At 42.5% G+C, this 66,562-nt stretch overlaps 4 protein-coding genes across 7 annotated transcripts in view; 2 read left to right on the forward strand and 2 right to left on the reverse strand.

The window, feature by feature from the left end:
- The window catches only part of LOC147258501 (uncharacterized), a 27,320-nt gene extending 21,777 nt beyond the window's left edge, over positions 1-5,543 (reverse strand). The window contains exon 1 of the mRNA XM_086208375.1: positions 5,151-5,543. The gene's annotated coding sequence lies outside the window, so the exon portion shown is untranslated. The remainder of the gene's footprint in view (positions 1-5,150) is intronic.
- A 350-nt stretch (positions 5,544-5,893) lies between these two features.
- LOC147258502 (protein SPT2 homolog) lies at positions 5,894-6,853 on the forward strand. Its single transcript, XM_086207939.1, has one exon. The coding sequence runs from the start codon at positions 5,894-5,896 to the stop codon at positions 6,851-6,853; it is 960 nt and encodes a 319-aa protein (XP_086064065.1).
- A 2,110-nt stretch (positions 6,854-8,963) lies between these two features.
- Positions 8,964-29,313, forward strand: cpt1ab (carnitine palmitoyltransferase 1Ab (liver)). Of its 3 annotated transcripts, none has more exons than XM_086208384.1 (19): positions 8,964-9,139; positions 12,551-12,715; positions 13,176-13,318; positions 14,711-14,882; positions 15,280-15,381; positions 15,626-15,763; positions 15,916-15,993; positions 18,148-18,255; positions 18,917-19,004; positions 20,975-21,170; positions 22,988-23,176; positions 23,266-23,371; positions 23,567-23,683; positions 23,924-24,088; positions 24,918-25,049; positions 25,132-25,284; positions 25,950-26,063; positions 26,498-26,590; positions 26,681-29,311. In XM_086208384.1, exons 2-19 carry the CDS (start codon positions 12,575-12,577, stop codon positions 26,765-26,767), a joined length of 2,322 nt encoding a protein of 773 aa, XP_086064510.1. In that variant the 5' UTR covers positions 8,964-9,139; positions 12,551-12,574; the 3' UTR covers positions 26,768-29,311. The 3 variants fall into 3 exon arrangements, with proteins under 3 accessions (XP_086064510.1, XP_086064511.1, XP_086064512.1); XM_086208385.1 differs by lacking the exon at positions 18,917-19,004 and adding an exon at positions 19,454-19,538 and having other exon boundaries at positions 8,965-9,139; positions 26,681-29,310; XM_086208386.1 differs by lacking the exon at positions 8,964-9,139 and having other exon boundaries at positions 12,556-12,715; positions 26,681-29,313.
- Positions 29,314-33,308: 3,995 nt separating this feature from the next.
- On the reverse strand, positions 33,309-56,563 carry LOC147258504 (SITS-binding protein). 2 transcript variants are annotated; one of them, XM_086208382.1, is made up of 11 exons: positions 56,216-56,314; positions 55,493-55,943; positions 54,110-54,281; positions 45,267-45,474; positions 45,018-45,168; positions 42,292-42,489; positions 41,404-41,672; positions 41,098-41,234; positions 38,237-38,358; positions 36,375-36,554; positions 33,309-36,257 (listed from the first exon to the last, which is right to left on the reverse strand). In XM_086208382.1, exons 1-11 carry the CDS (start codon positions 56,218-56,220, stop codon positions 36,084-36,086), a joined length of 2,067 nt encoding a protein of 688 aa, XP_086064508.1. In that variant the 5' UTR covers positions 56,221-56,314; the 3' UTR covers positions 33,309-36,083. The 2 variants fall into 2 exon arrangements, with proteins under 2 accessions (XP_086064508.1, XP_086064509.1); XM_086208383.1 differs by having other exon boundaries at positions 55,493-56,563.
- Positions 56,564-66,562: the final 9,999 nt, after the last annotated feature.

Consider the following 66,562-nt stretch of genomic DNA (forward strand, 5'->3'; position numbering starts at 1 on the left):
TTAAATGTGAATCTCAGGGTGACAAGTTTGTCTCTCGTCCAGCCATAGATGGGCTCTCGCCTGTTTCCCACACTGTGCTGATGTAGGCAGCAGGATTGTGTCAACCTGCACCAAATAAGCAGTTATACAGGGCGTGGTGGACTTCAGTGGCACCTGAAGAGACAAAACTGCAACTCTGGAAAGACAATTCAGGAGTGACAACGAAGGGTTAACGCGTTTGTTATGGTTGGCTAAAGGCTTCGCTGTCTGGTGCATTTAGTGATGACCACATTTGGAGCTTTAGACAGACATCATAAAGCCACCATTCAGGAAGACAAAAAGGCTATTGATATCTCTCCACTCAAATAATATAACAAAAGTATACAAAGAAGACTGACTGAGCAAAAATGATAGAAGACCATTAAATCTGATCTCAGAGATTCTATTCATAATCTGAATTAAACTTGAACTGAGAGATCTATCAGCAGTTCAGGAAGCAAGTTAAACAGGGCATTTTTGTTAATGAAATCATCAATGAAAATGGTTGAAACCCAAAGCTTTTATCCCTGGAGAGGATTACACATCGATGCCCTTTGATACCTCAAATGGAGATAACAGCTTCAGTAGAAACACGAAAAGAGGCCATCTCTATCTCACTGTGCCATAAAAGTCCAATGCTGCTGACAGAGGCCCATTCAAGGGCAAAAATACAAAATAAGGATGGTCACATGACACTCTCCCTAACACGTGGCTCACATCCTTGTCATCAGACAGAGAATTCACATCATTGTTCAAGAAGCTTTTGACAAAAAAAAGTCCAGTTTACACTCATTTCTAAGGGCCGCCGGGTTCAACCATTCTTGTCAAACAGAGACGGTTTGTTGATTAAGATGAATATAGTTAAAGATACCAATGACCCCACATGTGAGACGGGCAAGTCTAACAAGTCTGATCACATGCGTGTCATATATTCTAATTGAAAATGGGAATCACAGGAAAGTGGATGACTTCACCAGCAAAGGCCATGAACAACATCCGACTCTAGTCAATAACACAGAACAGAGGGACACCGAAAGAGGAAGAGAAGGAGGAAGGGCTGTCCCACTCCTACCCCATTAGGTAGCATAACAATGAAGCCCGTTCCACGGTGCTTCCTCCTCAAACCATACAAGCACAGAAGTGACATTTGAGGTATTTGTTTCGCCATGCTATCGGCCTGTGCATGAACTACCTGTGCATGTAGTTGCTATATGAAAACTAGCGAACTAGCATAGCCTAACGTACGGCTGCTCCAAAACCTGCTGTCTCATATGATTCACACGATTTTCATACTGAATCCGCTGATCCCAGGATGGTACATTCTTGATACCTGTCCCGTCAGGAGAGAAATGTTCATCATAAGGTAAAAGTGATGACTCAGAATGACTTTTTTTATAGATTTGCAGTGAGCAGCAAATGACATTCATAACAGATCCCCTCAGTGGATCCCCTCAGTGCAGTGGTCAATTCATTCATTTCTCCATCATCCATCATCTCTTTAGGATCTGACATTTTCAATCACCTGAGGAAGAGTTGCTCTTATGCTCTACCTTACAACTCAGACTCAAGCATCTGTGACTCTCAGTTTCCCAGAGGTCTAAACACAGACATGTGGTAAATGGGAGTACATATTAACACCCCCCCCCCCATTAGTAGCGCTGTAGGTGCTTTACCACTGAATTGTGTATTGAGCCACATCAGCTAAGTCTCGTCCACAGACGAGTGCTGTTCTTCCTGTGGTCAAAATTACAAACTGCATGTCATCTTTGGACATAAACATGCATCCATACAGCATACAACACAAACAAAACATAAAATAAAAGAGGGAATGAAAATCATTACTTGATTTAAGTTGTTTATGTTCTATTCTGATCAACCCATATAGTCATAGAACCCTTATGTACTTATGAGATCCACTCGAAAAGGTACATAGCCTCTTTTAATAGAGGAGGGGGATAAAAAAAAAAAACCCATCATGTAACACCTTGTGTTTAAACAAATACAATTTCAATTTGATTTTAAAGGCCATCTTCCTTGTTTCATTAACCAAAAAAACATGGTAAAGAATTCCATGCTACCATTGCTCTGTAATGCGGTGTTCTCTGCCCAGCTCCTGTTCTATCGGCAGGCAGGAGAAATCTCCTCTCTGACGGCTGCCGTGTAGAGTATTTGTGTCTGTCACAGGAAAACATCAAACTATGAAATAAATTGACAGGACTCTTTGATTTGATGATATTTCTTACAAAAACTAACAAGAGAGCAGTGTAACCCAGCTTTAACTGGTAACCAATTTGACTTATTAAGCACCTCACATACTCTAGCTCTATGTGAGCAGTTGAGCACTATACGAGCAGCTTTGCTTTGAGCTACCTGTAGCCTACTAAGATTGTTTTGGGATGTGCTGATTCTGTCTTCAATGACTCTGAATGGAAGCAGATTTGTAGTAGCTCTCAATCATTCTCCTATAACAGCCGGCACTATTGCAGTTTAATCTTATACACAGGGTTTACTTGACTCTTCATCGTCTCCATAAGGTAAGTAGGAACTACTCTGAATACTGCCCTAGGTAGACTGAAATAGGATCCCTCCTCCACATGTTTTGGACATGGAGATGCGTGGAACAGCACTGGAGATCTATTTTGGATATTGTTAAAGGAAGTGTGGGGCGGGAAATCCCAGCCAATCCACGGCTGACACTTTTGCGGGATTTATCAGTGTTCCCAGAGAAAACAAGAATCAACACCCGCTTCATCAGATTAGCCCTAATTGCAGCTAATAAATGTATAGCTATCAACTGGAAGAGCGAGGACACCCCCGGTGTCTCTCTGTGGCTTAAAGAGCTGTCATCATACTTGCCCTCAGAAAAGATCATGTTTAATTTGAGGGGAAAAAAACGTCAGTTTCTGACGAATGGTGGGGAGGATCTGCAACTTCTCTACATAAAAGAGCAGCTCCTGTGGTTTATGGACGGAACTGAAACAGAGTCTGGTACTCACTCACACTTCTATTTCCTGTACAGTCCTTTATATGTCCTGTCTTGTTCTTTGTTTTATTGTTGTCCTATTGCATTTATTTATTTAATTTTACTCTCCTGCACCTATGTGTGCACACATAGAGTTTTTTTCCTCCTACTTTAGCCCATGGGAGGGGTTCAATACTAAATGTGAACTGTATCAATCCTGAATAGTTGTATGTTGTTTGAAAAATACAAATAAATAAAGTGTAAAAAAAAAGAAGAAGAAGATTGTTTTCTGATGTGTTGGACCATGTGACTGTGAGTAATCAAGCTGAGATGGGGCGAAGGCTTGCATTAACTGTTTAACCAAGCATCCGGGTAAATATGTCCTACAATATGGAATTGCAGCTCTCTCTATTCTCTTCATTTCATTTACATGGCTCCTCCAATACTTTCGGCACTTTTTTTATGATGTTGCCACATTCCCCCATTCACACTGATGGTGGAAGCTCCGGGGTCAGTGACCTTTAGTTCACCAGACTGCTACGCTACCTCTTGAGCCACGCCAGTCCATGTCAGGGAGGCACGTCGGATATCAATTTATGAAGTCCTCCCCAAACACAGGCCAGGTGAGTCATGGTCGGTACTGACCCTCCTGGTATCTGTGCCCCAGAAATGACACTTCTGTCCCGGTCCATAATTTCCTCTTGCCATCCTGATGCAAACTCCAGATTAACTGCTCCCTATTTTTAACCCTAGTACACTAACCTCAAGTGATTTTTCACCCACACGATTCTCGTCATGTGATTTTCAATGACAAGTTCCAAGCTCCATTATTTATTTATTTTTTTTGTTCAGAAATCTATCATTAATGCTTACCTGATTTTTCAATAAGAAAAGCCTTGAAGCCTTTATAGGGGCCCCCATGGTAGCTTTTTTTTTTTCATTTTATGTGACACTGCATATGGGGAAATTAAAGAAGAGTATTTCAAGTAAGCATACAGTGTTGTACTTTAATACATTTTGATGAACACTATGTTTTATCAGGGATATTATATCAGTAAAATAAACACAATGTGAGTGATGATGTTACTGATTTTAACATTAGTGTTCTAGGGTTAAACATATTACAGAGCAGGAGTTAATGCCCATTGCTGTATTACATGATTGGATTGGACTGGAATGGAATGGACATTCACATTTGATATTTCTACACTAATTTCATGGGGTTTTTCCTTGTCACTCATCTGTATTTACCAACAGTGTGAACTTGTTTAGAAAAGTGAAGTATTGTGCATATTCAAAGTGACTGGAGATGGTAGGATGCACATCTGCCACATTACCCTGAAAACAAAAACACAGTGACAGCTTAACAATGAGCATCTGTCTGGGAGTGAGACACGGGTCCTGCTGAAGATCTGTCGTCCGATACCTTCCCCCACATAGACGCCTTCAAACGAGGACCACGCTTGGAATGACATGACATGCGGACCAGCTCCTGGCCTACATCTGGATGCTGGAGCATCTGTGGTCTGTGTCGATAGCTGCTATTGTATAGAAAGGCAAAAGCCATTTCTTCATTCATAATTAAACAGATTTACTCCCGTCAGAACAAGGATTACTGATAGTTGACCACTGCCTCACACATGCCATGTGTAAAACATTTAGAATCCGGAATAGAGGGATGGGAAATTAAAGCAAAGAGGCGGGGTCCCAACATTTAACCTATCTGGCTATCATTACGGTGTTGGAGTGTAATTTACCACCTGGAAAGCCCAGGAGAAGTCAAGAAAAACAGAACCCCCCCCCCCCCCCCCCAAGAAAAGCGCTCATTCACGGTCTTCACCACAGTGGTGCTTGTCGGGCCAGCCATGTCCTGTTCTGGCTGTAAAGGACAGATGTTTTCCGGCATAAATCTGTCTGTTAAATGTAACTTTCACGGAGCACGAGCATGTTGTAGCCTACAGCTGTGAACGCGCCACGAGCCGTTCAGAGTGGATGGCTTCCTTCTCGGGGTGTAGCGGCTTTAATTCGGCAAGTTAAAAAGACATAAATGGACAAAATAAAGCCACTTGGGTGATTTGTATTTTGTGCCCACTCACATACTAATGTCCCCGGTCTTCATCTTTTTTAAGACAGTGACTACTAAATTCTTTAAAACCCGAGCGCCGCTTACCTTTTGGTGCGACTTCCCCTCTTCTGCTGCGCTGTACCGACAAATAGAACCAAAATCCGCTATTTTCATTCTCTCCTTCACCGTCAGCAAGCTGTTCCGTTGCCGAGGGCTCGTACCCGGTCTGTCGGCGAGCTACGCCAGCTGATATCGATGCCGCTGGTCAAACGGACTAATCCCCCCCAGCCCAGGAGCGGCAGCCACACATGCCACGAGCTGGCGGCAGCTGTCTGACTGCCAGCCGCGCGCGCGCGCTCGCAGGTCGAACACCAGTGACAGGCCGACGCACGCGCGCGAGCATCCAGGGTTGGCGCTCGCCTCGAGACAGAAAGTTGAAGAAGCGCTCCTTGTCCGGTGTGCCTCTTCTGGAAAAACGGTAAACTGTTTATACTTTCGGCACCACTTTTTTTGTAATTTGTTTTTATATTCTTCCTAAGTTTCCGGTCTGTCAGTTTTGACGCCTCAATATTTATCTAAACTAATTAACAGGTAGAGTTAGTTTGCTAGAACGTGTGCCCGTTTTGGTTTGACGTGTTCACCGCCTTTTATCAACTCACAAAGTTTTAAAGTGAAAAATAAAATATCCTTGCGTTTGGTCTTTTTTTTGGAAAAATGTTGTCAACTAGCGCCCTCTGTTGAGTAAAGAGGAAACGTACATTGTTAACTTACAACGCACGAAGGCTGAACTTCATTAAGTCAGTCAAAAACTAGTCAGGAAAAATTAAAACTAATACCTGCAACAGGACATGACGTCATCAAGACATCACAAGGACTTACATCGAAAATATATTTGGACTAAAGACAATTTCCATGGTTACAACGGCATCCCTGTGGTGGATGTTCCTAAGAAGAAGCGATCAAAGCACGAGTTGGAGACAGAAACATCTCCGAATGTGGAAGGATTTAGAAATTGTTCAGTTGATCCAGAAGATGATGAGGATAACTATGAGTACGAACAGACCGATTCAGAGGCGGAACAGGAACCAGAGCCGCTGAGACCCGGAAAAACCTCAGGTGTGAGTAGAAGTGGCAGCAAGCCTAAAAAACCTGGTGGGCCTCCAAAGTCTGGTCAAGCTGGTTTGAACTTTGCGGAATTGCTCAAATTAGCAGAGCAGAAGCAGTTTGAACCAGTTGATCTCAAACCTAAGGTCGTGAAAAAGGCAGAACGGCTCCGCACGGCTGAGGAAATAAGGGAACTGGAGATGGAGCGCAAGGCTAAGAGACGAGACAAAGACATTAAGTCCGACAGGCAAAGGGTCCCCAAGTCTCAGTCGGGTTCAAGTTTAGTACGAAAGAACATTTCAGAAAAAGAGCAGAAGAATTGCAGACCACACAAACCCTCCACAGAAAGACCAAGTGGGACAGGGAAGAAATCTCATCCCACCCCAACAAGGAATAAAGGCCACTCATCTTCCAAGCCCGCTCTTGGTGACAGAGACAGGGAACGGCCGAAGTTGTCCCACGGTGATAGAGACCGATGCAGAACTAGCTTGTCGAGTTCATCTGGTGCCATAAACAACAAGGTTCCCTCTAAAGCCACATCCTCTCAGGTTCCAGTCAAACAGGGGGGGCCCAGGCCTTCATCAAGCCACAAATCCAGCGTTTCAAGTGACCTTAGTTTCAAAAAAGAAAGCTCATCATCAGTTCAAGGAAGACCTTCAGGTTTTCCTGGATCCAGGCCTCCTGGTACTTCTGACAAGCGGTAGAGGGAGGATGCGTTTTCTCCGGTCATTTCATGGATGTGGTTTTATCTATCAGTTTTTTTAAGATGCCAATTTAATTAGTAAAATGTTTAATAAAATCATATATTAGAATTATTGATAAGTATATCTATTTTACTGAAGTTAATATATTTTTTAAATGTTTGAATTCTATTTGTAAATAGATTGTGAAATATGATGACGATAACAGGCGCTCATCTGTTTACCTTTCAGAAAAGTAAGAAAGGGAGACAAGCAGAAAAGTAAATCTATTAACTATTCTGGGTGGAAATTATAGGGTTTTTTTTGTTTTGTTTTTTTTTGTGGGAAACCTGCAGGCGATGCTGCTGCAAGGCGGTGAGTCGTCTCCCCAGCAGGTGGCGTTGTCCATAGGTTCCCCTTCTTTTGGGTTTCTGTCCCTCTTCAGGCACCGTAGATGTGTTGTGGTTGCGTTTTTCGTAAGAGATTTATTTCACATACAGTTTGTATTTGCGACATGCATGTTCACTGAGTTTCTATGGAAGGGAAACTCTGTACCTCTAAATTTCATGTTGAACTGATGGTTTTTACCAAGATGTGGGATGGTCGATGGCTGAACAGTGTCAAGTCAGACTGGCTTTTCTGTGTCAACCCCTGAAAAGGCAAATGAGATGAAGTACATGTACAAGTTTATTTTAAAATATCATAATTAAGTGTTTGCTGTAAGAGTTTATGGGTCCAAGTTAATCCTTGGAAATGAACTGAGTTTGTGTTTTGTGCTCCACAAACTAATAAATGACACTGCAGAAACCTTGCAGAGAGAGTTACATTCCTGTGACTGGGATTTTACCGCAGGTCGCTTTACACCATCTTTCTCTGTCTGGGCTGGAAGGTCTTCTGTAAGCAAGGTATCCCTTTGAGACTGCCACGACATGTCATGGAATGGTGTTAATGCGGATGTTTGAAAGTATACGTGTGTGTAACAGAAATAGGCTCATCCCACTGTTCATTTTATGACTATTAGCCATTTATCTCAGGCCCACTTTGAACCTTGGAAACAGTTCAGCTAACGACATATTAATGACTCTTTGGTGACAGTAGACAATGTGTTAAACTGGAGTGGAACTGCAGCGTTGCTGTTCCAAGCTCCCCATTTAGATCAAGCGTAATTATAGTTAGTAGTGGTATCTGGAAGTCATGGCAATAATCATCATAATCTCCTACATTGCTTTATACATAAGTAAATCCTCTTGTTTGGGCTCAGTTATGTTTCTGCCACACTTTCACCCCTGCCCCACTTCCTCAGGGCCATACACACCTGGCTGGAGGACAAAATGACAGTTGACCTCACACATGTAGTATCTGGTATAACATAACATTTACAGCTGGGCACGAACTAAATTCTTTTTTCATTTCATCTGAACGTGTCTTGAGGTGGTAGTAAAGGTCGATTTAAGATGCGGAAATGTTTTCCACGCATTCAGGGCTCTGTTGAGGAAAATGATGGCAGCCATTAACAGTCAAAACTGTGAGTCACAGACGAGCATCTCAGGTCACGTCACAATTCTGCTATCGGTAACTACAGGGTCAACAACCTTTTTTTTAATCTGCTTAAAATGATGGAAGATGAAATTAAATTAAAATTTTAATTTTTGCGGCCAAAGTGTATTGACAGTGGTTACTTGTGGCTCTGTGTTTACAAGCTAAATCTGTGCAGGCATCATGGAACATTTTATGTGATCTTTTATTCATTTGATTGTTTAATCAAAATGAATTTGCCAACTCTAGTAAAAAATACAACCCATGCTGCAATGATATTGTACATTCCCGTCAAAATCCTGCACCAACATTACCCACAATCCTCTATTGTCAGTTTCCTAACCTAATATACTGTATGAGGACCATTTGTCATGGTTTAATTTGCTCCAGAATTAATGTAATTTATTTCTCTGGCCTTCACTATAGTGACAATCCTTCAAGGTAACTACAGTACACGATGTTCTCAGTACTACCAAACGCTCATGAGGTGTCTGGAATGCCTTTTCCAGCATCGTATCTTTCCATTGGTTCCTCTTCTGTGTCCTCAACAACCCTCGCAATAATACAGCAGTCCTGCAGGAGGCGCTGCTCTGTCTAGGTTAAACGTGACGTAGGTGAGGAGAAGGCGGCGTATGTATACAGCCTGTGTTCCCATTCATGTAGGTCGTATAGCGTTAGCAGTCCCCGCCAGCAACAGCAGCCACCACAGCAGCAGCCGCCGAGGACTGTCACATCCTCGTCCAAACACAAGGCCTCGTCCTCCCAGACAGCTCGGTGAGTGATCGCGGTTGCTTTCCCAACGCCTCTGGGAAGCTAGTTTAGATTCTCTCTGTGCAGTTTCTCTAGCTGTTCCACTAACATGGCTGCTGGGGTTTTGGTGAAAGAAAAAACAAAAACAAACTCGAGCTTTTGTGTAGCGAAAGTTTGTATTGCGCTCACATTCTTGCTTTGTTTTGGTCTTTTTAAAAAAAAAAAATGTTTTACGAAATACTATGAATACACTGAAGAGGCCGTTATTGAATATCGGCATTATCGCCAGTTATGACTTTGTTTTCGGAGTACTTTGACTTTATGATGCTCCAGGTTGAAGTAGTAAGCTCTCCTACCTAGTTGCTCTTAATGTAGGCAAAAGTGCAAATAAAGGTCATTGACTGACAACAGTCTGGTTGCTGTACCGCAATAAATATGGAGTTCAACCATCCACGAATGGTCCAGTCTAGTCGGGGTGCAACCGACACTTGTACTCTGATGTGTATTAAAAACAGGAATTAATTGGCGTGTAGACGTCACCTGCTCGCGAAGGTCAGGTTTGACTCGGTGTTGGGGAGCAGTTGCAGCGAGGAGAAGCTGCACCTCCGCCTTGACACTCACTGCTACCCACTTCAACTTCTTGTAGATGCATAGAATAAGGTGGACTGGTGTATTTACACCGGGGGGGTGCTCACTAGTGACCCCATTTCACACAGACCACGTGGGCAGGACACTTGAGATCGTACCTGACGTTTGTGTTACGTGTTTGTCGGTCGTGTATTTTAAGTTTTGGGTTTTTTTGTTTTTGTTTGTATTTTAATTACTGCACAATAAAAAGAAAAGATGAGTGAGTTGGACGGTGTGCGTCATGACAGTGCGTGATGACATGGGAGGGAGTTGACATGATAAACTATTTGCGCGGAAATAAAGAAAAATGCAGGTATGCTGATTATACAATAGCCAAAACAAATCTGCGACCAAGACCACAATGGGATACGCTCGTCGGTATTTGAGGATTTATGAATGCTGTGTTCCCAGTATTCCCCGGGCCGGCGGGTTTCTAAGCGGCGGTGCGCTGCGACCTTTCCCCCAGTTTCTGCAGGGCGGATCATGTGATGAGGAGCTGGGGGGAAGGGCTTGCTGCTGCACCACTGCTGCTAGATGCTACTGCTGCCAGTCCTGCGAGCCCACCACTGAAAACGCACACTGCCCTCACAGTCCTGCGGGTTGAGATGAGTAAATATGGACTGTAGTAGCAAAGGGAATCATTTTTACAAACGTCCTGGACTTACACATATGCAGTGTTGCTGTAACCGCTAGTACTCCCAGAATGAGAGACACTGAATACAACACAGCTCTATTTACAGATGCCAGACTTAAAACTGTGTTTTGTTTTGTTTTTTGTTTTTTAAAGAAAACAGTTTCCTCAGCGGTTTCAGTCAGTAAAATTAGCAGTCAGTAAGGCGTTCTGTCATATGTCTGTGTGTGATTCGATTATCTCAACAACTGTTCATCCCTTCCAAGCCCAAGTTGCCATGTACCTTGCCGGTGCCTCAAAGAAGTGCAGTGCCATGTCTTAGGGTCTGGGGTCAAAGGTGTCAGATTGACTGCTTATCTGTCAGTGTGCTCTGAGACACCAGTACATATGGCAGGGGTAATTTGTCTTAATGACAAACAATAAAAACACTGAATGTGGTTCTGCCAACCGCCTTTGCTGCTGTTAACATGGCTAAAGAAAATTTGATCTCTGATAATCAAGGAACAGAAAGACGGACGTAGCGTTCTCGCAGATGGTGCGAGCAGGCTCCCGAGTCCCTGTATCGCCCTCACAACTGACAAGTCTCCCTAATCAAAATGAAAACCCCTCTGATTGAGGTTGTTTATAGGACGACATCCTTGCATTTAGAAATAATCTGTGCTAAAATACCGGTGCATAAACCAGCTATTACACCGACATCTCTCTCACATCCTTTCCTCTTGCCGTCTCCCTCGTGTTGTAAAACAATGTAGGTTGGATTTAAACCTTTAAAATCATTCGATGATTCGATTCTAAAGGTAGCAGGTGTAATGTTAGCTATCTTGAGCAGCTTGTCACTGCGCCTCTGAAGATTTTATTATTTGGAGCTGGATGGAAATGATGGTACCTCTGCCTAACCAGTTCTGAGATTACTGACAGTGGTAAAAAAACAACAACAAAGAAACAAACAAAAAAAACAACCAGCCTACAGCGGTTCAGCTCACCCAGTGTCAGCTCACGGGGACCATTTTACCCATTAAATTCAAAAAAGTGTGCATCAAGCATTCTTATTTTGGGAATAGTCCAAATTATTGACTGTATGTTGTTATGAATATGGAGATTTTAGAACTATTCAATTGCTGATGGTTTTATGATAATGTTGAAAGTGCAGTGACAAATGATATTTTCATTTAAACAAAAGGGAGAGCTGCAGGACCGGCTCGCCTGACTGCTTTTCATAGAGACAGACAGTCACAATCACTCTCTGATTCAGTCAGTTGATGACAGCCGTGTTTCACTAGTCCTCAGTTTTTGACCTAAGATAGGCTTGAGACCAAATCATTTTGCAAACAAGTCAATCAATTAATTAGATAGATAGATAGATGGATATATGTACATACCTATTCTGTTACTTGACTTTATTTTATTTATTGGCTTACTATTACCTTGGCTTATACCAGGACCTGAGTCCTAATTTCGTAACACCAACATGGAAATGCGAAATGGTTTGACTATACAGATCCTTGAATCCTTGAATTCTTGAATTCCTAAGGATGCTTCTGTTACAACTTTGACTTATCTGAATCAGATTTTAATTGTACAGTGTAGAAATTTAGCTTTCCAAATGAATTTAAAAAAAATTTACGAATTGGCATCTACGAAGGAGCAGAGTCAGGAATGTGCTCCCAGAAGCCTTCCTGATCAGTCAAGAATTTAGCACTGGAAAATCGTCGGCCCAGATTCAAGCACAGGTCGTAGTCAGTCCTCTCCCTGTCATTTTACTCCCCTTTGTTTACATTTTAACAAATGACATCCCATAATCATTGGTGTAGGATTAGGGCCAACTTGGATCGTGCTCTTGGAAGAGAAAATGTCTGATTGTTTTGGTCCGCACTAGATGATGACTGCTGTCACGAACACCAAAACGAACCCCACCGGTTCACTTAAGACAGACTAAATTCCGACTTGTGAAAAGGAAAAACAAAAACTAACGACTTCAAGGAGTTGTGCTTGGTACTGGTCATTTAAAAAGACAGTAGACAATACTCCCAACCACATATTAGAACGATTTTAAGTTGATATCACATGATGTGCACGTGAATTTACGGCGGCAGAAAAATGATTGAGAAATACTCTGAAAGGGTCTCTCCTTTCTGTCTTGACCCATGATGGACTCTCTTTTGTCTCCTGGCCCTCAGTGACCCTGTACAGCAGTAGCCACCATGGCAGAAGCTCACCAGGCGGTAGCCTTTCAGTTCACCGTGACCCCAGATGGCATCGACCTACAACTGTGCCACGAGGCTCTACGCCAGATCTACCTGTCTGGCCTTCACTCCTGGAAGAAAAGGTTCATTCGCTTCAAGGTGAGAGGAGCTTAGTGGTTCTGGGAGCAAACCTCGGTGTGTTTGTGGGAGATTTAGATAAGCCTGGACTCTGAAATCGAGCTCTAAAACCTTCATTATCCTTGTTCCTGCTCATTTCCCTTCTCAGTAAAGGCACAGCCTCACAACAGCACCATTTAGATGTTCAGTTCCGCCCCAGAGTGGATGTCTTTGTTGCGCTCTGTTAACTTGCTCATACTAGAAGGTCACCTGGTCTCATCCATAAAGCCAAGAGTAATCATAAAAAACCTGTCTGTTCTTTTTGCCCTTTCCCCTACTTCTCTGTTTACACACACATACTGAGTCACTCAGAAGTAATGACTTAATAGGGTCCAGAACACTGCGCTATGATGCCAGAGGTTCTAGTGAACTACTGCTTTTATTTGCTGTCTGTGACCCGGCTGACCTGTGTAACCATCTATTTGGGTTGTCTATTTCACAGAATGGGGTGATGACTGGTGTTTACCCAGGCAGCCCCGCTGGCTTCATGATAGTGGTAACATCCTACATGTCCTACAACAAATACAAACAACTGGATCCATCTCTGGGGTTGATCGCCAAGCTGGGCCAGCACTTACCTATTAGGTAAGGCCGAGAAGTTCGTGAACATGGTGGTGTGTTGATTTTATGAGCAAAGCTATGATCGTGTTTTGACATAACCTCGCGGCTAAAATCATTGTTTTCACTGTTGCTAGTAAATAAGGACAGTTTGTTTGCGTTAAATCTGTTGACATAAATGACATTCAATGTTTGTCAGTCATTTAAAGCAACTTGTTTGTCTTTGGACTGGGCTGAGTCAGGCAGCTGCTGGGCGACATTCCCTCTCAACTGCTTTTCCTTGTAACACACACCGTCTGAGAAAGATCAAGCTCAAAATGAAATTATCTGTATTTTTGCATATCAAAACATTGTCCCTTTACCTTTCGCGCAAAATGTTAGTTGTTTCTCTTTAATTGATTGTGGCGGCCCTCCATAGTCCAATTTGTCCCGCCACAGTTTCACAATTTCTTTACACTTGACTTAACATAACAAAACAACAGGGGCATGTGTGTCTCTCTTATGAGTAGATTCGATACACGTCCATGGATTTGAAACGTCTTTTCACTGTTGCCGGCTCCTTGTGTTTCCCCCCTGGCCCGTTTGACGTGTTTTCCTCCCTCGTGGGGGGAAAAAAAAAAAGCTAGTGGAAAGAAAATAGACTTTTTGTGTTTGTGGAAACAAACTGCAGCCAGAGATGATCAACTACATCTGCAGACGCAATCCACTGCATTTCAAACCCCAAACCACAAACTGAGGTTACATTGAATTGTTCCTGTTTTAATTTTATTTGATTGGAAAAAAAAAAAAAACATATTGCAAACATACATACATGTTATGCAATATCCTAATATTAGAGGTGGAATTTAAAAAATGACTCTTAGGCTTATTTCCATTCTTGTTCAGAACAAAAATGGTATAATTGCTGAGAGCAGCTGCAGCTATAACAGGAGCTCCAGGAAAGGCTTTTGATCAGAGTGCAAAAACTTTTTTTTTTTTTGTTTCGGCCTTTTGTGAACTCTCTCTTTTTTTTTTCTTCCCCAGTCTCGGTGGCATGTAAAGCACTCCATTGTTTAGAGCACTGTGATGCTCATTTCTCTAACCTCTGAAATCAAATGGCTACCACTGATACTTTCAGGGTGCTGTTCGAGAGCATGCCTCTGGAAACCCCTGTGGGGAAAACTGCACGCAGCACACATTGCTTTCATTCTCCCCACAAATTCACAGCTTGCATCAGTAGCAATCAGAAAACCCTTCAAGAGATTATTGATAGCTCTGAGACTGTGATTTAGGAAAAAAAAAAAAAGAGATAGGTAATTGACAAACTCTGTCAGCTGAAATGAAACTTAATAAATGATACGCATACTTGAATCTGTTCATTATGCCTCTGCCAATGTTAAACAAACCTTCCCCTGGTTTTTGTATCCTCTCTGCCCACAGCCAGTATATGTCCACAGACAGCCAGAAGATAGTCGGGGGAGTCCTGGTGGGCACAGGCCTGTGGGTGACCATAATCATGATCATGAGGAATGTCCTGAAGTGCCTGTTATCGTGGCATGGCTGGATGTATGCACGACACGGCTCTGTGTCCTGGTCCACCCGTCTGTGGCTGGTGAGGCATCATGTCACTGTAGAGTTGACTCATTGTGGAATGTTCTTATGGGACAGTCCGTGCAGTTTTTTTGGAATCCCAAAATTCGAAGAGATGGCACTTTTTTATGTATGGTTTCGCAAAGATGCTCATGAAAAAGAACATTCTAAAAAGGCTCTATAGAAATTTTTTGTAAAAAAGCCTTCTACTCATCTCATAAAGACAATAATTTATTTTTAAAAATGGTGGTAGCCATAAAAGATTATGATTTTAATTAATCATTATGTATATGAAGGTTGGGCCATAAGGCTACTAATGAGAACTCCTTGTGATTCAAGACTCACTCAAAGATGCCGATTCAGATTTCCAGGTAGAACACAAAGTTCATCTATAAATGACCTTTGTTCTTGTTATCCAGGTACTTGTGAAGGTGTTCTCTGGCAGGAAGCCGATGCTCTACAGTTTCCAGAACTCCCTGCCACGGCTGCCTGTTCCCTCTGTCAAGGACACCTGCAGGAGGGTAATATCCACTGTTCATGTCATTGTTTGCATACTTCTCAGGGTTAAAAATTACAAATCAGCGACTTAACATCCATCAAATGCCTTCTCTCTCTGCCATTTCCTCACTCAAGTCTATTTAAATTACTCTGACTGCAAAATGACAATTCAAATCAGGACATTTGAGTAGAGGCGGTGTATATTTTGGCTCTGCCCTTGCTGTGCACTATCACGTCATGATTTAATTCATTTTTATGTGGTAACAGTACCTGGAGTCAGTTCGTCCACTGATGGACGATGAACAGTACGAGCGGATGAAGGGACTGACTAAAGACTTTGAGAAGAATCTGGGACCCAGATTGCAGTGGTACCTCAAACTCAAGTCTTGGTGGACCTCCAACTATGTGAGTCAGAAAGAATTCCCTTGGTTTCTTCTGCTCCTGAGGGGTTCGCCGCAGTTTTAGACTGAGTCCTGGGTCTTTGCTGCTTTCCTGGACTTGCTAAGGCTTAGTGAAGGCACCATCTGTTCTTTTTCCTCTCATATTGTGTGACACAGGTCAGCGACTGGTGGGAAGAGTATATTTACCTGAGAGGACGTGGGCCGATCATGGTCAACAGCAACTACTACGCCATGGTAAAATCTCTGAGCTCTCAGTTTCCTAATGAAGGCAGAATCTGTTTTTGAGTTGTGTGTGTGTGTGTGTGTGTGTGTGTGTGTGTGTGTCCGTCCTTGAATTGCCTGTGGGTAAGTTTTGAATCACTAGTTTTTATAAATGCTATATAACCTCTTGGTCAGTCCATCAGCAGCACCATTATGAAACCTGATCTACCAGTTTAGCACTGTAAATGCAACGTGGTAATGAGCTGTTCAGCGGTTTTAAGTCACGATACATCACTACCTGTACAATTTAGTCTAAACACAGTGCAGATGAAACTCTTATTAAATACTGAAACTTTTATGTTTAATTAAAAGCGATCGGTCTCAGTAGAAAGGTTCATTATACAAGAATGTGGAAGTACTGTGGTTAGGTTTTCCTGCGCTCTTAATTTGGCTGAAAAAAATGTTTGCACTGAGGTTTTCTGGTCTATGGAGATGTGCACAGATGGTTGTATGTAAAATAAAGATACACATCCTCAATCCCAACATCTCTTTCTCAAAAAATTTCAGGTTCTGCTTGTGTGTATACCTCATCTGGTAAACCCCTCATGTCTCAACCGACGTTCAGCATCAGGATTTTATATTTATACCAGCCACGATCTCTTTTAATATAATAAGCAAGCGCAGTGGCTGTATGTGTGTTTGTGTGTGTATATATCATTAACAAAAGAGAAGTCTGTGATAGTGAGTGTGAAGTTAGCAATAATGTTATCACAGTAAAAACATGATAAGTAATCGTGTGACTGGTTTAAAGGAACATGCTCACTTTTTGGTGAATACGCTTATTGTCTTAACAGGCAGAGAGATCCCATTCTGTCCTCTCTGCACACGTTACAGAGCCCCAGACACCCACCAGACAGCTCACTGCTAGTTAGCATAGCTGCAGTGAATGCGACCCATTTCTCCAAAATGGGTTTGCTTGCATCTATAGAACTAGTGCTTAACATTTGTTTGGAAAAAACTTGAAAAGTATGACATGTTGTTTTATCAGACACATCCCCAAAACTCAGGATCAGGGTCTTGGTTGGTACAGAAGTAATCCTGCTCATCCTCTCTTATAAAGTCCACTGTGAAAACTAGCAGCAGTCACTCTTCTTGTCATCAGCAACTACTTTTTTTGACTGAAATTATGATGGGGCTTTTGAGTTGCTGTTTGAAATCAATGTGCCCTGGCGGAAAAGTAGTTCCAAGTATTGATCTGACTCTAAATGGCATCATGACTTCCTTTCCCACAGTTCATTCACTGTTGATTTTAAGCACAACACCAGTTCTATTAATGCAGACAAAGATCTTTTAGAAGTGTATTTGACATCTTTGTCTACTGTCCCACCGCCAGTGTTCACTGTAGCCAAGCTAAATAGTAGCCAGCCCTCTGCTGGGGGGTCTGGAGCTTCCTAGTGTACTCTGAGAGGAGACAATAGGAACTCTCTGCTTTCTGTCACTAAACATGAAGGACAATAAACATTTGTGTCAATAAGTTGTACATTTCTCAGTACCGTGTTGGTCTTGTCGCTGTTTCCTAAATTGAACAGCTTTTCAACAGCTTCTTAATTGACCAACTGCAGTTGTGTTCACACAAGCGTTCCTGAAACTTGAGAACAGAAAAGCCTCTGCTGTGGTCTGAAATTAACTTACTATGGATCAGTAAGTGACGTTACTGCCGTACACCAACCTGTACAGCTCAGGCTGTAATGTAGGTGAATAAATGCTGCAAATGTGTTAATTTACTGAATAAGTGAGACAGTGGGATACATTGTTCAGACAGACATGGGTCACTGGTCTTAGAAACACAGACCTGTCTTTGTCTGATTTGTGCAGTTATTAAGTAGATGGTATAATTGGAGCAGTACTTTTCACAGTACTTGGAAGAAATGTTTGTTTTGAAATGTACACACACATCAGGGCTCTTGCCTACAGATTGATGCCACTGGAACATGCAGCTTTGAACATGTGGTCAGTGACACAGATCAGACTGTTTGTTTAAATTTACAAATCACAGCTCATGCCTAGCATGTCCTGTCCCGTTCTTCTGAACAATGTCGTACATTAGAGGAAGCACGACTGATTTATTGATTTTTTTTTTTTTGATTTTTGATTTTTTTTCTTTAACTACAATCTCCGTTTCTACAGGATTTCCTGTATGTGTTCCCCACATCCATTCAGGCAGCCAGAGCAGGTAATGCCATTCATGCCATCATGCTCTACAGGAGGAAGCTGGACCGAGCCCAGATCAAACCAGTGAGTGTAGAGCTTGTGTGTTGGTCTCCTGATTTATATCTCAAATGGATTTTCCTATCTTGAACTCTGAACAGCATACCTGTGTAAGCAGCAATATAAACTACATTTGTGACCTTATCAGTCCTGTGTAAATGTTTCACATTCTTTAATTATCCATTGATCCAGTATCTGTTGCGTCAGTATGTTTTGTCTTTCGAAGTTTACGATGACACCTGCAAAGTTTTTTTTGTTTGTTTGTTTGTTTGGGGGGTTTTTTTGCAAGCACACTGGTGGTTATGTAGATGATTGATATTTTATACTTCACTGTGTCTGCTTTTTGCTTTTTAGTTGTTTGGATGGAAGTTCAGCTGTGATTGTTGACAAAGCAAAATCACAACTATTTTTGAACTCTCCTGATGTCACTAACACGCCGTTGTGTCATGTGCTCCCTCACCTCTGTCCCTCCTTCACCAACCTGCATGATTTTTAATTGCAACCTCTTCTTATGTTTGTAATGGATTGTACTTTTGTACAATCCTGACACCTGGAAAACACACCGATCTCTTAAAAATTGTATGGATGTATGCAATTTCCAATGCATGAGCTTGCACTGTGACACACTCACATTCGGTTGTCTCTGTTTTACTGTTTTGTCCTTACGCTGTGTCGGACGCTACATTAGATATACTTGCTGGCGAACAAGGTTCCTCTGTGTTCGGCTCAGTGGGAGCGGATGTTTAACACCACCCGCATCCCTGGTTTGGAGACAGGTAAGAGGAGGGCACATCTCTACCGTGCCCTCTGACCCCACCCCAACCTGTGTCCCAGCCATTACCATGGCAACAACCATTAGAAACCCTGACTCCTTCACTCTTTCTCAGCAGCACAGCCCTGAAACAATCAAACCTGTTATTGGCTTCTATAAATGCAAGTGAGTGATGACTGAATAGAGTAAAATTAGATTATATTTAAATTCAAATCCCCTTGATATATCAGGGCTTTGCTGGTGGCATTGAGGGGGTTGGCCACTGGTTTCTGGACCCTCTAGATTTCCCACCCTGGCAGTCTTCTAAGGTCCCTCCTGCTTATCAAACCAATCCTCATCACTTCCTCTCCACCTCATTCATACTCCTTTCCCTGTAGGTGTGTGTTCGCTGCTCTCGGGATTATGGTGAATTAGTATGTTATCTTTATTTGACTCTCCCCTTTTGCTTTTCAGCTCATGCTCCTAAACACTATCCCCATGTGTTCATCCCAATACGAGCGCATGTTCAACACCAGTCGTGTCCCAGGTGTAGACACAGGTAGAGTCTTTAGTTGCAGCACCCTCCACACTCCTCAAACTCTACTTCTTCTTTTGGACATTACGTCCATCTGTTTGAACTGGGAATAATCTGACCCATTCTTGTAAATCCTAATGCATGTGTGTACGGGTCGATGCACATAACGGTGACTAATTTGCACGTGAGTGGAGTCAAGTATCGCGTTTTAAGAGGGCAAGGGTGTCATGGTAAAGGAAGACCCCAACAGTGTCGAGCTGCCCTGATGATGGCTATTACGGAGTTTGTTCACCTAAAATTCAGTGTTAGCACCATGGTATTAAAATATAATCAAGCTCAAGTGTATGTGGTAACTAAAATAAACAACTGACCAGTGAGAGGGCAGGGAGTGATTTAGAAAAGTTTGTTTGATTTCTAGCAGTTTGTGGAAACATGGACTTTATTGCTGTCATAGAGGAAGTGACATGCACAGTTGAGAAAGGCCTCTAACGCATGAGCTGACTGGGAGTCCTAGTGAACACCCCCCTAGGAAAACCATCTAATCTTGAATAACCCCTCAAAGCTTGAAACAGATTAACTAAGATGCAGATCACCGGTGATATTCAGGGACTCCTGGAATGTCTCTGGCTGTTGATGACAGAAATGAACTTATTCCTGGATTTATGGGAATGCACCTGGAAAGACATGCAGCATTTCCCCCTATAAAAGGTTTGAATTGGAGCTTCTTATGATTTTAAAGTGGAGTTTCTAAGTATTAAAATATATAGAAATAGCATCAGTAAAGAAATATGCTCCAGTTTAGAGTTTGAAGCAAGTCGACTAAATGTGAGGTCACTAGTTGTCTTATTCAGATTCACATTGCTGGAGGTGAAAGAAGAAACACGGTCAGCTAAGTATACTCTGGTTGTCATCTTTGTTTCTGTTTTGGGGGTTATTCCTAGTAAGTATCCACTTCTTTGTCTTGTCGATAACAAGGTCAATGTTTGTCTGAACACTGCCAGCATAACCGTAACAAAATGCTAACAACTTTATAGCAAAGATAACATACGTTTCCATTGGTTTCTCTTGGTTATTCACAGTGCTGTTCAAACAAACATTGCACCATTTCATCATATTTCACACCACTGCCCTGTACCCAAATTACTTTCCCTTTTCATCTCACTCCCTGTACGTCTCATTTCAAGCTTCTTCAGTTTTTCCCTGAATACACCCTCAGTCTCATCCCCTCATCAATATATGAGGGATGAACATGTACAGAGCCAGCGGTCCCCCCTCCCCCCAAAAAAAGCCATTTTTGGTGTTGTGGTTGTCACATCATTTACTCCTTGGACAAAGAACATGTTACCAGCACTTCTGTTGTTTACTGAAATGATGTCACATCCAAATTAATTACAAACAATTCCCCAGTATCCCTCGCACCCTCTGCAACCTCATCCCTCATGTTGACCCGTCTTTTCCAGACACCCTCCAGCACATGAACGAGAGCAAGCACATCGCCGTGTACCACAAAGGCCGTTTCTTCAAGGTGTGGATGTTTTATGATGGCCGGCTGCTTCTTCCACGAGAAATAGAGCAGCAAATGGAGAGGATTCTGGCGGACAAGACCGAGCCCATGGCCGGAGAGGAAACACTAGCTGCTCTTACAGCCGGAGAAAGGTGCGTGTGTGCTACACACAAGAAGAAAGCAAAGAAGTGTGTTTGTGGTTCATGTTACACAGTTAGGAATGAAACAAAACAGGTTTTTGGAATGGTTTTGTAGATGTAGTCATAATAAAATCTCCATTTCCATAATCATACAGATCCTTTGGCAGGAACAACCTCAGGTCTTTTTGGAAGTAATCCATCAAACTTGGTGTTCCGCTCTTTTGAGTGTTTCTGCTTTTGTTCTGGGCATTCCAGTTTGGAAGGGGATTGTTGGAGCAGCGGCATTCAGGTCTGTCGGGTTCAGCTGGGGACTCAGAACTCTCACAGAATTTTCTCGAAGCTGCTTCTTTGTTTTCTTGGGGGTATTCTTCAGGTCAATGGCTTTTTTGAAATGTCAGCCTTCTCCTCCTCAGCCTGACATCCTGGACACACACTTTTTTCTGCTTCCATCTTGTCCTGACTAGTTTCCTTGTTCATTTTTTTTCTCCCCTGAATAAGCATGATGCTGCCACCATAGACTCCATTTTGATCTGTTATAGATCCTCGCTCGGTCTCTTACCGCACCTGTTGAGTTACTCCATTTATATTGATTCATTCCCTGCTTACATCAGTACAAGACTGAATGCATGGCGATGTTTAGTCCCTGGTTTCCTTCACTGTTGCAAGAATGACCATCAAGTCACTCTGGTGTCTTGCAGCAGCAATGACTTCTCTCTTCGGTTCGACTGTTGGAGTGCTGCGCTGATGGTTGTCCTCCTTGAAGGTTCACCCAGCAACATTTGCTTCTCACTAACCTGTATGATGAGGCCTGTTGAATAATGCTGACATCGATGGATTGTACAATACTTATAGACATGAGCTCCATCGCCTTTCCCAACTTTGATGACTGCCTGCTCCGTTGACATGTTTACATAACACGCAGGGTGCACTGTTGCAGTTACTCTTCTGTCTTGGAAGCAGGATTTGTCACATACACCGTCACAAACACACGCCCCGGGGTGGCCACTCCCCCGCTTTACATGAGCACACCGACTGGGCTGAATGACGAGGAGAACAAGGGAAGAGACTTTGGAAGAATAAACTGGTTTGGTTTGGAAGCAATTTTTTTTTTTTTTTTTAACTGACCTGAAAATTTAGTTGAAATTTGTGATAGCATTGTGACAGAAAACTGACTTGTGAGACCTTTTTTACAGAGAGATATGCTCCCCTCCCATTCAAGTCCAGTAAATCAACTGGGGGCAGTGCACTCCAGTCAGCAGTAACAAAAAGTCCTCATACCCAGTTCAATGGATTTTCTTATTACAATAAAATAAATTTAAAAAAAAAAACTCTCCTTAAGGTTATGGATATGTTGCTGCTTTTTACTAGTGTGTCTTTAGATAGATTTACTTTATTGATCCCAGAGGGAAAAACACAGCACACATTCCACAAATACTGTGGCAATACTTAAACTAAATAATGATGATAATAATAATAATAATAATAATAATAATAATAATAATAATAATAATAATTAATTACAACAGTTCAGTGCTCAGCAAATGACCCGAGGGACAAATGTCTTCCTCAGTCCGTCAGTGTGGGACGACAGTGACAACAGCCTGTCACTGAAGGAGCTCCTCTGCCTAGAGATGGTGCTGTGCAAAGGGTGATGGGGGTTGTCCTGGATGGTCAAGAACCTCGTCAGAGTTCTGCCGCAGATGTCAGGAAGTCCAGTCCTGAACCACCTATTATATTGTAATACTTTGATTTTTGCTGTACTTTAAAATCATGCAGCTTTGGTGCCAGTCCTTAATATACTTTTTTTTTTTTTTTGTGACACTCTGCAGGACCCCGTGGGCAAAGTGCCGTGAGGCCCACTTTAGCCGTGGTAAGAACAAGCAATCTTTGGACGCCATTGAGAAGGCAGCCTTCTTTGTCACCCTCGACGACACTGAGCAGCGTTACGATGATAACAACCGTGTCAAGTCTCTGGATAGTTATGCCAAGTCGCTGCTCCATGGAAAGTGCTATGACAGGTAGGCACTACTGGGTTAAGTTGTTTGTGCTCTCAGCGTGCTGTGTCAGATAACCTACAGATAAACTAAACCCGGTCATATTCACTCAGGTGGTTCGATAAATCCTTTAACCTGATAGTGTACAAGAACGGCACCATGGGGCTGAACGCAGAGCACTCCTGGGCCGACGCTCCAATCATCGGCCATCTGTGGGAGGTGTGTGATTGCCATTTTTGTCAAATTATTTTATCAGCTTTGTGTTAAAACATCTTAAGTATGTCACAGGGAGAAAAAAAAGTATCTCTTTATCCTTTTTTTTTTTTTTTTGCTCACATGATAAATGTGATTTTGTTTTGTTTTTTTGTTTTTGTAGGAGATACGAACATGTTAACATTGGATTCTGTGTTGCAGCATGTACTTTCCATGGACCCTTTTAAGCTGGGCTACACTGAAGAGGGTCACTGCTGTGGGGAGCCCCACCCCAACCTGCCTGGTCCCCAAAAGCTGCAATGGGACATCCCTGCTGAGGTAAGAGGGTCCGGTGTCCCCCACACAGCAGATCCATAGGCCTTGGCTTCCCTCTACTGGTGGCTCTGAGTGCTTGCACCACTGTTTGGATTTGTGTTTGAAATTAAACAGCCTCACTAGTAATACGAGAACTACTAACGTTGCTTATTTACATGTAATGGTTGGAAGCTTTTTTTTTTTTTTTTCCATTGACGGTATTCTGAAAATGATGTCAGACTACATTTTCTTGTTGTCTTGTAGTGCCAAGAGGTCATCCAGAGCTCTCTAACGGTAGCCAGGACTCTGGCTGATGATGTGGACAGCCACATATTCCCCTTCTCTGACTTTGGGAAGGGTCTGATCAAGAAGTGCCGCACCAGCCCCGATGCCTTCATCCAGATCGCCTTGCAGCTGGCTCATTACAGGGTCAGTGCATCCGCTGCTCTCAGCTTTTTTTGTGACTTTCGGGGTTCACGTGGCTGTGAACAGTCATTGTATTTGACAATGGCGATCCCCAGGCCTGGAAATGTTTGACAATAAATAAGGCCAGAAAGTTTTGGATAGTTAGGATTGAAAGAAAATCTCTTTAGGTTAACAGTGATTTACCTGAGTGCACATTTAAGTTTTATCAAACCACATAGCGTGACATTGATTTTTGTAAACTGTCACTGCTGTGATTCATCTTGAAATGCCTTTTGAAATGTAAACATTTTAAAGAATGTACCATCATGAAAATGATTCAAAAGTTATATAAAAAAAGGTGGTTACACCCTGGACTTTTCACTTCCTTAATTTTTTTTTAACGTGTATTATAGCTTTTATGTTTTTGATTATTTTGTAGCTTTTTAAGATAAAAATCCGGTCACTTAAATGCTGCGGTTGTTGTTTTTGTTATCATATTCAATTGTTTTATGTTGGAAAAAAGAACTGTTTAAATGTTTAATTCCCAGCAAGCTTGACCCTAGATGATAAAACAATGACAGGTACGTGCAAGGGCATGAACCGTAGTGACAGTACCTTGAAACTCCAGCAGAGGGCACTCACAAATTACCAGTCAACAAATAAAAGTTGAAAATATTCATTGACAAATTTTGAGTCTGTTATCAGCTGCAGTGTGAGGGTCTTTACTTTGTACATGAACTTGCCTCAATCCAACTTTGGCACTGCAGTTTTCATACCTCATTCCTTAACCTACTTATCAACATTTTTTGTGGAACTAAGCATTCATGTCAGAGGTAATTCTGTCTTTGAACAGGACAAAGGGAAATTCTGTCTGACCTATGAAGCTTCCATGACCCGTTTGTTCCGTGAGGGCCGAACAGAAACTGTACGCTCCTGCACCAGTGAGACATGTGCCTTTGTGCGTTCCATGATCAGAGATGAGACGGTAAGGAGCTACACCCTACATCTGCACTTCCTCTGGTCACTCAGTTATCACGCTGGACTAACAAGGTCCCCTTTCTGTTCAGAGAGAAGAGCGTATGAAGTTGCTCAAAATAGCAGCAGAGAAGCACCAAAACATGTACCGCCTGGCTATGACAGGGAAGGGCATTGACCGCCATCTTTTCTGTCTGTACGTGGTTTCCAAATACCTTGGAGAAGACTCCGCCTTTCTCAAGGAGGTATGAGCTGCCCGATCAAGGCTAGATGTGGGGAAACCTCAACCTATCTGTTACAGCACGTCATAAAACATCAATTAACGAATCAAACAGTTGAATTTATGTGATTGGAATTTTACTGAAATCGAGAACACATGGGATTTGAATGTACCACATTGTACCTGAAAGGTACTGTTGGAAGAATTCAGTTTCCCCTTGTTACTTTACGAACTACAGATTTTTCACAGTCAGCAATTCAGCTAAATATTAGGAATTTTTGGTGTCAGCTGAGTCAGTCGTGGCTTCCAAGTTGTGCTAAGGATCATGAAAATGTATTCTTTTCTACAACATGGCCTTCGTGCCCATGATTTATTTTCGGTGACATTTTACATAAGATGGAGGTTATTTTCTACTTACTTATCACATTTCAATGCGTAGATAAACAGCTGACTGAAGTGTTCTTTGCGCAGGATTGATTGAAGAACCGTCACAAAGTCTGATACTTTGTCTTTACAAGTTCTGGCCAAGGTTACAATTTTTTTGTGTGTGCAGATTCTCAAGGTGCTTTGAAGCAGATGAAAATATGAGCTTGTTTGGAGCTGTTGGTGACCCTCGAAAACTGAGGCGAATGAATTTGCTGCTGTGTTCCTCTCAGTAGATGATGACTGAGTGTTTCGTGTCACGTTTAGGTCCTGTCTGAGCCGTGGAGGCTGTCCACCAGTCAGACTCCTCTGCAGCAGGTCGACCTGTTCGACCTCGTCAGACACCCCGAATACGTGTCCTCCGGAGGGGGCTTCGGCCCGGTATGCTATCAAACAGCTCTTTACCATAACGCATAAGTGAAGGCGGTCTCACAGTCCCGCTTGCTGTGATCATCAACATTGTCATCCAGCTCCCACATAGAATTTTCTAATTGCAAATATTTATAGCAGGGTTCCAGAATGACTTCAAATTTGGCTGCAGCGCTTAAATTGCAATGCAGCACGTCAGAACTCCCCTCATGGTCGTACTACGTTGATTTGCTTTGTTTTACAATTAAATGCTTTGCTATTAGTTTACACTGACATTGTTTAAGAATAGAATATGAATCAGTCATTAACATTATCAGCTGTCATTATTAGCTGCAACGTTACAGATGTGCATGATAACGTATCAGTAATTAGAATCCAGCAACAGTCTGGAAACGTTGCCAAGGGTGATGATAACCTTTTTTTTTTTCTCTTCTGGTGTCCACTAGGTGGCTGATGATGGTTATGGCGTTTCCTACATCATCGTTGGGGAAAACCTCATCAACTTCCACATCTCCAGCAAACACTCAAGCCCAGAAACAGTGAGTTTACTTACACTTTCTTTTTTGCAAACATCAAATTTTTCCTCTTTTCCCGCAAGTGATTTTTATTTCCGTCTCTTCGTGATTCAGGACTCTCACCGCTTTGGTGCTAACATCAGACAGGCCATGCTGGACATACTGGATCTCTTCCAGCTCGACAATAAAGCCAGCAAGTGATACCTGCTCAGTGGATGAAGCGAAAGTACAACTGCTGTTTTAGTGAAATGTGTGTTCCTCCTGAAGCTTGTACAGAAACAAATGTTGAGTTGGGGTTATTTTAAGCTTATTGTTGATGCAAAAAATGGATGATTGGGATGTGTTTGGAAACATTACTGACATTTTGTTTGGGAGGTGTTTGTGTATCTCTTGGCAACGTTGGATTCTGGTGGTATGTGGTACAGGTAGTGCACAGATCAAAGTACTTCTCCAGTGCCTTAGTGACTCACTAATGTAAAAAGGACATAAAGGGAGGAGACGGATGAGAGACGCTGTGGTCCGAAATACAGCGGATCAGTCCATAGCATGTACCGTGAGCGTCGTTATGATCAATAGTCAGTATCACCGATTAGTGGCTAAAGGAGCGTTGCGTGTCTTATGCGAGTTTTTTCTTTTTCCTTGTCTGGTCAGACAATGTCCCTCAAGGCACATACATCTGGAACCTGGCAGAACAAAATAAGCAAAATAGCATTTAAAAATGATTCAAATGAGTACTTTATTGTATCAGAGGCAGCAAAACAACTCGTCCCCCACCACCACACTTCACGAGATCCTTCGAATCAATTTCTATACAGTCTTGTTGTTGAATCGATCAATACAGCATATGCAGAGCAGCCAGTTGTGTCTGAGAACGTTGCGGGTTGGAGAGAGGCATTAATGTTCTGTAGCATCATCAGATATTTGAACGTTGACTTTGATGCAGTGTTCTAAAATGTTGTAGGGGTCTTTTGTCTGCTCAGCGCAGCAGCCAGAATGGTTGCAAGATGTCCGCTCGTTTTCTGTGGTTCCATGTCGTGTCATTGAAGTGGTGATCAAGTGTAATGTGTGATTCAGGACTGAGAGCCACTCCTACCATCTCATCCATTGGCCTCCACAGCCTCTCTGAGTCACGCACACCCCCTTTTGTTTTCAGCTGCCGTGATTGTGTGACGTAGCGATGACTGTGCGTGCGTGTGTGTTGTTTTTCATCCTCAGGTTTTACTAACTTGGCGTGGCGTTCTAGGGTGCTGGCTGTAGCCCTGGAAGATTAGTGCTTTAGTTGGCATGTAGATGTGAAAGCATTAAAAGAAAAAAAAATAGTTGAGATGCAGTACAATGCAACCCTGATGAGCAGTAACTTTGCTGTTGAGGCGAGTGAGGGGTTGTCAGGACAGTGCGTGCATGCATGTGTGCGTGTGGACGGGCGAGCGGGCGTCTGGGGTTGAATATCACTTGCACAACGTGTAGGAAGGGTGTATAGCCAACAATGACTTTTCAGTTTCTTGTATTTAGACAAGTGGGTTGTGCACTCCGGGACTTTAAACTATGTTATTCCTCACTTGGTTTTTAACATAACTAATTACCTGTTTTGTTTTTGTCTTTTGTTTTGTTTTGTTATGTTTTTTTATGAACAAACCTTCACATTGTCAGTTACATCATTGTGGTGTTGCAGCTGTTGTTGCCCGGTCAAGACGAGATGCAGAATCACTTTGTTAGTACTCCAGGAAACGCGCAGCAATCCCAGACATAGAGAAGTAATATCATGTTTCGGAATGCATTTCTGTTTTGTATACGTCGTCAGTACATCTTATTTATTTTTTTTCAATGTTTTAACCTCTTTATACACGCTACCAAGTGTTTTTGGACATGCATTATTTAGCAGCTGAATGCAGCAAATGAGAAGCATAAACCTGCAAGGTCTTTTTGTTTTGTTGTTTTCACGTTTGCCAGTAAGTTGTAGGTGTAAGACATTTTATCTCAGCAGACCCCATGTTTACGCTGCTGCATGGTTTTTCAAGATAATGCTGTATATGATTGCCTTTAATTTAAAGATATTTAAAATAAGAAAAAAAAATGCCACGCAGCTGGTATACCAAAAGTTTTAACAATAAAGTGAATGTCAGACAGCTGTATCAGATTTGTATGACTTCATTTTTAAACCAATTTTAATAATTTCAAGGTTTAATGTACATTTTATGTCATAAATTACCCATAATGCCAAATGTGGCTGAATATCTGAAGTGCTATGAGTGAATGAATGGTAACATTCATTAAGGAAATTAAATGATCCCGGATTCTCAAATTTGCAGGTACTTCGCCGGTAATCTTACTAAGTTGGACAGTCATGTCATAACTTAATTTTTTTTAAATATAATTTACATTTTTTATTTGTTTCATTCACTGACTAAATGGTCTAGCAATGAGAAAGGATTGATGAACACAATACTGAGTCTTTTTTTCTTACCGAGAGTCTGAAATGATGCAGATGCTAACGCTAGCTAGTTTACTGTGGTCATCTCAATTTGGGGAGTAAGCGCGCCATAAAATGTTGAGAACAAAAGACCAGTCAAGGCTGATGGGAGTTTGGTCATAAACCAAAAAATTGGGCAAACTGAGCTTTTGATGGTGCTAAATTGAAGGGTAATCACCCAAAATTATGACTCCTTAGGGGTGCGTGAATGTATTAAGTGTTATGGCAATCAATCATGAGTTGGATTTTCACTACAAATGTGAACCAAATGGTGGCACAAGAAGAAAAGCTGTTCAAAGTCCTTACGATTTATTTTCTGGAGGCTATGAATGTCTGGAGATCGTTCTTGGAATAAACCAAGCTTTGGAAAAGTCACAAGATCAGCACGTCAGTATCCTTTGGCCACCAAGATCCTCTGGACCTTCTTCAGCTCAGTGTTTACTTAATCACAGGGAAGCACTTGCCAGACGGTTGGGCTCATGTGGACGGCACCGAGGAGCCAGTTCCGTTTCTGATGGTATTAATAAGCCCCCTCCCCCGGGGCTGCTCAGGGTGTGTTCAGCTATTAACTCAAATTAAAGGAAGGCAACACAAGGTGACAGATTTCCAAGGAGGGCAACGGCAGGAAGCGATTACATGTGACAGTTGTCCCTCCAGCTCCTATCCTCCACTTGAGCAGAGTCCCCTTCCTCACACACTCCTCCATGCTCATACACCCGCCCGGGTGTCACCCTACCCTGGGCTTCCGATAGCAGGCTAACGTTTCAAGACTGCATTCCTGAGGTCTGCTTGCTCCTCATTTACTCTGGGAACCTGCAGTTTATCCACTTCATAAAAACGTCCCTAGCTCTTGCTCAGTGCTTGCTCAGTACAAATGTAAATATTTAATTTTGTCTCTAATAGCTGCAATCCTGATCTTTGTACGAGTTTTGGCAGATTTGATTGGGATTCAAACAAAGTGACATTTAAAACACACAACAGTAGATCTTGGACTAATCTGTAGAGCCTTATCAACAAAGGTCAACTGGTTGGCCTTGGGTCCACAAACCTTTAGATTGTACTCCTTGTTTCCAAGCTGGAAAACCCATTCACTCAAGAGCACACACTGAAACATAAAGCCTTGACTTGCACTTTCTAAAAGTAGACTTTGACAGAGATCTGCGTCCTCTGCGTGTCACCACTTTAATTCATGTGCTACTTGCTCCACAACAGAAACTAGGGAGCCAATGTTGCCTATCCTGCTGTATAATCTAGTCAATCTAGCAATAGCTGCTAACAGCGCAGAATGACATTGTTCTCACAGCAGCTCCTGTATGTAGATCATTTGAATTGGCTTTTGGCAGGACAATCTGTTTTTCCTGTGATGCTGGACAACTTACGTAAGGTTCTGTTATGCTCCGAACTAATTGGATTGAATGTTACATGTTGATTCAGTGAATAAGGGGGGGAAAAAAAATAATTGGAACGTGATGTCCTGCTGCGAAATGTTGGTTTAGGGGTGGATGTCTTTGGCCGCAATTTTTCTGGAAGGATTTGTGTTATTGTGCCATGATTTAACATTAAAGTGGGCTTCACTGGGAGAGGTTTACCGTCCAGAGCTAAAGATCCATGCTGAACATGTCACAAGTTGATTTATTGTACAAACACATTAAGGGAATAGGATATTTATGTTGACTTCTGGAAACAATATTCCATTGAATGCTGTCTACTTCTGCCAGCTGAAAACAAATGAATCCAATAAAGGGATGAAGGTTGTTTAAGGTTTTGTGCACAAAATTCCCCTGTAACCTCTGCTGTCCTCAGACGCCTCTAACACTGTAACTTCATCACCTCACAAACCACTGAGCCACTCTAGTATGTCTTTATCTGGCTGAGAACTGCACCCAGAGTTGAAAAAGTGCCGTTTGAATCTAAGTGATAAAAGCCAGGGTGTAAACGGAGAGGGTGAGCTGGGTGGTTGGCGTGGAGGGACCGTGCATGTCTGTGGCCAGCTGCACCTGTCTAACTGCGCTAGGGGAGCGGGGCTGCTGGCCCCAAGGTGGATCCCAGCCAAGGGGCAGCAGGGGAAGCGGGTATGGAAGAGAAGCTCAGCAGAGGTTGGACTGAATGTGATTCCCCTGAGAATATCTCCCACCGTGTGCTCACCGAAGCTATAAATAACTTTTATTAGGATTAGGTGGAATTAGTGGAGACATTAGCGTGCTCACAGATATATAGACATGGACTTCCTGACGAGAGGAAAGAGCAAGGGGTGTCAATAAATTCCTTGCACACACACAGGAGCATGCATGTGTGCAAGCAAACATGGAATTAGATGTAATACATATAGCTGCCCTCCAGGGTCGAGTTTTTTTCTGTACGTAGGTTTTTATTTTTCCTTGGTAAATGTTGCAAACAAAAGTGATTTTACAGAGGGAATCCTCAGAAATTGTTATGCAATATGCAAAGTTTTATGTGTGTTAATTTTTTTTACAGAAATTGCAGAAATTGCAAGTTGATTTTAAAAAAAAAAGTACTTCATAAGGGCGGCACGGTGGTGCAGTGGTCAGCACTGTTGCCTCACAACAAGAAGGTTCTGGGCCCGAGTCCCGGCTCGGGCATGGGATCTTTCTGTGTGATCTTTCTGTGTGAGTCTCCCTGTTCTCCCTGTTCCTGTGAGGGTTCTCTCTGGTACTCCAGCTTCCTCCCACAGTCCAAAGACATCAAGAGGGGACGAGGCTGATTGATACTCTAAACTGACTGTAGGTGTGACTGTGAGTGTGAATGGTTGTCTGTCTCTATATGTTGGTCCTGTGATGGACTGGTGACCTGTCCAGGGTGAACCCCGCATCTCGCCCGTAGCAGCTGGGATAGGCTCCAGCCCCCCCGCGACCCTTAACAGGAATAAGCGGAAGACGATGAAGGGATGGAAGTACTTCATTAATAAAATCATTCTGCAGCATTTTGCATGTATTTTTGTGGGCAAATGAGAAGGGTTCATTGTCCTGAGTCGGTTTGGTCAGTTGAGATTCGACTGACGCAAGGACGTGTAATGGTTGGTTTTTGTGGGAAATCTGTTCTTCTCATGATGAGATAAGCGACCACATCAGTGAAGTAATTCTCAAGATGGAATCATATATCATATTTTCCACAAACCGACCTCATGAACACAGAATTAAAGGAGACTGCAAATTTCATGAAATGTGCAGGATTTTGTGTGATTACAATTTTCTGAAGGGACTGATGATAAAAGTGGGATTGGAATCACTGACTAACGCGATATTATACTGTTGCAATGTTTTGCCAGTATCACACTATAGTGATTCCATGGTCATTGCTGCATTTCAAGACAATTCTTTGATGATATTCAGGCTTTCTGTCTTGTGTGTGTATTTATTGACCTCCTTGTCGTGTCATTTTCAAAGTATTTGACAACTGACATAAAACACTGTATCATGAAGTATCGTCACTTTAATAGCTCTTTGTCTCACACACACAATAAGGACTAGTCAGTAGAAAAGGGGGAAATCCATTTTGAAAAGCTGTTTCAATTTAAGAAAATCAATATTTCATGCTATTGTATTATTGTCTCATTGTAAAAAATATCATAATATTTGCAATATCAATATTTTGTCCAATCCTAACTCAATATCTATACCATCCATCCATTTTCTTCCACTTATTCCTGTTAAGGGTTGCGGGGGGGGGGGGGGGGGGGGGACTGGAGCCTATCCCAACAGAGGCGGGGTTCACCCTGGACAGGTCACCAGTCCATCACAGGGTCAACACATAGAGACAGACAACCATTCACACTCACAGTCACACCTACGGTCAATTTAGAGTATCAATCAGCCTCGTCCCCTCTTGATGTCTTTGGACTGTGGGAGGAAGCTGGAGTACCAGAGAGAACCCACACAGGAACAGGGAGAACATGCAGACTCCACACAGAAAGATCCCATGTTTGAGCCGGGACTCGAACCCGGAACCTTCTTGCTGTGAGGCAACACTGCATCTATACCATACCTACAATATATTTCTAGTTGGGTTGCACTTGGTGCAGGAGCTTCTCCCAACATCAGTAGTAACTGGCAGTACCGTGGACACACAGATGTTTTTGGTGATGTAAATAAACTCACGCACAAATTATCCATATTAGAACCACAGAGCGTCCTTCTTCCCATCCTCCCTACGTCCCACCTGCCACCCCCGCTGTGCTCACTGGAAATATATAAAACAAGTTATCATTTTTTAAAAAAAACCAGAACAAAGCATGAACTAAATGATTCAAGGAAGTGAAGTAAGAAAATGTAAACTTTATTGCAACTTTTTCATTCTAAGTTCTCTGATTTACAGAAGAGAAAAACACTTGTAATGGCACAGTCATTGTAATATATACATTGCTGATACTGCAATAATCCAGGCACTTGTGTTGTCCAGATATAAGAGAGGCAAATTAAGGCAACAGGTTTGCTCAGTCTGTAGAGGAATAACAATGCATTTCCTGACCATACTGCAGCATCCATTAACAGCATGAGGAAAGGAACTAGAAAAGCCCCTCAGGTGAATGGCTCGCTTGGGAAAATCACAGTTTGTCTGTTGTACATTCGGCTTTAGGCGAGTTTAAGACATCGATGTGTTCACAACATACTACGTTGCACTAAGACATTTGGTGATTGGATAAGCTTCGGTAGACCTGAGTGTTGATACAGTAAACTTGCTAGTTACAGTCAATTTAGTGGTAACGCCTTCACTGAGTCTGTATCATCACTGCTGATGAGTTAAGATGTGAAGAACAAATCAAAAACAAGTACAAGCAAATCCAAAGATCAACTAAAGCAGTGTGTCATGGTGCAAAGGTGGGCTCATTTTAAATTTACTATTGCTTGGAGCACTGAGTCCAAACTGAATATGACTGAAGCAAGCAATGAAAGTGGGTGTGATTACATGGAGGAGAGCAGGTGAAATGAAGAGGGCAGAAATTGGTGTTATATTTTTACAAACTCTTTACCTCATGCTGACCTATTGAAATCCTCCACATTTGTGGCAATACACTTGTTTTGTTACCATGAGTCAAAGGAATGCACAAACTTTTTTGTGAACTGTGCTTACTGTCCCGCTCTCCTCTGTGTGAGCATGAAAGAGCCAAGATCCAACTGATTGCTAGTTAGCATAGCACAATGAATGGAAGTGGGTGGGAAGTATTAGCATCCAGTACATCTGTCACAATTCACCAAAGAGCATTTCATTTAAAACAGTCTTTGCCTACGATATTATATCTAGGGTTGAATAGAATGATTTTTTTGTTGTGATTTTAGAGACAGATATGTAGTTGGAACTACTTTCCTGACTGGGTGCAGTGATATGACGCAGCACCTCAATGCAACTTCAGCCAAGACTAAAAGAGCAACTGCAGCTACAATTGATGGCCAACTTTGTAAGAGGATGATTATTTTTGGGCAAGATCCTGAACTTTATCTGTTTAATGACTTTTGAAGGAGGTATGCTAACAATTCCCCCCACATATAATTCATTGTGCTGAGCTAACTAGCACTCCACTGGTCTGTGGTCTCAGCTCCTTCATGCACATACACAGGAAATAAGGGCATCTATCTTCTTGTCTGGCTCTGGTGAGGATGACAAATTAGCACATCTCCCAAAAAGTTGTTGTGTTCCTTTAAGGCCAAAACACATAGCTACCATCTTACATGTGTTTTAATGGAGCAATTCCATTGTTTTGGATCGCTGAATCATGAAACATTAAAGCATTTCGAAGCATGTCAAATTGCACTGACATCTCAACTCTGAACTGGTTTTGATTTCGGAGTGGCAAAGGAGGACCCAGTTAAAGGAGGACCCAGTTAACGGAGAACCCGGCGCTTGTGCTTGTGCCCACAGCTGTTCCTACAGTTGCAGTGTCTGGTTGTGTGGCGTGGGTATTTCTAATCTGATGCCTGTGGTGTCAAACGACAAGAATCACTTATCGCTTGCTATGTGTTTGGGCCTTTAGATGAGTAAATCGACACCACTCGTATATGTCGTGTGAAATAACACAAACAATGACACGAAAGCTTTCTAAACTCCATTCTCAGTGAGAGTCGTATTGATCTCTCCAACTGAATCAGAGAATTAATGATCCGTATTTCCTGGTGTCATTAATAAGGCTTTCTTTAGAAAGAAAATATCAACATAATATTAGGTAGCGTAAGTAAAAATGAGCAGCCCATTAAAAGAGCCTACTACGACAGGTTAGTAAGAAGGTGAATTCTAACAACTCCAGTACAGGCAGAGACACAAAGACAGTAACTTGGCCTCAAGTTAATCCGGCCTACAGTACGATGGGACATTCAACAGAGTGGTACGTTGATAAATTAAGTTCATCTATTCTAAGATTAAGTGCTAAGGGGTGATACACTGGTGTGTCTGATAACTGTAAAACAGCGAACAACATGAGGCACATTCATAAAACGTCAGCCTTCTGGCTTGATTGGTTCAAGTAAAAGCCTCTTCGACGAGTGAGGAAGATGTACGACATGGCGGCGCACCAGCCTCCGTACCACCGAGCTCTCACCGAGCTCATTCCCCCTCGATGAAGGCCTCTCAAACAGCTTCATTTGTCCTTCTATATCTTCATTTGGTCTTCTTGAGAGAATCAGATTCATTTAAGCAAACAAGGGGCTTGCTTTGTTCCTCCTTATCAAGAGAGCCAGCAGCAACTACAAATTTAAAGACTGTAGAAATGCAGTATGTAAACGCGGGGATTTCTCCCCATCTTACATACAAAAAAAAGCAGAACAGATCAAAAAGTCCAGAAACAAATCAGCCAAGAGTAAAAACTGATTTACACTTTTTTTAAAAAAGGAAGAAAAAAAATTACAACTCATTTAGAACTGTAAAGTGCAAGTATAAAAAAATCTTTCTACATATTGTCTCAAGACAATTCCTTGAGACAGGGTCAATGGTCTTTAGTGGAAAAGTGCAAGTTGAGAACAGCACGAGTATTAAAAAAAAGAATTTGATTGAAAACAGTAACAGGATAAGTCAGGTGACTTTTTGAATCAGTCATATGACTCAGCTTCTCCGTAAGAACACGCCCACCTCCTCTAAGGGCACAGGGTAGTCCTGTAGGAACGTCCCCCCGTCGAACACCTGAGCGTTCCGGCTGTCCTGCCACTGGAAGCCCCCGTCAGGTAAATAAATATCCCTCCGCACTTGCCCCTTCTCCAACACTGGTGCAACCAGGACCTGAAACCGTGCACAAACACACACACACACACACACACACACACACACACACACACAAATCCCGTTAGTAATGGTTAGATTTTACACCAGCATACAATAACAGAAGGAACTCGTCACCTCGTCTCCAATGAGGAACTGGTCATCAATAGTGAAGGTCATGGGGTCATCTGGGCTGAGCCACCACATCGGCCGGTAGACAGGGCTTCCTGTCACCTGCCACTCTTCTGCATACTTCTCTATCAGCGGGACCACGTCACTCTGGTGCCTCGCTATGTAGAGCCGAGTCAGGTTGAGCACCTATGGTTTGCCATCAGAGAGAACATTATCAGACATTCATCAAGAACCACTCATGTCTTTTATTAAAATCCAGCCAAATGTAATTGATGATTCATGAAATCCAGAGAAACTGGAGAAACTAAAACCAACACAAAAAAAGTCATTTCCTAAACTAAATGATCTGCCACAAGGATTTTAAGACTAGCATGGACGGCGATGTCTGCTAAAGACATTTGTGCCACCTCTACACGCAGAAAGAACTTAAGAGCATCTCATTGTTGATTTAGTGGTTTTAACACTTTCCAAGTCGTTCTCCTGTCTCCCGCTGCTCAAATTACTTCAGCATTCCTTGAAGGGTCACATCCTCTCCAATGTCCCATGACAAAAACAAAAGTTGACCGCATCTATAAAAAATGTATTTTTATGAGATGGGGTTGAGACCATTTGTAGGAATGAGCTTGAAGTCTGGCCTCAGGATAGAGAGGATCGTTCTCTAATTGAGAAGCCAGGCATGTGTGTGGGTTTGAGGTTTCTTGATTCCATTGTGGTCGCTGCTGTGACCTGTCTATGACTCACTGAAGCCTTGCACACATTGAAATAAAGGTGTGCTACACTTACACTACCGTAAAATACTCATAAATCAGACATAGCTAAAACTTCTTCTCAGACTCTGAGTTTATGAATCGAAGGCCATGCAAGAGACCAAAATGGAAACACTGCGGCTGTCAAGTGTCTAGCTGTCCAAAAGGCCTATTTTTATCTTTGTCACGCAACACGAGTCACAACCAATATATTTTGCTGCTTCAGTCCTCTCCCAAGTGAAAAAAGGTAGTTCCTCTCTGTCACACTTGTCAGTTACCCGTGGAAAATCTTAATTGCCACAATAAAGTATTTTTCCAGGAGTTGTCCTCAAATTCATTATCATTCCTGGTGAAGTGTCTCTTGAGAAAGTGAGCGAGCCATAAATGTGAAGTAGGGATTGTAATTCAGAACAGATGGACTCGAAACCACAGGTGATGTCAGGAGGGGGCGAGCGATCGCTCTGATTGAGGCGAGGGAGGGGGGGGGGCACTGTCGCCCTCTCGAGAAACATCAAGTGCTTGTGTGTTCAGCAACCTGAACCGCGCTCCACACTTGTCAACAGTATTGCTATCGGTTATCGGACCCTCTGAGACGATAGGCCTTGTTTTCCTGCCGTGCAAGGTGAGCAGGACATTTCTGATTTCCAGCAGGGAGACACAGGGGGGCTTCTGCTGGAGGGGAGGGAGGCAGACCAACGCTCAGCAGTCCAACACTCAGCAGTCCTCACACCAGCCAGCTCGCTGACATGGTGGGAACTTCTCGGCACTGACCCACGGAGCGGAAGAGAGGCTGCTGGCTCAATAAAGCTCTTTTCATAAGACAGTTTGTGGAAGAAGGAAACACTCCTTAAAGGAATAGTTCACCCAACAATGAAAAATCAGCCTTTATCTAATCCCTGTCATGCTGTTTGAAGGTCAGGTGATGTCTTTTTAGTCCACAAAACATTGCTGCTAATCTTTGCAAGGACAAATTATCATTTATCACTAACTGAGTGAACCTATTATATCATGTTTATCACTTTACACAATTTAGCATGGATTACTCGGCCACAATGACAGCTATCTTAACCTGATGTGGTAGTGGCCATAAATGAAGTGTGTTTTTGGTTTCAGTTTGTGTACCCGGTCTTCTCCGCACACCCATGGTGGCGTGTGGAAGCTGATAACAGGCAGAAAAGCCGCGATCTCCAGCCAACGGATGAACAACTCCTCGTCTGTGACCAGGTCTCCAGACAAAGAGCCACCTAGAAAAAGAGGGACAGAGTAGTGACTCAGTTTACTGCATCATTTTGTCACATAAATGATTTCTCACTGATGAGGAATTTGAGCCGGTATCCTCTGTTTTAGCTCTCTTGTATCTCAGCTTCATAATTCCTCTGTAAGGTCAATAGCTGGCCTGACCCCAGGAGCTCGGCCTGAATCGGGGGTGAACCTGTGGTGCCTTTCATTAGTAGACAGAACACTTACTGATAGCAAAGCTGACAATCACGGCGCCAGCATTGTCGAGACGCATAGCTGTGTTTCGACTATGTGAAGGTCACATTGGTGCAGAATGATTCGGTACCACTGGGTAGTGGCCAACATTATAAGTTCGACTGTTTCCGAAGGTCGGGCACAGATGTTGCAGGGAGCTGACTCAAGCTCATCTCACAGCGAACCTTGTACATCTGTCCTGGACGTGTCCAGTAAAGTGGTTTAGTGTAAGCCATCTGTGAGTCTCCAGCCTGTTTTTCCTTACCATTTTGTCTGGCGAATTCCTTCCTCACACAAAATTCTCCACACTCGCATCCTTATTAAGCTAATCACTGCCAGGTAAATGTCTGCGTTTTACAGTCTCTGAAGCATGCACACCAGAGATTTATGCTGACTGAGACAGCTACTTCCTGTTAGCCTGCTAACTTGACTTGGAAAAGATCATTTAATCTTGCAGCTCTTTTCGACTTCCCAAATGTTATCAAAAGAAATGGATCCAATTCTGTGATGCTCAAAACAATTTATCCATCGTTTGCAGCCACAACATAAACTGTGGAGTAGGCCACAGTCGAGGAAGCAACCTCCAGTTTGCCTTCTGCTAACTTAGATATGGAGGAATAATACAATTGTTTGGCTCATCTACATTTTCCAAATGTTAGCAGACCAAACTAGTCAAATTCTGATCGCGATCAAGTTAATTTGCCAGGGTTGTGTAACCATAAAAAAAATTCCATCTTAAGTTTTACAGCTAAAATGAGCACGGTTGAGTCTAAAGTTGTGTTTCCGTTAAAGGTGTCTGTAGCGGCAATGATCGGCTTTGCTGAAGTCAAGAGTTATCTGTCAGTGATAGGAGGACGTGATGTACTACCTCCAGACAGACCAGTTGTATCAACGAAAACTGGGGCTGTGATGTGAAGTCCACAGACGAAGGCGATTTGTGAATATTCATGGTGACAGCAGTGAGTTAATGATGCGCTACGTCAGAGCTAATATGAAAAAAAGGGGTTTCCATTTCCTGTTTTGCAAATTTACTATATTTTGAACAAGGCGACAACTTTTTTTTGCAAAATTCAGGGACTTTTTCCAGATTCACTGTTTCCGTGACGCTTTTCTAATGCAACAAGTCGAAATGCAGATCAAAATACGATGATGGACTTCTGAAATGAGACGTGTCAACAGGTAGTTTTACAGACTGTCACTGCCAGAGGATGGAGACACAAATACTGCACTATAAGCTTTCAGGAGATCAAGAGCTACTGTTCTTCGACATCTATCAAAGTCTGAATATTGGTTAGATCTAAACCACAGTCGACGTCTATCTCTGGCTGCAGACGTTAATATTCAAGGGAAAAACAGATTATGTGTCAGCCAATTGGAAAGTCAAAGTATTACCGTACATATTTTCCATGAAATATCTCAACAAATTACTGAATCTATTTCGGGGTACAGACAATCAAAAATTGAGCCAAAGGTCTGTAAATGTATGACCGTTATTCTGCCTGTCTGCAGTAGTGACAACTCTTTGGTGTCTCCATATCACACATGGGCAACGTACAGCCCCAGGCCCAGGGACCGTCTCATTAAGACCTGGAGCCTCCTTCTTCGACATCTAAATATTTAGTCGCAAGCGTTGGTTCAACTGCAGCATGTTTGATGTGGCTCCAGAGTATCACAGTCAAAACATCAATTCTCTTTTGTTGACCCAAACAATGTCACAAACTTGTCATTGCAGGTAAAAGAAGAAAAGGTATATTTTAACAAGGCAGTTGACCGTCCAGGAGTTGACATTGAAAGTTAGCTTCATGCTGTCACACAAGCTCGCCAAACAGAGCAAACGAACAAACAAACAAAAGACACAAAACAATTATTCTTTGTCCGATGTTTGGTCCTTTGCTCTTTAAAGTCAGGTCAGTCTAGCCTTTTGTACAAAATTGTTGCCCGCCCTTAAGCTAGAAGGCTACAATGTCAGAACCCATCGACTGAATATTCTGTGAAGGTGATGGCTTCTGATGTAGCCTACAGATGTCAGATAGAAGCAGAGAAGCAAGTTGACTTTAAAAATGTCAGTGATTGAAATGTTACACAACATATAAATGCAGATTCACTAAAAAAAAAACAAAAAACGAAGCTTTGCCTGTTTTGCTTCCCAGATGGTGTTTTTACCTACGGGGATCTTTACCTAAAACCTAAAACCAGATTGGCTCAAGTCCCAAAATCTTGTCCTTGTCCTCTCTCCTCTAGATTCATTTGTAGAAGCTGTTTATAGAGACTAGATACATTTACTTAATTAATCTAAGATCTGTTACTGCAGGAAATTGGAATATACAGTGAAATGAGTCCACCACTATGCTGTTTGTGGTTTTCACATTGAGACAGAACATCTCAGATTGAAGACTACGACAGATCTTCGAGTATGGAACAGCGCGTAATGACCTTTCATGTAGGGAAGTCATGTTTCTGTGGCCACAACATGTCGAGGTGAGAAAAGTGGACCATAAGCTGACTATTACCTACTGCATCAGGAATGAGGAAGTTGTATCCCAGCAGAGTGTGGTGCAACAGGGAGGGAATGATGCCCTTCAGGCCCATCTGGCTCCAGTCAGACTGCAAGGGGGTCATCCTAACAAACAGAGGTTTGTAGCTTGACCTGCGGCACAAACCAATACAGCACAATACAATATAAGTGGTGGAACTATTGGATAGAATTAAAAGTCGCTTGAGAAAACAATCTAAATCCAGAGGATCACTCTCCCTCCAGAGATAACAGCAACTGTTAATCACGCATGGAAACAAGATGGGATATGTGAGAGCTTTACCTCGTCGCTGCTGTCATGATGGTGGTGTCTCCCATCCTGGTCGCCAGATCGGCTAGAAGGCTGATATATTTGTCTCCACCCAGATCCTGCGGTGGCCGCAGGGCCTGCTCCTCAAATGGATTCCCCTCGCCCCCCTCAAGCACGATGTACTCCATCCCCAAATGGGCCTGTAAGGAGCCAACTCTGTCCAGGAACCAGCTCACAGCTCCTGGGTTGGTGACGTTCAGCTTTACACAGAATCTCCCTCGCCACTGACTCATCACCGGGATCTGTTGGATGGAAGAATGGAAGATGGGAGAATACTGGTATTGGTATCAATACCTGGAAATTGGTCCAAGTACTTTTATCTTGTACTTTCTCTATAATAACAATAAAATAATTTTAGTTACAAAAAAACATTAAATTCAAACTTCTCAATTTTGCTGCAGGTCTTAGAGAGTATGACTGAGACTGCTTTTGCTCACCATTGTCCTGACTGGGAGTTGGTGTGGAACAAATGGCCCCAGGAACTAGGAAACTTTGGATGAACTACCGTACCTTTGTTTCCACCGCACAAATTCTTTAAGGAACTTTATTTTTTTATTTTATCTTCACAAAAATTTCCACCTTAGATGTAGTAGTTTCTGAAATTCCAGGAACTATGGGGTCGGTTAGAAAAGAGGATTAACATATACCTCACTCTCTCTCCCACCCAGATATGCCCCTCGGTACCAGAATGTGACATGAGTTTATAACACACCATCTTTGATCGTACGTGGGTAATTCATTCGATTAAAAGTACCTAAACGCCCAACTGAACCACATCACTACGTCAGAAGCCTCTTAACAACATGCTTGAGGGGAGAGTCAACACAGCTAAGGAGGGGAAGATGAGTATTCAGGTCTCACCAGCTGTCCCTGAGGTGATGACGGGAGACTGAGCCAGTAGGCCTCGGTGCCGTCCTTGAGGGAGGTGTGGAACTGCGTGGTGTCCACGCCCAGGAAAGGGGACAAGGTGATGGAAATGTTAAGAAGCTTGACAAGCGGGAGGTCCCTGGTCAGTCTCTTGGACATCCCCCTTTTCCTGCTGTTGAGGTAATCATGGTCCTATAGAGAGAGACGGTCAGATAGACTATTGGAGGAAATCAGAATATAAAATTTAGACACCAGCATCATTTCATGATCAGCATCTGCCTGGGTTACACTAGTAACCATTAAATATGGCGCATTAAAAAAACATGTATTTGACATGTTAATCTCGGTGTTTGCACTGCAAACCTGCAGGGGTGACAATCTGACCTCTGTCAGACTCATTTAACATGCATTCCATAATCCTTTGGAATGTGCAAGTCAAAGAAAGATTTCCAATTACATAACTAACAAAAGGTGGCCATAAGATGGGAAACTGCTCTGGGAAGCAAAGGTAGATTAGAACATATTATGCAATTGTTTAGTAGGTTTTTTTTTTCTTCTAATTGTATTAATTCTGTATTTTTTTCCACCTTTCTTTTTGATAAATTGAATATAAAATGCAGCTCGCTGACTAACGTTGCAAGGAGTCCCAGTTGGAAGCATGGCAAAATGATTAATAACCCAATTTTTTTTCCAAAGCCTGCAAAGCCTTTCAAATAATAACTTTTTGCATAAACTACTATGGAAACTAGAAGAGAAAGGTCACAGTGTGACTGATAATTTATGAATCCTTGTAAAACCGGAGTGAAAGAGAGGCCTATGTTTTATAGACGGACATTGTTGCCAGTCACACTTCTGCAGAGCCGCACACTTGGTGGACAACTTTAAGCTTCGTAAGTTTCCACTGTACACTTGGCTGATGACTGAGAGGAACTGGGCCATGTAGAGCCAGCGAAACTGGTGTTTTAGATCTTTGACGTTCCAGAAAACCTTTTTGTGGATTGTGAGTAAAGGAAACTCTGGTTCACCAAATGGCATCCATCAGCTGACAGCTGCCCTCTTTTCATCCATTCACACCTTCTGAACTGCTAATGAGAACATAAACGTATGTAGTGAGATGGCTGAACCCAAACCCTCTGATAGACTCATGTGAAACTCTCGGATCAGGTCGGATCAGAACACCAGGCTGGTATTAGTATCACCTGCTCAAGTTAGTTGTTGGCTAAGACCCCTTCAGACCTCATATATCCAGCTGACTGCTGTCTCACAACACTGACAACAACCTGAGATCTGTTAGCAGTGACTGCTCCTCTTCTCTCAGCTGTATTTTGGTTGTAGCGGAAGATCACCTGGTATTGGTGGTCTTGTTTCTCCAAAGAGCCAAACAACATTCAAGGAAAATATTTGGACGCTTGTAAAACCATGACCAAAATCACTGGCATCGGGAAGATGGTACATTTCCTTTTGGACCAAATTTTCAGCCCAGTTAAGGAGATTCTGTGATTGGTTCCTATCCTTGGCTTAAACTGTGAGGCTGAATTTCACCAGGTTTGGTGAAAGGGTAAAGCACAGCCACAGTTTAAGGCAAATCTATTCAACATAATGAAAAATTGCATTTATGTACGGTTTTGCTGCCGTCTTTAGTCCCCAGGCGCATGGTGAAGCCACATCGTCTTGGTAGAGGAATGTCCTCTAGATTCTAATGCTGTACACGCTCAGCATGAACACCGCATCAGAACAGGAGAATGTGTGACGTAAGCAAGACATCCAGTACAATAGATTACTTTGTGTAAGGCAAGATAACTAACATTTATAATCTCAGTGGACAGCTAGTGACCCCCCACGAGCACATTTTGCAACATGGGTTCACAGCCCTAACTATCTTTTTTCCATGTTGTAACACTTCAGTGAACCTCTCCTCCCTACTTTGTTCTCTGCCTGGAAATCCCCTTACGGAAACACTTTCATCTCTATCCCTGACCAGTTCTGAGCCTTTGACCGGTGAACCCTCAGCAGGTTGAAAAGGATTACAGCTACATGCCACCAGAACCGACTGAAGGAAAGATCCGACGTAGACACGTGTAGGGAGAGTTCTTCTAGTCAGACTCCAGATAGGAAGTTTTACAGATACAAACATTTAGGGAAGCAGTGCCAGGTCTCATGAAATCACTGCTCTTCAAAGAGAAAGAAAACAAAAATGTGAATAAAACATATTTGGTCTCAATATAGAGATGAAAAGTTTAAAAAAGACCTATGAATTTGGTTTGTGTGTCCTATTTAAACCTTATAAGGGATCTTGAAAACTGTGAACTTGTGTTCCAAAAATATTGGTAGGTGTCTTTATTTCTTGTAAGGGAGCATTTAGCTTGAAATATACGATGTAAAAAAAAAAAAAAGAGGCCTGCAATGGAGCGATCGATTTATGCCATTGGTGTGATGGTGGCACATGTGGGGGGGGGGGGGGGGGGGGGGGGCAGCGACCTGCTCTCCATTACGTTGCTCTCAAAAAAATATGTTAGAGCTCAAATCTCCAGTCCAACACTTTTAATATTTTTTTGCTTCAACTCTCCACATTTTCTAAGAATGACCAACGGTCCATGGTCCATCCATGTTTGACCTGTTCTGGTCGAGGTTTAACACACGCGTGTGATTCTTTGGTTCAAAGAAATTCAGTTTGCCAAAGCTGATGGACACTGCATGTGCAGGCAGCGAGTAGCACGCACCATTTCAGAGAGGAGGTTGGTGGAATGTTCATTGAGGCTGACGACTCCCTCCCCCAGCTGGTGTCTCCTCAGACGATTGGAGAAGGTTCTCAGCTCCCTCTCCACCTTCGGCCCTGAGTCCATGTTGGCGAGTAGCTTCCAGAATGGCAGCCTGTGGGACATTTTTAAGTCAGCGCTCATTAATAGAATATTGACGTATGGAGATAAAAATAATACCTAATCCCTTCTGATCAATTAAAGTGAACTGACCACAGTGCCTTCATGTTGGGCAGCTCTCTGCTCTGCTGGGAGAGCTGTTGCACCGCTTCCAGGTGAGCAGATTTCACACTGTGGGCCACACACACCGTGTACTGCAGAGGGAGACGCTCCATACTGGGCAGTGACTGCAGGCAGAACTGCTCCCCGCTGTCCACCCCCAGCTGCAGGGGAATATCAGGAGATATCAGCACTGCAACACCTGCATGGTAGAAAACAGACAAGAGAGGCTACAGACTTTAGTTCAACCTGCTAAACAAACATTTTAAAGTGCTACTTCATCCAAAAACGTATTGAACTTTTCAAGTACTAACAAATCTTGAGCTCACAATGCCATTTTTAGAGCCAGCTGCGTATATTTAGCTTGAAGCTAATGGTGCCACATGGCCAACAACTATAAATGACAGCACAAAAAAGCTGAATGGCTGACTCTTCTGCATTCGTGAGTCACTAGGAGGTGATGCAAAGTTGGAAAAAAACAACTTTACCAGCAAAACACACTTATTTGTGAGTACTTGAATGGCTATACACACATCATAGGTGAGCAGAGCTTCAACATTCAAGATAGAACCAGAGTTCTTTGTGGTCATTCATGTACCATGGTGTTGACCTTGACGTGAAGTGAAAGAAAGTAGAGACGTCCGTTGCAGATTCCTCCTATATGACATGGTGTAAGTGTGATATCAGACGAGGATGAGCGTGACGGAAGGAGTGTAGGCCATGTCAGCTGATATTGCACCACTCCGATGTGAGAAAAACACTTGCTAGAATGAGATATAGCAGCATGCAATTGGGGGAGTGCTTTTTCCCAGGACCACTGGCAACTTCTGAGAAGGTAGGTGACACTGCAGAGAAGGGTTTGGTAGCCTGAATGTATACTGGACTGTCTGGTTTCATTCATTGGTGTTGAGGCCAATCACTGCGGTGGTCATATATCTCTCCAATCAATACCTTCAGTCGTTTTTTTATCAGCCAACCAGCAAAGACGCAGCCCGCCACAACACTGGTCAGTCCAGCAAAGAAGAGTTCACTTCTACGCCATAGAATAGCTTTCAGAGAGTGTATGATAAGATTATAAGAAGCAGATAATTGTGTCCACAGATGTAGCTGCCCTGCAAGGAATGCCACTTCCCTCTCAGATTACCCCAACCCCCTACCCTCACTGCTTCTCACCCGTCCTGACTCCCACCGACCACCTTTCACTACCTTCCTCTCTGCTGTGCTTTGTGGGTCTTTCCCTTCTCAGATCCACAAAACTATGCCAGTATTGATATGGGTTTTCAGTCCAGACTGTAACGCCGTCCACCCTCATCCCAGATCTGCATAGTCCGCTCATTGGTAGCTAAAATGAGGATGCAGTTTAGGGTACAAGACCACTTTCTAGAGCAGGCAGACAGTCTGAGAACCCAGGCTGAGTGCTTGGCTCACTTCCGCCACCCTCTCTAGTTTCAATGGGCTTACTGTTCTCATGCAGCCAGGGACCAGGAGCAGGCAGGACACTCATGTACCAGTTTATAATCAGATTAATAGTTTCAGAGATCAGTGTTCAAGTCTTGCATAAAGCTTAGTGACCAGCTTTCAACCTTGGGGTAATTCTCACATGTTTGCAACGGATAATGTCAAAGAGATACTGGTAACACCTCAGCTGCCTCTCACAAGGTATTAGGTCGCCTCCAACTGCTGTTATATATCTGTAAATTGCAGGAAAGTTTTGATTTTCATTAGGAAACTTGGTTGTTTATTCGTCTAAAGAAATAACTGAATCTTTTTTTTTTAATGAAGCAAAGACACTATGGAAAATGCACGTTCGTGCTGTACCGTAGAAAATGTAGTTGAATACAAAGTAGGACAGTGAAGAAAATATGAAAGCTTAATGGAAGGATGGAGGTGGAACGCAACCAGTGGAAATAGAGACAACCAGACAACACCAGACACCGAGTAGCCTTGTAGAAGGATGTGCAGATACAGCATGGTGCACTGTGTTTACTAAAGTGCACACGAGGTGGAAAGTGGAAGCACGACTTATTGGGTCATGTTTAATTTTTATTGGAAATGACACGACAGGGCCACAAGAAGTTTATTCTTGTTTAGAGCAAAATGCAGATGGGAATATGAAATAATGGTCTGTTTATGCAGCTCTTGCCTTGGTGCGTTTATTTCACGGGGGAGCGATTCTTATTGAGCCGGACACACACGTCTTTGACTGAAAAGTGTCCCTAGATGCAGATTGAAGAGAGGAGCAGGAACCTATTAGTTATTTAAAGAAAGTGAAACAGGTTTAAAGCCTTGAGTTACATCCAAGGTGGGGTGCCCCAAGAGTTAAAGGGGAAGCAAAGGGAGGCCCTATTTTTAGAACAATTCCTTACACACTCCAGCTTCCTCTGAATATTTTCCACTCGCCCTCAAAAGAAAATTATACAGTTGACGGACCGTCTCCGCTCACCTTCAGAGCAGCAGGTAGGTGAAGGCAAAAACGAAGCTTGTTGGTCACATTTGAATATTTTGACATTCACGTCTCAACTTTCCAGCAACGCTATCTTTACCGGAGACTTCCGAGAAACACAGAGGAGGATCAATAGGACCGCAAATGTTCTGCTGAAGGGTCAAGAAGGTTTCAATGTGGCGTCACAACCCTCCAGGACTTCTGTGCACCAGATGGGCTGCACCCTGTTACCTGTCATGTTATTTATGACACCTGCACACGCCAAGAGACCTAACTGGGATTATAAAATATGCCTTCTAACACTAACCGTGCGCTTGTGTGTGCATGTGCGGGTGTTCAGGCATGTATTTCCTTAACAATGGAAACTTTGCTCTTATGCCCAACCTCAAGAAATTGATGGCCACATAACTTGGATCTTACCACAGTTGTAAATTTCCAATCCCACTTGTTGAAAAAATAATGACACACTTAAGAAAACTTTCTCTGCTCTGCTCCAATCATCAATCAGATTTAATGTTTCAAGTGTGAGACAATTCGTATAAAGTGTGTCTGACTATCAAAAGATCAGAGGGAATGTAAATACTTCCAGTAATATAACATTCCTTTCTTTGAGTTTGGGCTCATCGGATGAGGTCGCCATATTGTTAAAGGAGCTGTGGAGTTGTGTTTTCTGTCAGCATCATGACTCGATTTGGTTGTCAGATCTTACACTTGGTTCACCGACACTGGTTTTGTGTTATAAATATGTAATACAATAAAATACACCCGAGATTCAATATAAAGGGATTTTTTTCTTCTTTCGCTTGCTCACTTGTTCTGGATGGAAAGAATTTGGGGTATTAAACATGTTCATGGGATGATTTTCATTGTTTTCTGATTCAGGAGCTGAGTTGGATAAGTGAGCCATTCTGTCAAGGGTTGACCAGGAGAGTATCTGAGGAGTTCAGACATACGCCACAGTGATCGCGCCTGGAATAAAAGAAAATTAAAATTAAAAATTAAAAAAAAAACAACACAGCTAGAATTACTAGCAGGGGGGCACTGAATTAGCTGAAAAGCTACATGGAAAAGAGTTCGAACAGACAACCATCTACCCAAATTACATCTCAAATCAAATGAAATCAAATCACATCAAATCAAATGTATTTATTCAAATGGAAAGAAAGAAAAATCCATTATAACATAAATAACTGCTCCATGTTTGGAAGGATGGGAGAAGAAGGGTGATAAAAAAGAAGCATATCTACTAATTTTTAAAATGGAAAATTATAATATCATATCATATCATATCATATCATATCATATTAGTATAATTGCACCTCCTGTTCCAAGTCAAGCTATTACAGTTAATTTCTCTTGTATGTGTTCAATAAATTATTTTCAATTTTTTTTAAACTTCTTTAATGATTTACGCAATTTTTCACATTATAGAGGATCAAAATCCTTGTGATTAATTTTATTTGTGGACAAAAAAACCATATCATTTTTGTTCAAGGGCGCTTTTAAAAGCCACTGAACAGAGTAAACTGATACGTCTGTCTGATGAAAATTCACTCAGTTCGAACTAACTAACTCAACAAAGATTATGATGTTTGTAAATAAACACGATCGGAAATGAGCTGCGGAGGAAAGTAATTTCTGGAAGTGATTTTAGAACAAAACCTCCAGAAATAGAAAAGAGATTTTGAGCCTCGTACGTGGTTGAGCCACGAGGGCAGTAAATAAGGCTGCTTTTATTGTCACACGCTGAGGTTCAGGGATCCAGGCCAAATTTTTGACTAATAATTTTAAAAGGTACAATAAATAACTACAAAAAAAGAGGATATAACTGAAAAGGACAATATTTTTAATACCAATTTTTACAACAAAGCCACCTGGATGGGGACGGGGGGTAAACGTGGCTGAAAGCTGCAACACCGGTGTTTCCAACTGATGCCTCTGCACCAAATCTTTGCAACTCCAAAATTAAAAGTACATCTGTTTGCTTGTAACATTTAGTTTCTTTAAAAGCTTTTTACTTCCAGCAAGTCAAACAGAGCTGGTGAGTGACACACTGATGAGAGTCAAAGGGAAGCCAGGCAACTTGAGGATTGAGGCAAAACTATCAATTTTTTTAGACACATTTAGTCTTTTGTGGTTATTTTTTTAACACTGTTTTCATTAAAAGTCTCAAGACTCAAAATGATTATTAATTATCTGGGAAAGAAAACTCGAAACCCACGAGGGTTACGTAACTTTTCTCCCTGTCGGTCTGTTCAGCTGGGATGGTTCCCACTGAGAGACCAAACAACAAACCAGCAGAGGCAATAAAGCATCCTGTCCTTGGATCCCACACGGAAAGATTGAGTCAGATATCGATATAAAAAAATTTTAAAAATAGATGAAAAGATAAATTTCAGATTCAAATCTCTGACATGCACTTGCCAAACTTGGAAAAAGCAGATACGAAGAGGCAGCTGATACTTTTACTGTATCCAGATTGAGTGCAAAGAAGTTAGGAAGGTGATGATTGTATTGTTTGAACATCCAACAGAGGCTGAAGGCCTCCAGCTCTCTCAGAAAGGTGGTGAAACCTTTTGATGTATTTACAAGTCCAACTTTTGAGTCAGTCTTCCTCCGATGTCAAAGAAACAGTTATCACACTTCCACTAGAATTGAGAACGTTGGTTTTCTCCTCATTTACGATGCAGGCAGGATTGTCATGCAGGCAATAGAAACTCTACTCATAAAACTTATTGTGCAGGGTAGGAAAAAAAGATGAGAAAATGTTGACTTATTGTGTTGGGATGAAATGACGATCTGATTGATGAAATAAAATCAAATATCTGTGTGTGTGTGTGTGTGTGTGAGTGTGGAAGTGCAATGTTTCCCATTTATTTATTCTGCTTACAAAGTTGCTTATTCTAAACAGTCTTTTTTTTTATTATTATCATTATTTTTTCTATTAAACATAATCCAGTGTTCTTTTCCTGCTTATTTTTATTGGAGTGTTTTAGAATGAGGAACTGCCAACCACTTAAGAAGTTTAGCGGGTGCAAAAGTCACCATTGTGATAAAAAAAAAAAACGCTTCTAAAATCAAAGCCTTTTTTTTAATTCATCGTAATGCTTGATTCTTCTTCATACGTTGATAAATTAATAAATTGTCGATGTGACTTCCATTAGAGTAATATGTGAACATAAAACCTAAAATTTTCTCTCAAATTCAGACGTAGGAATATAACAATGACGACATCGGCGTGAAATAAACCGAACGTACGTGTCCTTGTGTGTTTCATTAAAAAGACAAGTCGTTTCCTACGAAGCTTTCATGACTTCATCCCATATAACTATTCATTTGCAAAGTGAAGCACTGCTTCTGCTTACAATCTGCTACTCAAATATCACGTAAATTGCATCATCGGAGGCTACAGTTCATTACATGTAGGAATAAAGTTTTGTGAGGACGTCGGTTGTATTTTAAGGCAGGACCCAGCTTCAGTGACATCTAATCTGCTTTCAGTAGCCTCGCTGTGTTCGTATGGATGAAGACAGGTGGGGCTATCACAAGTTCTTACAGTTGGCAACACTATCAGATATCACTCTCTTCTCTCCTGATTCACCCCCCCCCCCCCGACACTCTTTGTCCCCTGTTCTTCGTTCTCTTTTCCGTCTTTATTTTGGTCGGTCACTCTGTCATCGGGCTCGCTCTTTAACTGATCCCCAAGAGTCCTTTTAGCTTGATGGTGTCAGTCACAGCTCCATATTCCCCTACACATTTTCATAGAATACCTTTTAACTCGCGACGACAGGTCTGGAGTTCATTATACGGCTCACATGTTGGGCAGAAATATGGCTGATGGTCAGCGATACTGATTAGCAGCATTAGCGCTCGCATGCGTCGGCAGGTTTGGTAGTGCGCATGATGGTAGTGCTGGGAAACAAAACTACAACAAATAGCATCATTAGCAAGCATTAAAAGAGGGCACGTATTAAACATGATCCATCAAAGCAGCCTCTCTTCTCCCTGTAACAAGCAGCGCTGTCACAGCTAAAATCTGTGGACACTTAAGAGTGAACAGCTGGAGTTCATTGACCGAAACAGCGTCTCCTCTCACAAAAAACACTTTAAAGGTAAAATGACATGTGTAGCTATCCTGAAACACTTAACAAAAAGGCCCTTACACACTCGAGAGCACACAGAGAACGCTGACCTCCGCCGAGGAGGCTGTATGAACACAGTAGCATCGAAGTCCATCCACACATTTTCTTTCAAAATGCCAAAAATACGTTTTCCAGAACCAATCCAGAATATAATCTATACCATCTCCAGGAGCCTCCTATATGATCTCTCTAATTAAAACACATGTCCTCACTGAAGCCATCAGCTTTTCTGTCCATATCGACCTTTACACTGAGGAGAAGTTCCCGGACCACAGATCCAGAACGCGAGCAGGATGATTTCCAGAAGCTGAAATCTTCTTCGTTCAACCATTTCTCAAGGACTCAAGGAATTTGAATCTGGCTATATCCTGCGAAGACCGATTTTTAGGATCCAGGATCTACAATTTGATTCCGACCACCTTTAAAAGTTCAGTTCAGTGATCAAATTACCTCCACAGCAGGAGAAATAATATTTAGAGTGCAATGAAAGACATAGAGACATATCTAGGCAATTTTTTGATGCTGTCTTTATTTTATTTTATTTTTTTACAAACTGTGAGTAATTTCTTTTTCTGACAAAAGTGATTTGATGAAAGCACTAACGCAGCTGCACTCGCTCCCACCGTGGTCCTGTCGACCAGCACCGCTGCTTTCCGACTGTCACAACTGAACCACATCCTTTTCATCACGGCTGCATTCATTCTGGGTCACTATTACATCTGACTGTTTTCACAAATATATGATTAGAATATATAATAACCAACTGATGGCATGAAAAATCTCCATTCAGGCGATAAAGACTTTACGTTTTCCCATGTGGGTCGGTACTAATACCAGACACATCTGTGCAGGGAATTCAAAATCAATAAAACAAAACAAAAACAAAACAAAATGACTCCCATTTACAATAATTCAGTTTTTCTTTCAGTAAAAAAAAGAAACCTTGAACTTTCAAACAAGGCATCATGTTAAATATACCTTTAATGCTCCAATAGGCATGGTTGTCATTGCAGACTTTTCTATGTTTGGAGCTATGTACAGTATGTGTCTATGAGTGGTTACCTGGCAACATTCAAACAGTTGTTCTCGTCGGGATCTCACCTCATCCGTGTTTTTTTTTTCTCTTTGCAAAGCTAAACAGAGAAACAAAGGCTTACGGGGTCCCGATAATTACTGCCGTCCTCTCACAAGGTGGAAAAGGGAATTAAGGCATGTGACCCCCTTGTTAAGCCCGCCACTGTGTTACATAACATCCCAAAATGTGTGTGAGTGTGCATGTGTGTTTCTGTCAGTATGTGAATGAATGTGTGTGAGGCTGGTGCTAACCATTAATGAAGTCATGACTGATGGTTGGTGGATGTTGCATCCTCCGCTTTCATCTAATCGTCTACCTGGCATGCAATTCATCTTTACGCTTAAACTTTCACACACACACACACACACACACACACATGCACAGGATTACAGGATAAAATGCATTACAGTGTGCAATGACATTACATTTATCTTTTATGTTGAGCTGAACGTAAGCACGATTAGTTAGGAACCAACGCAGCTCTAGAGCCCAAAGTCCCTAAGGTTAATGCAATACCACATGCACACGCACACACACACACGCACACACACACACACACACACACACACACACACACACACACACACACACACAACACGCGCTCCTCATCAGTCACATTAACCATTCACATCCGCCTGCAGACCCTACCACCCCCTTTGCCCCAGGATAAAATCTAACACCCCCAAAATAACCTGGTGAGTTATAAGAGTCAGCAGGGCCCTCATCCAACCTGCCCTTTTAATAGAAACAAAAGGCAATTAGCTCATTGTCTGTAAGAGTTAATTCAAGATGCTAAAGGTGGTCTGCTCCCCTTTGTAGTTTAATCTCTAAATTAATAAACCCAGATGCCACAGACTGGATTGGGTTTCAGTCTATTTGTGGGCCAGTTTCCTATCCTGTGGTGTGTGTGGGTGTGTGTTTTTGAGGTGCTCATACCAGTTTTCTACACTGAAACACAAACAAACATCATGAGCTGGGGGGTGGGGGAGGGTGGGGGGATAGGAAAACACGACATCCACAGGGCTTCCCTCATGCCCTGGGATTCTCACCACACTTTGTATACCCTGCTGATGTGGGCTCAGATTTCCCCCAAGCCTTCACCAATGGCAGCAGAGGAAAAGTAGTCCCTGTTGTTGCAGCAGGCTGAGGCGAGAAGACGAACTACAGCCAATCTTACCTGATGAGCCCAGGAAGTAACGCTCAAGAGCCGAGCCGAAACCGGAAGGATTGTCCTTCAGATCACTGACAACGAAGGGCTGCATGGTGGCGTTCTGGTTGTTGATGGGCCACGTCTGCCCACGGACACCGGCGCCGCCGTACCATGACACATTAGTCATGGAGAAGCAGTCCTGGTCGGACAGAACAAGGCATGAGGGCACATGAATGCAAATACAGGCTGACATTTGAACACATGTGATGTTTGCATCATGTGATTGTATTGCAAGCAGTCACATGATGCACCTAATGGCTGATATTTTAGCTATGAGATTCCTTCATAGACGATGTGCGCAGTGATATGTAATGGCTGGTACATGAGACTGTGTCAGAAAGTATCGCACGCAAGAAAATTTGACAGCATTTTCTTGGGGAAAGTGTGTGTGTGTGTGTGTGTGTGTGTGTGTGTGTGTTGGGGGGGGGGGCAAAAGCAGGTGCTTTCATGTCAGCAAATTTGAGTACAGGTGGCAAGTGGTCACCTGGCAAGGATTTTGGAAACAAGACAAATACACTTTAGTCTGGTAAAGATTATTCACTCCACATGACACTGGGGCCAGTAATATTCCAGTGAGGAGAGATTACCCCCCCCCCCCCCCACACACACACACACACACAAATATCTGAATGAGAATTAAACTGGGGGGAAAGTACAGTTAGTACTGTTCATGCAAAACAAACAAAACCACAACAACACAACAACCATGACGAAGCAGATTTAAAATGTTTCCCTTTCAGCACAGTTAAATGGAGGAGTGCAAACATGGAAAGGGATGAGGGAATCGCGCAAACTATTTTTTGCGTGTAACATCATGCCAACTTCGATGAGTCACTCAAGCGTCATGTTTGTGTTTTGTTACTTGCACTTTATCGGATGTCATCATTTAGAAAACAAATTTCAAGTCAGCAAAGATTGCGCGTAAAGTTGCAGCATTCAAAAGCACAAGCCGACTAATTTAGTCACGACGCACACGCTGCTCCAATGGGTGTTGATTCACAAACGAGGAATATAAATCAACAATTTCAACAATTTTCCATAAACACGTGATATCTGATATCTCACACGCTTGATTAAAAAAACGCTTAATAGCTTGTTATATTTCAAAAGTGGCCACATTTGAATAAAATATATATTAATTTGTGCACCGCTGCAGTGCACTCTCTCTCCCTCTCTCTCTCTCTCTCTCTCTCTCTCTCACACACACACACACACACACAGACACACGCTCACACACACACGATAACAACTGTTTGAAAGTTTAAGGAAAACGTGCAAAAGTGGGTGAAATGTTCCATTTCAAAAAGTGTGTTTGACTCAAAAAAAAAAAACAAAAAACAACAACCCTACCTTGAGCTCCACATGACAGTGCACCGGCGTCCAAGTCATACTGTAGCACTCCGTCTCCGTCTCCTCATTCACCTCCAGCGAGATCTTCACCTCCGCTACCGAGTCCCACGTATAACAGAACTCGGTTTTATTTAGCCAGCACAGGTTCCTCACGAAGGGAACCTCGAGGTCGGGGTTCCCCACGTCCCCGACGTCAATCTCCACATAGGTCTTGTCCTCCGTTAAGGTTTGTATGACCAACGAGTGGGTTCTTCTCTCCCAGATGAGTCCACTAAAAGTACCCTTGAGGATCCAGTTCTTGTTGGGCTGGTCCACCACTTGCCAGTAAATGATCCCAATGGTCATTACAAAGAAGACGGCCACCCCGAGACAGGCGATAGCTCCTTTCCAGGTCTCGTTCATCTCCTTCAATCCCGTGTCCCATGTTACCTCTGGGATGGGGCTAGGGTTCCTATTTCGAGCGTGAGGCATGTTGTTTTTCAGATCAGCAAAGAATCAAATACAAAAAAAAAATAGTTGCAGAAATCTTTGACGCCCCAAATCTCTGTTGCTTCATCATGCCATGGTGTTTCCAGAGAGGCTCCAATGTAAACCAGCCTGCTCTTTATCTTAACACCGTTTCTGCTCCTGGTGTTTTTTGCGCAATTGTGCCAGCAACAGAGACCTGTCATGTGAAGAAAGCTGCGAGAATAAAAAAACAGCATGAATGAATAATGGACTTACCACATACTGCTGCTGTTTGAAAAGGCTCGATTTTGCAATTTGCATTGGCTGCAGCAAGCTCGTGAGCAGCCCCAAGCTGAGTTTGGCAGCAATGCCTACGAATAGCTCCTAAGACGCTGTCTTGCTTGCCCTGCACTTTCTGACGTAACGCCGGACTGTTTCTTCGGATGAAAGGTAGAGAGAGGGAAATGGGGGATCAGGAGGGTTTGGCAGAGTCTTGGAGCTACCCGTCGGGGCGAAGAGGCCACAGACAGCCTGGAAGGGAGCGATCCCCATGCGTGCTCGCAAACTCTCCGTGCGCTCTGCGTGCGTAAAGACGGTGGAGACTTGGTGGATCGTTCGGTCAGAGGCGTCAATTAGGAGTGGCAAGGTCGGGACACTTGCCACGCTTGATCTACGTTTAATCATGTGGAGTGTCACGTTTTCATAGAGAGCAAAGGCTGATGCGTGACATCGACGTAGACTAAAAGATCAGCGGTGAATATCAGCGATTTCATTAAGTTAAATTCGGCTACGTTTTGATTTTCAAGTGGCTGATTACTTTCCCAGAGTCTAATTTGAAAGTTTTAATTAGCAATAACTTAAAATGGTTCCGCGGATTTGCAATAAGTAAACTGGCCTTTGGATAGTTTACTTGGACTGTTTTGCTTCACTTCTAAAGTGAGATGAGCCACCTGTCATCACCCCGCCGAGCCAGAGCTCATTAGATCACCATATTAGCCTACATATTAATGATATAATTATGTACTGACTGCGCACGGAAATCAAATGGAAACTTTTCTACCTCATGGAGGCATAAAGTTTGTAAATTACCGAAAGAGGCTGATGCCTGGATTACGAATTTTAAGACAACATTCAGCTCTTCTGGTCCAGTGTCAGCATCTTTACCTCAAATACAGATAAATTGTTTTGTTCTACTTGTTTATATTTAAACTACAACAATTCATAAACAGACAGATGTGAGCAGGCGGTGAAAACTCACGAAATCTAATTTTACATAACCTATACATAAGAATATTCCTGATATTTAAAAGTGAGGATCACAGCATATTGGAGGTGAAATAGCTTTAATATGCTCTTGATCAACTAAATATATCGTGAGAATATCATGTCGATTGCCAGCTTCAGGTGTATATACACACACACAATTCATGAAAGAAATCTGAAGGGGATTACAGGTGTTTTATGATACATCAATATGCAATGTAAAGTGTGTGTGTGTGTGTGTGTGTGTGTGTGTGTGTGTGTGTGTGTGTGTGTGTGTGTGTGTGTGTGTATACGTTACGCCATGCAGCTCCAGTAGTGTGTAAAAGACATTTGAGGGCAGGAATGTTGTTTATGAGTGCCTCAAGGGTAGCACTGGAGGTGTGATTGGTCGAAGGTGGCAATCTGTGGCATTTGGACTGTCAACATCTATTGTGTCTGAAGTCAAAGTGGCAGCTGAACTACTGTTTGACACATGCAGTGTGACAACATACATGCATGTGAGTGTACGAGACGAATCGGCTCTCCCAGAAGTGCATCCTCTTTTTCATAACTAAGACCAATACTCGCTCATGTTGAACTATAGTGATTCCAACACGTGTCTTCCTGTTACACATTCATGACTCCATTAGTATCCAAAGTAATAACTGTATCAGCCTCAAAAATAGAGGAGTCGTGGCTTTAACAATGTTGTTGTGTTTGTAGGTTAAGGTCTTCCAGATATCCTGAGAGTGCTGGCTGACATACCTTGAAGATCAGTTTCTCCTGTCAGCCCCCTCAGCTCCTGATCCATCACATAACTCTGGCAGGCGAAGGGACACTGGATAATGCACGCCTGCATTCAAACCCCTGAAATTCAAGTTCAACATGGGCCTTGCGGCAGCCAGGCTCCTGGGTTAGAGGTCACACTTATGACATCAACGGAACATCCAGGGGGGGGGGGGGTCTGAATTTACACACCATCTAGATTGCCCCCAACTCCATCCCTCACAGCTATTAATAGGCAGAGGACTGCTGCGTGGCATGCACCCACTCCCTCTGAGAGTGTGAACACGGGACATGAAAAAACAGAGGAATCTGACCTGAACTGGCTTCTACCTCTGATCACTCATTTAGTGTTGATGGCACGAGGGCAAGGGTTTAATTAGGTGTGGGCGGGGGGGGGGGGGGGTCTAATGGTTTATGCTCTGTCCGGACCTGCTCCTTTATTTTGGCAAAGCTGCAATTAAAACAACTAAATGTTGAACCTCATGGATGAAATTGTCTGTTCCCCTCGCAGTGTATTTTTATTTTCGCATACACAAGTATTTTATGTCTTTTTCTAACCATCATCATGATTGCCTTAGATCTTTCTGTTCCTGAATCTTTTTGAAAATCAAACATTCAGTTATCTAACAGAGTGAAAAGACACACAGGAACAGGAAGAGTATGATGCGGATGTACAACAGGTTCTGGCCACCATATTTGCGTAGTGTGTCATTGTATGCCCATGAAACGTTCTCACTCACGATTTGTCTTACCTTAACCATTTTTACATTATTTCATGAATGTCCAACATCTCTATCAGTCAACGCACCTTTGTGAACCCCCACAGTGACAGCCTCATGCAAAATGGTTGACATTCCTTTTATTCTCAGTAGAGCATGCAATATTTTATGATATTATTGTTCAGTTTGTTGGAGTTGTCCATCTCATGGCAGAGGTCAAGTGAAAGGTATCTAAGAAATTCTCTGCAGCAGATCAAGTTTTATCCCAAAAAAAAAGGATAATAAGGGCAACACAGGGGCACAGAACTAAATGAAACACCATCTGGATCCTATCCCAGCGGCTACAGGTGAGAGGTGGGGTTCACCCTGGACAGGTCACCAGTTCATCACAGGGCCAACACATAGAGACAGACAACCATTCACACTCACAGTCACACCTACAGTCAATTTAGAGTATCAATCAGCCTCGTCCCCTCTTGATGTCTTTGGACTGTGGGAGGAAGCTGGAATACCAGAGAGAACCCACACAGGAACAGGGAGAACATGCAGACTCACACAGAAAGATCCCGTGTTGGAGACGGGACTGGAACCCAGAACCCTCTTGCTTTGAGGTGACAGTGCTGACCACTGCACCACTCAAGGTCACCGATGTCATACACATGGTGTCGCTGAAGGAAAAATCAGGTGAACATCATAATGACCGATCCTCTGGAGAGAGCCCGTGCTCTCATAGTTATCCATTTAAAAGGTGACAAGAAATTTAAGTCTGGATCAAAGTGGTTGACCAACAGACAGATTAGCTTTTCTCTCTTTTCTCAGGATTATCTGACCTGTTCAATGAAATAAAGACGGCTTAGGATGGGGCCAAGCCTACTCTCCTGTGTACGCTCTCCATCGCGCTGCTCCTTCTGTCTTTGTTCCTGTACCTTCAACTTCAACCCTGCCACGCTGCGCCCATTCATTCTATCCCTGATTCAGCTTGTTTGCAAAATGTCAAAACGTGTCAGCAGTGGTCATTCTTGTCCATCAGGATGCTCCAGGCTTTGAGTAAAGTGGTCCTCAGACTACAACACTGGCTCCGGCTATATGCAAAACTATTTGCTTCAACTGACAAACTTTTCCATCTTCATGTCTGGATCTTCAATTTACAGACTCCCTTTTTTTCTTCTCTAGGATATTCAATACCAACAACTTCTCCCCGGCCGCCTGACAGCCGAAGGGGGAAAGTTTCCATGCGGCTCCAGCGCCCGCTCTTGGCGGGTTGATACCCCCGTAGACAAAGCTGTTTCCATCTATCCACCTCTGCTGTTAGAGCGTTCCCTTCTTCTCCTCCTCCTCCTCCTTTCCCTTCCCTGTCCTGTCACATAAACTGCCACTTTCCACTGCCCCAGACCTGAACCTTCATTCCAGTTCTCTCTCTGCCTCTGTTTTGCTCAACCACACACACAGACACACACAGACACACACACACACACACACACAGACACACACACACATGCACACACAGACGCATTGTTGTGAGTTAAGTCTTTAGTTGTAAATAAACTTGTTGCTGACTGGCTGATTATGATGAATAATAACTGACTGATGATAAACCTCAGCACTACAGTATATGAAGAAATGCATGAGTGTGCAGGCAGAGATAAAGGTGTGTGAGAAGCCCTTTGTGTTTACGGCACATAGTGGCCAAGGCATTAACCGAAATATGACTTCTGAAAACTGAACCATAAGCAAAAGAAAAAAACTAAAGCGCAGATAGTAATGAGAGCAGCAGACCTCTCACAGGCATCTGCCCTGCTTCTTATTGCTTGTATGTCCAGCGAAATTAGATAATAGGATTATTTTCCATGCAAAGGCTGTGCATTAACAAGCAAGAATTGAATCGCATCTATAAATGGCAGACTTGGACAACAGTGTGCGACTGGTTCATGTTGCTGGGCCCCTCCGCTCCCTCTAGACCTGGCCTGGTCTGCGCTAAATACTGGCACCCTGACTGAGGTAACAAGAAAGGCAAGTAGCAGCAGATAGATAGATAGATGGATAGATAGATAGATAGATAGATAGATAGATAGATAGATAGATAGATAGATAGATAGATAGATAGATAGATAGATAGATAGATAGATAGATAGATAGATAGATAGATAAATAGATAGATAGATGGGGTCACAAAAATGTGAACACCTTAAGTCTATTTAACATGCATATGATTCATTCACAAAAAACCCAGCAGTGTATTTGTGCTTGAATGATGGTCATCACAGGGTTTGGGATTACAAGGTCATTATGGTTATTAAGTGCATTTTTCAGCATTCATAAGAATGAACGGCAGCAGACATTATTAAAACTAGGCTACGAAGGTCACCTCTAACAGAATCCTTGCTGTCTGTCATCACAGTCACCCCCCCAAATAAAAACGAAAAAACACATCACAATTCATTACAATGGGTTTAAAAAAAAAACATCATATGTGTTTTTTTGGGCATCCCTGACCCTGGAGGATTTACTGTCTCTGAGGGTCTAGATATTGCGTGACATGCCAACCTGATAATCCATTCAATTAAAAAAAAAAAAAGTGTTTCACTACAAAGACCAGAGGTGACTGGGCATGCTTGGTACTCTGATGATAGCACAACCCTGGCAACACTTCACACATTTCCACCTTCACTCGTCACCCTAACTAAATGATTTATTTCAATGAACCAAATATTCTGATGTGTGACAAGGAAATATGTTCGTAGAGTAACCGATTTTGTCACAGCGCCTTTCTCTCTGTACATCCGTGTATCAGCTGTCAGAGGAACTCGTTCTACAGCAACAAACATCCCCGTGACCCCAATCAGTCATTTTTCTTGAGTCATTCTCATGTCTGACAACTGGCACCAACTGGACAATTACTGCATGATAATCGAATGCCTAACTGCCCTCCAGCACCCTGCACACACACCACACGGTATTTTAACTGATGGAAACTTCCCCCTCTGACATAGTTAGGCTGTCAGTGTGGTCCTGAACCAGCTGAGCCAGGGACTCATGTTCCATTCAGCCACTTTCAATCACTCCTCTGAAAGAGTAGCAGGTTGAAGTCTCCCTCTGCTGATGTCTCCTTACATGTGCCCTGAGAGTGACACCAGCCATCCCACAATGAAAACCAGTTCTGAAAAGAAAAAGCCCTCTGATGTCCTCCATGGAGAACACTAACCCAGAGCAATGGATCCACGTGGAAGACAGGGACATGAGTTCCTTGACCACTGTGTAACAGCTAATATGTTCAGCTTCTGTGAATGAGTATATTGCAGTGATTTTAGGTTGGTAGAGCCTGCTGCTTAGCTGGAGGCCACCTTGCCTGTCGTTGTTTGGCAGCCGTTGATATTTCTTTACGATTTTATTTTTCCACTATTTATTTGTGGACTTATTTATTTTGATACAATCCATATGATAAATTGTTCCGATTTGTTAATTGTGTGGATTGTTGTTGTTGAATAGTTAATAAAATAAAACTACAACAAAAATTTTCTGCGGGCCCGCATCTAAGTAAGTGTGTGTCACCCAGTTTGTGCAGCATTGTGACAGACTGGTGTCAGACATTGGTTGGAATAAATCCTTAAACACCTGATGGTGAAATAAGCCTCCAAAGTAATAAGAGATTAGAGATTGCATAAAGTGAACCATTTAAACGGCAAAGTAGACTCTAAAAGATTAAAATAGTAATGATGATGATGATCATTAATAATAATAAAAAGAAGAAAAAGAAGAAGAAGAAGAAGAAGACGAAGAAAAAAATTCCCTATAAAATGGAGGAATTAATTTGATTATATTTGCAATGTCATCTCTGTACTTTGTGAATTTATATATCAGGAGTGGCAGCAGTACATTAGAAAAGTAATTTAGTCAAATGGGAAAGCGCTAACCCTAGTGGTCAGGGTTTTACATCATGCTACGACGGTAACAGACACAAACCCCACAATTTCCTATAGCGAGCTAATGCTTACACACTCTAACGGTAACGCTCAAGGTTAGAGATCATTCTTCAGGCATCCAAAGACCAAAAAGTCCCACTTACTCTCCCACCCAGAAATGTCAACGACAAAAAATGAAACAAAACCGACAGTAAAACACCACTCAAATACAGGCACAGGACAGAGAGACGCACGGACAGACACACTGACGGAAGCAACCGTCTGTCCCCCTCTCAACTCAGACGTAGCAGAGTTTGTTGGACGATGTTATGTCAAACTTACAGGATGTTGTATTAAAATTTTTGATGGGCTCTTTCTCTTGATGCGTAGTGACTGCATGGTGAATAATTTCGACTTCATAGTTATTTAAATTTTGAGCAATTTTGACCTTTTGGTGAGAAGCACATATTGAGAATGTTACCTCAGAAATCATACCATAATTTTTCTTAAACATTTCTGTAAAATCAAAATTGCCAAAGAGAATAATGTTGTGGAATATTTTTATTGAAATCTTTCATCTTTTCATCTGCATTCTCTTGTATGTTTTTTTGTGTTCTCCCAAGTTTTCATGTTTCTGTTATGATTTGCTGTCCAGCTGCTGCCCTAATGACCATCAGGGGGCGGTGCTGCTATTTCGAAAAGACTGCAAGTGTAAATTAACAGCCCATTAGGCAAGATTTTGTGAAGTTAATCCATTTGCAGCGCATGTTTCCCTGTAGAGAATGGCCTTCCTATGAAGATGAAAATGACAAAGCTGGTTGCTGTTGGTCCTGGCTCAGTCCGGATGATGGTTAGAGTCTTTTTTGCTAAGTCACATATTCTGGAACTGGTAACAGTGAGAACGGCTACTGTTGCTCCACACCAAGATTCAATTGTTGTCTGGAATGAATGGTAGCATGTGCGTGTGTGTTTCTGCAGGACAGCACAGCGTGAACTGAAATGACTGTTTACAGGGTGGTGTTACTTTTACTGATGTGTATTTTTGTGGGTGCATGCTTTCGGCAGTTGTCTTTTCTTAAGGTATGATTTATGTCTCTTTCCTTCTTGATGAGAGAACAATATTTTCCACTGAAACCACTATAGAGACAACTTTGCTGCATAGTGAAGACAGTTTGGCTGGTCCTCATAAAGTGCACGTTCAAAATCTGAACCCTGGAATTCAACAAGCATCAGCTTAGGTTTAAGCTGATGTCGGGCATTTTATTGTGAAAAAATCATTGAAAGTCCTTAGAATAAATGTGTGTGAAAGACTTGTCCAGTGCAGTAGCATAGTGGTTTGTTTAGAGCTTGCTAAAGTCTGCTATTACTGCTTGCCAGCTCCTTTACAGGGGGTGAAATAAGAAACCGCGTGGGTGTCCTGGTGCCAGCACAGAGCCACTCTGCTGCAGTGCTTCTGCAGGCCCGGGCTGCATCTCAGAGATCTGGGGCCTCATTTATAAAACTGGCATACAGATGAAACACAGAGCTTGCATGTGCACAAAAATGTCCTGATTTAAAAAACAGCACTCCTGATTGCCTTTATAAATCACGGCCTACCTGGAAATGTGCACATGTGAAATCCGCTACTGGCTTTATTCAAACACTTTGATCATGTATGCTACGCGCTATCCATGTGTGGTGAAGAGGTGTGATGATGAAATGGTGCCTCTGACTGTTCAAGTACACTGTAGGGATTTTATACACTGAAACTACATGGAAAATACGATGATACTTTGGAATGCCAATGACTTTAGACTAGAGTACTAAAAAAATGTTCTGTAATTCTTTAATGTGAGATGGATGGATCACAGTAACAGTTTGAAGTTGTTTGTCTTGTGCATGTATGGTTTAGGGTTATTTATGTATATATGAAGTACGTATTTACATCTTATATATATCTTATATATACATACATAAGACATTAAACCTTCACTTTCACCATTAACAGTACCTGTTGGAGAAATGCTATAATGCGTGTTATTTGTCTGCTCCTGATCTAGAAGTCAAGAGAGAATGCAAACAGGAAGGTAGATGGAACAGGAGAGCCTGATAAAGAACAAAGTTCCAGTGTTCATCTCTATCATCACACAAAGAACAACAACCAGCGTTCTCATCCAAACTGCAGTGATGTGGAAGAAAACCAGAAACAGACAAATCTTAATTCTGCATGTTATGCGTAATGGTATGGTACATATTATTATAATATTATATATTTGCATCCATGTATGTCTCTATAGTCAATCACCGACTGAAAATCAGTTTGAATGAGTTTTTTCTTACTGCAAAGAAAAACAGCCTTGGTTTGTGCGAGAGAAACTCATTTTAACTCTGAGCTTTGTAGCGAGACACTCAATGTGATGATCTAAAAATAACACAGCACAGTGGTCTTTCAAGATGAACTTTGAACTAAGAACTTTGAGTTCTTGAGAAGTGGCATGGTGGTGCAGTGGTTAGCACTGTTGCATCATAGCAAGAAGGTTTTGGGTTCGAGCCCAGGCACGGGATCTTTCTGTGTGTAGTCTGCATGTTCTCCCTGTTCCTGTGTGGGTTCTCTCTGGTACTCCAGCTTCCTCTCACAGTCCAAAGACATCAAGAGGGGACGAGGCTGATTGATACTCTAAATTGACTGTAGGTGTGACTGTGAGTGTGAATGGTTGTCTGTCTCTATGTGCTGGCCCTGTGATGGACTGGTGACCTGTCCAGGGTGAACCCCGTCTCTTGGCTGAAGGCAGCTGGGATAGGCTCCAGCCTAGAAGAAGATGGATGGATTGAAAGATGGGTGGATGGAGTTGTTGAGAACAGGACACAGTTATACATTCCATTATCAAGTAATGATTATTAGAAAAACAAATAGCAGAAACATATTCACATAATGTACTCAAGGTGTGTTCTAAAATAGAGGCACCAGCACTACTGCAGGAGGTTTTCCATGGTCAAGAGTTCTCTGGGGTCTGGGACAATATTGTTCTTGACCTTCACAGCTACTTCAGCAGCCCCTCTAAAAGTACTGGCCCTCCTTAAAAGCCCTTGCCTTGCATCAGGGTTGCTGCAGTGGCAGGTACCAGTCAAACTCCCATTCCTCAAAAAAGGGCCAAACTAGGCAACTGGACTCAATCCTCTTGTAGGTGAAGATGTTTCGCCTCTCATCCAAGAAGCTTCTTCAGTTCTAAAATTCTGGTGGGAAGTACCAGGTATATAACCACCCAAGGGGGTGGTGGCAAAGAAAAAAAAACAAGTGGTGGTCAGGCCAGAACAATAGGCTCATTAGGTGGTGATGTGAGTCGTTGGCCTCAGTTTCAGGTCGTTACCCCTCCCAGCCCTCTTAGGAGGGTCCTTCAGGTCACCTGAATGAAGGCGTGAAAGCTGGCTGCACCTCCTGGGGAGGGATCTAAGGACGGCATTGTAGGTGGGTGATAAGTGGTGTCTGAGGCCCCCTCCTCTGTTCAAAGATGGACGTTCGAGTTTGACATGAATGGCTTCTTTCACCCCTCTTTCAAACCATCTGTCCTCTCTGGCTAGAACGCGTACCTTGTGATCTTCAAAGGAGTGCCCCTTCTCCTTGAGGTGGAGGTGGACTGCTGAGTCCTGGCCTGTGGTTGTGGCCCTCCTGTGTTGCGCCATGCGTTTGTGCAGTTGTTGTTTTGTCTCCCCTATGTACAGGCCAGAGCACTCCTCCTTACACTGGACTGCATAAACAACAGTACTCTGTTTATGCTTTGGAACCTTGTCTTTAGGATGGACAAGTTTTTGCCTCGGGGTGTTGCTGGGCTTGAAGTGCACTGGGATCTGATGTGTGTTAAAGATCCTTCTGAGTTCCTCTGAAACTCCTGCCACATATGGGATGGCGATGCTCCTCTTCTTCTGGGCTTCATCTTTTTTATCCTCCCTGGGCTTCTTGGCTTTTCTAGACTGTGCAGTACACGTTGAAAACAATGGGG

This window comes from Aulostomus chinensis, chromosome 7 (assembly GCF_037954235.1).
Source record: "Aulostomus chinensis isolate RoL2024-O1b breed Wild chromosome 7, RoL_Achi_v1.0, whole genome shotgun sequence".
NCBI lineage: Eukaryota > Metazoa > Chordata > Actinopteri > Syngnathiformes > Aulostomidae > Aulostomus > Aulostomus chinensis.

What these genes read in the sequence shown, in the direction of transcription:
- LOC147258504 (XM_086208383.1), bottom strand. Translation starts at nt 55,963, where the DNA reads ATGCCTCACGCTCGAAATAGGAACCCTAGCCCCATCCCAGAGGTAACA. An exon ending in CCCAACATGAAGGCACTGTG is followed by an intron (nt 45,169 to 45,266) that starts GTCAGTTCACTT and finishes AATGTCCCACAG; the next exon opens with GCTGCCATTCTGGAAGCTAC. An exon ending in CATCACCTCAGGGACAGCTG is followed by an intron (nt 41,673 to 42,291) that starts GTGAGACCTGAA and finishes TCCATCCAACAG; the next exon opens with ATCCCGGTGATGAGTCAGTG.
- cpt1ab (XM_086208384.1), top strand. Translation starts at nt 12,575, where the DNA reads ATGGCAGAAGCTCACCAGGCGGTAGCCTTTCAGTTCACCGTGACCCCA. An exon ending in TCAAGGACACCTGCAGGAGG is followed by an intron (nt 15,382 to 15,625) that starts GTAATATCCACT and finishes ATGTGGTAACAG; the next exon opens with TACCTGGAGTCAGTTCGTCC. An exon ending in ACTCCGCCTTTCTCAAGGAG is followed by an intron (nt 25,285 to 25,949) that starts GTATGAGCTGCC and finishes TGTCACGTTTAG; the next exon opens with GTCCTGTCTGAGCCGTGGAG.
- LOC147258502 (XM_086207939.1), top strand. Translation starts at nt 5,894, where the DNA reads ATGACGTCATCAAGACATCACAAGGACTTACATCGAAAATATATTTGG.